The sequence below is a fragment of the Brachyhypopomus gauderio genome, chromosome 16, assembly GCF_052324685.1.
Source record: "Brachyhypopomus gauderio isolate BG-103 chromosome 16, BGAUD_0.2, whole genome shotgun sequence".
In the NCBI taxonomy this organism is placed as follows: domain Eukaryota; kingdom Metazoa; phylum Chordata; class Actinopteri; order Gymnotiformes; family Hypopomidae; genus Brachyhypopomus; species Brachyhypopomus gauderio.
The window spans coordinates 21,727,526-21,799,136 of NC_135226.1; the positions used below are offsets into that span (position 1 = coordinate 21,727,526).

At 44.5% G+C, this 71,611-nt stretch overlaps 5 protein-coding genes and 1 long non-coding RNA gene across 17 annotated transcripts in view; 4 read left to right on the plus strand and 2 right to left on the minus strand.

Annotated features, from left to right (window-relative positions):
- Window positions 1-3,714: 3,714 nt before the first annotated feature.
- On the minus strand, window positions 3,715-20,016 carry sytl2b (synaptotagmin-like 2b). The gene is given in 21 exon segments (XM_076976720.1): window positions 3,715-4,063; window positions 4,588-4,793; window positions 5,244-5,343; window positions 5,546-5,639; window positions 5,770-5,931; window positions 6,039-6,079; window positions 6,082-6,140; window positions 6,253-6,422; window positions 6,559-6,669; window positions 8,084-8,175; window positions 8,372-8,443; window positions 8,774-8,866; window positions 9,341-11,917; window positions 12,303-13,289; window positions 13,393-13,498; window positions 13,606-13,696; window positions 14,399-14,477; window positions 14,801-14,952; window positions 16,624-16,748; window positions 16,861-16,936; window positions 19,607-20,016. Coding segments are annotated over 19 exon segments (5,442 nt in total). The 5' UTR covers window positions 16,725-16,748; window positions 16,861-16,936; window positions 19,607-20,016; the 3' UTR covers window positions 3,715-3,914.
- A 798-nt stretch (window positions 20,017-20,814) lies between these two features.
- picalmb (phosphatidylinositol binding clathrin assembly protein b) lies at window positions 20,815-32,529 on the minus strand. Of its 7 annotated transcripts, none has more exons than XM_076976116.1 (24): window positions 32,395-32,529; window positions 30,196-30,338; window positions 29,987-30,062; window positions 29,373-29,475; window positions 28,924-29,017; window positions 28,605-28,716; window positions 27,196-27,302; window positions 27,069-27,110; window positions 26,464-26,475; window positions 26,242-26,327; window positions 25,663-25,786; window positions 25,408-25,535; window positions 25,173-25,267; window positions 24,838-24,990; window positions 24,111-24,194; window positions 23,748-23,834; window positions 23,224-23,328; window positions 22,972-23,079; window positions 22,804-22,834; window positions 22,630-22,729; window positions 22,490-22,549; window positions 22,314-22,394; window positions 21,967-22,078; window positions 20,815-21,445 (listed from the first exon to the last, which is right to left on the minus strand). In XM_076976116.1, exons 1-23 carry the CDS (start codon window positions 32,522-32,524, stop codon window positions 21,986-21,988), a joined length of 2,154 nt encoding a protein of 717 aa, XP_076832231.1. In that variant the 5' UTR covers window positions 32,525-32,529; the 3' UTR covers window positions 20,815-21,445; window positions 21,967-21,985. The 7 variants fall into 7 exon arrangements, with proteins under 7 accessions (XP_076832231.1, XP_076832230.1, XP_076832233.1 ...); XM_076976115.1 differs by having other exon boundaries at window positions 25,408-25,541; XM_076976118.1 differs by lacking the exon at window positions 26,464-26,475.
- Window positions 31,272-41,944, plus strand: zpld1b (zona pellucida-like domain containing 1b). Of its 3 annotated transcripts, XM_076976125.1 has the most exons (13): window positions 31,272-31,393; window positions 32,887-32,975; window positions 37,383-37,549; window positions 37,657-37,770; window positions 37,894-38,114; window positions 38,571-38,752; window positions 38,986-39,058; window positions 39,300-39,397; window positions 39,717-39,797; window positions 39,982-40,153; window positions 40,538-40,634; window positions 40,742-40,771; window positions 41,455-41,944. In XM_076976125.1, the coding sequence occupies exons 4-13, from the start codon at window positions 37,665-37,667 to the stop codon at window positions 41,622-41,624; spliced, it is 1,230 nt and encodes a 409-aa protein (XP_076832240.1). In that variant the 5' UTR covers window positions 31,272-31,393; window positions 32,887-32,975; window positions 37,383-37,549; window positions 37,657-37,664; the 3' UTR covers window positions 41,625-41,944. The 3 variants fall into 3 exon arrangements, with proteins under 3 accessions (XP_076832240.1, XP_076832238.1, XP_076832239.1); XM_076976123.1 differs by lacking the exon at window positions 31,272-31,393 and having other exon boundaries at window positions 32,836-32,975; XM_076976124.1 differs by lacking the exon at window positions 31,272-31,393 and having other exon boundaries at window positions 32,838-32,975; window positions 37,388-37,549.
- Window positions 41,945-46,974: 5,030 nt separating this feature from the next.
- Window positions 46,975-48,128, plus strand: LOC143478093 (uncharacterized). The gene has a single exon (XM_076977028.1). The coding sequence runs from the start codon at window positions 47,145-47,147 to the stop codon at window positions 48,060-48,062; it is 918 nt and encodes a 305-aa protein (XP_076833143.1). The 5' UTR covers window positions 46,975-47,144; the 3' UTR covers window positions 48,063-48,128.
- A 776-nt stretch (window positions 48,129-48,904) lies between these two features.
- On the plus strand, window positions 48,905-49,918 carry LOC143477304 (uncharacterized). The gene is made up of 3 exons (XR_013121542.1): window positions 48,905-49,165; window positions 49,458-49,582; window positions 49,803-49,918. It is a non-coding gene; the product is annotated as an uncharacterized LOC143477304 (long non-coding RNA).
- Window positions 49,919-69,164: 19,246 nt separating this feature from the next.
- The window catches only part of alcamb (activated leukocyte cell adhesion molecule b), an 18,239-nt gene continuing 15,792 nt past the window's right edge, over window positions 69,165-71,611 (plus strand). For 3 of the 4 annotated variants that reach the window (XM_076976429.1, XM_076976430.1, XM_076976431.1), the window contains exon 1: window positions 69,165-69,408. In XM_076976429.1, the coding sequence (XP_076832544.1) occupies window positions 69,354-69,408 (55 nt within the window). In that variant the 5' untranslated portion in view covers window positions 69,165-69,353. The remainder of the gene's footprint in view (window positions 69,409-71,611) is intronic. The other variant, XM_076976428.1, reaches the window with a different exon arrangement.

A 71,611-nucleotide genomic window follows, 5' to 3' on the forward strand; every position in this document is an offset into this window, starting at 1 on the left:
GAAGATTTTTTTGGAGGGCCATATCGCCCAGCTCTACATTCCAATGGTCTATGCACTATAAATACAAGGCATTTGATGGTGGACGAAGGAAATAACAAAGGATGGGTTTCTATAATAACGCATCCGGAATGAGAACAAACCTCCTGCCTTCTAACATGTTTGGTGTGCATAATAAAATGGCCTACTCTAGTATTTTATACTCCAAGTCCCACCCCTTTCCTGGAGCAAGACCTTCTGGGGTTTGGAGCAAAGACTTCTGGGATTCTGAGTTCCATTGGTCCTCTTCTGGAGTTTTTACGTCATTCATGCATGTTTGGGTCATTGATATCATTTTTGAAAGGCAGAGACTTTTATGTTTCTGGGTTGTTTACAAACATGAATCTGTGTCCATTTTACGTCGTCCCCCCCCCCCCCCCCCCCCCCCCAACAACTTTCGTTCGCTCAACAAAATACACTCGCCACCGGCTCCAGGTTAAAATCTCACTCCAAGCGAACGTCAAAAGTTGGCAACCCTGCGAAACTTGAAGAGGAAACCTCAGTGAAAGTAGTCATACTACAAAATGAACCAATCACACACCAGGAGCTTTGAGCTGTAATCGCAGGTCCGTGCCAGTGGGGGTGTGGCCAGGTATCATCTGTGGGGCGGAGCCCAAGTGAACAAGCAGGTAAGTGAACAGTACGACTACACCTGTGAGTGGTTAACGGCCTACTGACATGGCAGCTTCTCACCCAACACGGCGTGTTTGTGACACACAGACATCGAGTTTGGTGCAAGATATTAATGTAAAAAAGTCTTTACAACCCCTAGGACACTACCATATATGGTGTTCCAGTGTCTGTAATGGAGGTCAATGGAGAGCCTGTGTTCTGGCTGCAGGTAGCTTGACACCTGTTTTTCTGTACAAATAAAATGAGAATCTTGTTTTGGAATGTTACTTAAATAATTATAGAGGTACAATGTTTTCACTAAAACATTGAAGCTGAGGGTGAGCTATTTCAGTGACAGATTGTTGATGTTTTATATGTATTATATATTGAAGTGATGGACAAATTTGTTTCTGAGATGACGTTAGGCTAGTCTTTCCCTCTCACTGACCCCTGAAATTTATTTCAAGTTTTTTTCTTGCTAATGGATGCAATTGTAGATTCCCTCAGGTAGGAGTTATCACACAGCACAGCTGGACGGGTCATTTGTGGTCATTAAATCTTTTGCTCGGTGTTGTGCATGTGGAGGACATTCTGGGCTATTTCCCAAATGCGTCGTGGTGTTAAAATCATCTTAGATGATACTAAATGTATTTGGTGTGTTTACAAAGCTTTAGGGAAACCAGTTCCTCACAGCCGTTCTGACACTTCTAAACATTTAATCCTGTGCTATAGGTCAATGACCTAAATGGGATATATGAAGAATACTTGTGAAAACCATCACTGGTTCTCAGGATCAGAACTGACTGCAGTAAGAATGACCATGGCACATGAAACCTTTTGCTTTGTACCTTTTCAAACCAGAAGTTTGACTAATTTAAGACCCTTCTTGTGTCTAAGGGGCAGTCCTGACATACAACACCCATTACATTTTTAATGGGGGGGGGGGGGGGGGGCATCTTCAGATATTTCCATTTCGTTTGATGTGATTTCCTTGTTTCTCATGCTGTCCTGTTGACATGTTGGTGGTTGCCTTGGTGACCTTGTAGGTACTATTATAGTAGTACCGTTGGACCGTTATCATGGTGGGGGGGCTTCCCGGCCTACATGGTCCTAGCACTCATGTTGTCGGGGGCAAATTGGTCCTAGGTGATCCATTAATACCCCCATGGAACAAGACTGCTGGACCCAGTTTCCCTGACCCGAATCATGGTTACCGGGGCCTTGTTCTAGAACCAGGCCTGGGGGCGGAGTCTCTGGAGCCAGGCCTGGGGGAGGAGTTTCAGTGAGCTCTTGTGTCCAAACATTCAAGGTTTTTCTCTGACCCTCCAAGCTTTTCCAGTGTATTTAAATGTACTTTTACTTAATTTAAGAATTTATTTTTACTGTCAACAGATCTTGTGCAAAGTAAGCATGGGGGCATTAAAGTGGTACAAACCACTCTGTTCTGACATGTTCACACATGACCGATTACCCAAGTCACCAGAATCATTTGGTGCATTTCACCATTTTGTAAGACGGCTGTTCCATTAACCCAGACCTCAATATTCCTGCTTCATCTGACAAACATATTCGGTGAACGCACATGGAATTTACAAAACGTTAGAGGTTCAACAGTGATGTTTCTCAATAGGAGTGAGATCAATACAGGCATGTGGCATGTGGTATGTTGTATGTAGAGTACCAGTGGATTCAGTACAACTTTAGCTTATAACAACTAAAAGATTAAAGATCTCCATCCAGGAGTAAGAATCTTCTGACGTTAAGCCACTGAATTTACAGTGACCTAATACTGGGTAGTACTGACCTTGTCACCACAAGGTGGTGCTAAATATTAGCATTTCCCTGTTACAGTGGATACGAACGACATAAAACAGCATCAGTTAGACCAGTGGTTCTCAAACTGTGGTACGCGTACCACTGGTGGTACGCAGAGCACCCCGCGGTGGTACGCCAGATGAACTCGGAAAATAAAAGATGCTTTGAGGTTTTTTTTTTTTTTTTACACAACACATTTTTTTTATTAAAACAGAATTATGACAAGTCCTGAAATTCAGAAACTAAAAGGGATTACTCGTATTATGTGCGGAGAAAATGTCGCTAAACAGTTCGACCTGGTGCATCTTTCAAACGACACGGTCACTCGCAGAATTGATGAAATGGTGGACAACGTCAGACAAACATTGACCGAGAGAATTAAAATGAGTAAATGCTTCTCACTGCAGTTAGATGAATCCATAGATGTCGCAGATTTAGCCAACTTGCTCGTTTACGTGCGATATGAGTATGAGGGCATGTCGCACGAAGACTTTTTGTGCTGTAAACCAACCACTACCAACACGAACTACAGGAGAACTACATTACAGGGTTGCCAACTTTTGACGTTCGCTTGGAGTGAGATTTTAACCTGGAGCCGGTGGCGAGTGTATTTTGTTGAGCGGGGGGGGGCGAACGTAAAATGGACACAGATTCAGTGTTATATCGCCGGTGGATGGCGTGTGTCTCACGCTCAATGCGTGAGAGTTGGCAACCCTGACATTATAACATATGTGTGTAATGAGCAGGGTTGCCAAATGCGTGAGACACACGCATTTGACCGTCTTCACACGCCACACATCCGATTTCTCACGTCGACAAAAAAAAATCTAGTTTATTTACCTCTGATCCACATCTATGATTCAATGAGTTACTAGTTCGCTCTGGCGCCAACCATCGTGATATAATACTTAATTCGTGTCCATTTTACATCCTCCCGGGTCAACAACTTAAACTTGCCAAACAGCTTTTTCTTTTTTTTTGGGGGGGGGGGGGGGGGGGGGGGGGGGGGGTAGTAGGTGGTACGTAGAGGTTTTTCGTTTGACAGTTGGTGGTACTTTGTCTAAAAAGTTTGAGAACCACTGAGTTAGACTATTGGATGTTTGTTTATCAGCAGCCATTTTAGGAGTTGTGATACATTTTTGTAATGTGAATTTTTTAAATGTTAATTTAGACTTTTAAACGATAACTTTAAATGTAAGTGACAACCGCTGGAAGGTGATGAAGGCCCATTCAAAGAATGATGACAACTCATCACAAAATATGATGGGTAAATTTATTCAAATGTACTTGGTGTGCAGTGAATACAATACTAATACATTTAATTCTAAACATTAAAGTGTTTTTAATAATGAACAAGAATGAACTACATATTTGGCTTATTACATGTCGCTGTAATTAGAACCTCAGAGTAACATCATTAGACCACAGACCGGGGTCTAACTCCCATGGTTTTATTTTCCTGTAATGTTTGCTCTGGTCACCACTCTCAAAGGCAGCGTGTCCCCGACCCATTCACCTGGACAGTCCATCATTCTGGCCCATAATGCCACTTCCTCAGCAGTAGAGTCCAGCCAGTTCACACTCACCCCGTAGCTTATGCCTGGTGGAACAATAACTAGTTTAATCTTTAAACATTAAATGCTACACTACTGCAACAGTAGACATTACTACGACTACCTAGAATAATTTTGTGTACAAAGTGCAACGAAAAGATCTTTACGTTTTGAACGATGGACCATGACAAAAATAAAATCACTGAATCGTAGTCAGTGTAAATGAATGAATGGAACAGGAATGAGGCAGAAGATTTGATTACTGTTCTAAGAATTACCATTAAATTAATCACTAGCTCAATTTGGTGGTAGTTTAAGTATAAAACCACACTCCAATGAAACACTATTTAATTAATATAAGCTATAGCTTCTGACATTAAAAAAACTGACAAAAGGTAAGAAACTTATTTCATCACTTCTGTTATGTCTGACCGTCATGTGTCGGCACATACCGACTCATAAATGTCCCATTTTCTGAAACTTTCGAACATCCATCATTCCTAAATGCAATAAGTCTTGGAAGGATGTACTGATGCCAGAAATCTTTTAGTTATAACCCACTCCACTCTACCTGTTCCCAGACTCAGCCGTATTCCTCCAATGAGGCGGCTGGCCAGCCGGTCCTGGTGCCACACGGTTAACTCCACACAGGCCTCCTTCAGGTCCTCTTGCCTGAAGCCGTCGTACACCATGGTGTGGTTAAAGACGGGGTGGGTCGTCCTCTTCAGCACCCGCGTCTTCTGTCGCCCCTTCTTACTGGTGTCTGGCAGCACAACGCTGGGGGGGGTAAGTGTGTAAACCTGAGTGGGCCACGAGGGGCCGGTGCCCTCAACATTTCTGAGGTGACAGGTGAGAACGTAGCATGCCACACGCCAAATCAATAACCATATCTCCCAGTACATCTCCCAGTACCCATCGTATCTCCCAGTACCCGTGGACCCAGCTCGCGTTTCTCACTCTCATACCTTACTGTACAAGTTTTATGTAGGCTTCAACATAGTTACTAAATAATTTAAAGTATTGTACATTAAGGTTAACAAATCAATACTAAGCGTATAAACATGTCTAAGATATTATAAGATATTAATTTAGGATGGACAGCTGCTACAATGTCACAATACTACAGTCAGTGTGTACAGTGTTTATGTAAGTCCGGGTGGTTAAGATTTAAGCTGTCAGATGGATAATATAAACCATGATGGTTTGTGATGGTTCTGTAGACATTACCATTTCACGTATGGATCTGTGGCTGCACCTTTGACCTGAGGAAGGTTCTTGCATTCTTTGATCCACACATGGACTTCACTGGAGTTCGGGACAGCACTTACTGGATCAGAAAGAAAAGAACCACACGTGAAGCACAAACATCTGAACGTGTCTTCAGTTCTGCTTGGTCTCTCTGGTCTTCTGTTTATCTCCAGCGGGGCTTCTGTGTTTAACTGGCATTTTAAAAGCTGGATTGAATAGCAGGAATCAATACTGTTAATAACATGAGAAAGAGATTCGCTGTTGGATACACGGACTCTCACCGCGAGAAACCTGCGGCAGGAAGCGTACAGCTAGCCTCATATCGCCTCTGTTCTCCTCTGGCTGGAGACCACCCGGGATCTGAGAGGGGAGGTGCTGAAGGCAAACAAACAAACAAACAAACAAATGCTTCAGACGCAGGACCTTGAAAACATGGCACTGGTCCAGGCAGCATCTCAAATGAATATGCAGGCAAATGATGACTGTACTTAGAGCCCAATAATACCCGGGCCTGGAGGACCATGGAGTTAATGTTGGTGTTTCCGAAGTCCCATGTGGAGAAGTCGACCTCTGTCTCTCCCAGGAAGCAGTTTCGGCCAAACGTATCATTATGCCAAACGGAGAGGTTCAGGACCTGGGTTCGTAAGTACTCAATTTGAGCTCTATACTGTAAGAAGAAAAGACGTTATTTTATAAATATATTTATAGATCAGCCTCCTTCTCTTCCCAAAAACCATGACAGAAAGGTTCTTTGCCACTATGTAATTCCTTTACCCTGAGAATCTCCTTGTATGTAGGGTTTAAGGTCTTTTTTTCACTGAGGTTTTTCTTTTTCCCAGATTGGCAGAGTCAGGTACTAGGTAACTCTTAACATACCTACAACAAAACAACAAAGAAAATCAACATGTAAACATCTAATTTTCCGAAACCTCTCTTGTTCACTCAAATGATGAAGCTAAATAGCAGAGGAGGTTTTCTGGTCACCCACGGGTCAGTCCGATTCCTTCTGAGATCTACAGCGGCCAAGTTCTGGCACTGATCGACGAAGATGTGTAGCTCCTTCAACTTCTCTATATAGATGATGGAGAACTGGATGGACCCTTGAACTTCAACACCTGTGAAGTCTGTGCTGTAGACACTCATAACACTCCCGCTAACCTGTGGGTTTCAACACACGTACATGTTACCAGCGCAGCACGAGACGTGGATCAGCCCTCCTGGGAGAGTCAGGACAGGCGGTATAAACTCGGCTCACGCTGAAGGTGCGTCGTGAAGATAAAAGACGCTGACATACCGAGGACAGAGAGGTCATTCCTGAGGTCCTGCTGGAGGAGGGACCGTTCCTCCAGTGTGTGCTGCTGAGGGAACCAGACCCTGAAGAGCAGTCACTGACCCCCCCATCCGTCTGGAAAACAAGGAGTGGGGTTTGCATGTCGATCAATATATATGTGTCAATCAATGCAGGGCCGGCGCCAGAACATATACAGTGAGGGGGCGTCAGAAAATTTCGGGGGGGGCGAACGTAAGTTGTTGAGGGGGGGGGGGTGCGTGTAACGATTGTTGAGCGGCCGAGGGGGCGCCATGTAGCGATTGTTGTAAAATAAATGGGTCTTATTATTTACATTGAGGGGGCGGGACACCTCGCCTGAGGGGGAGACGCCCCCATTCGCCCCCCCGTGGCGCCGGCCCTGAATCAATGTATAGTGTGTTGATCAATATCGCTGTTTGTTTGTTTGTCAGTCAGGATCCTGAACAATTTATTGTGTTTTCACTGTGCGTTTTGATGAATGAGATAATCATTTATATCTAATAAATCTGAATTAAATTCATATATTCATAATTATAATCATGCAGGCCTGTGCTTCACCACATGCTTAATCAAGTGGTAATATAGCTGATGTTAATATAGCAATTTGTCTTTATTTATTTAAAGACATACTGCAATTGTATTTATCAATAGATAAGTTGCCAGTTTAATAGATAAGTTGCCAGGCAGTTAGGGACACATCTCCCCTAACCCACTGAGTGGGGTGTGGAGTCTACGTCATGCTGGGTGGAGGGTGGAAATCGCAGGACACAGATGTGATGAAAACCTGCCGTCGTGTTGCTGGAACTACCACGGCGATTCGTGATTTTGTGACGTAGCACATTTTCATACACTCTGTAATATTGGAGTGCTGTCAGCCTTTATGATTGCAGCCATCATGCCACATTCACTAATTCACATTTCACTAATTCACCAAGGTCACATGGGTTGGCCTTTCACTAATTCACCAAGGTCACGTGGGTTGGCCTTTCACTAATTCACCAAGGTCACGTGGGTTGGCCTTCCAAGGTCACGTGGGTTGGCCTTTCACTAATTCACCAAGGTCACGTGGGTTGGCCTTTCACTAATTCACCAAGGTCACATGGGTTGGCCTTTCACTAATTCACCAAGGTCACGTGGGTTGGCCTTTCACTAATTCACCAAGGTCACGTGGGTTGGCCTTTCACTAATTCACCAAGGTCACGTGGGTTGGCCTTTCACTAATTCACCAAGGTCACGTGGGTTGGCCTTTCACCAAATCACCAAGGTCACGTGGGTTGGCCTTTCACCAATTCGCCAAGGTCACGTGGGTTGGCCTTTCACTAATTCACCAAGGTCACGTGGGTTGGCCTTTCACTAATTCACCAAGTTCACGTGGGTTGGCCTTTCCCCCTTGGTGTATGTTGGAATACATGATTTGCGTGGAGGTGAGTGACCTATGAAATGGGCGTGAGTTGCATCACGACCACCCGGGCCTTGAGCGAGCAGGTCAGGACGAGCTACAGTAACGTACCTCCTGCAGGAATGACGGGACGGACCTGCTGAGGTTCTTTAGCCGCTCCGAGTTGGAGAAGGAGGATGAGGGTGATGAAGGACAGTTGAAGTCTGACAGAGTGCAATCATAGTTACACAAAACATGCATCTGACCATTTAACATATTCAAGTCATTTAATATATGCATGCATGTATATGCATATATGCATGTGATCAACAGAAACAGTGACAATCACTTTGTACAGCTTGAATTCCTGGTTGAACAGTTGGAGTATCCCAAGTGGATGAAAAACACAAACATTCTTACTGTTGTCGCTATCGTGCAGGAAGTCATCTTCTTGATCGCTTTTCCTGGGTTGATTGCTTTTCCTGGGTGGTTCTAGACAGGGTGTAAAATGACAGGATGTAGAGTACACTTCAGAGCTGTGGCTGTCACCTGAACTTTCCATTCTACGCTACACAATGGGACACAATGAAGCGTGCAATACAGTGAGCACGCAGACAAAGGGGGTGTTGTGTTACTACATGATCTGGTGGACTAGTTACAGTGAAGAGTTAAACATCACTACAAGAGTGGAGCTTCAAGTACTTTTGGCAAATGTTTTAGTGTTTCAACAGCTCAGCTGGACTATACGTGTAAAAGCTTTCCTGCATGTCTCATTTCATCTCACAAAGTCTCATCTCGACGGTGAGCCGAGTGAACGCTCACTTGGCACTGCGTTGAGGTCTTGGAGACTCTTATGGTACACAGGTCTGGCAGCAGCACGTCTCAACGCTTCCTGAACGACGCTCTCCTTATCACCTGCCACATACGCAAATAAGACCACAGGCCGTGTTAAACACACGTTTCCAACAGTTAGGCATACGGCAGAAAAGAGGCAAAGATCTTCAAACAGCAGACGGCACACAAAAGCAAAAGAACGTATTTCAAACCTTAGTCATAAAAACGTGACTTCAAAACGTCAAGTGTCTGTTGATTGAACAGTGACTAAACAACCCATGATCACGGAGGCCCTGATGTGCAACTTTATGTTCGCATGCGGAAAGTTTATAAAAAGTTGCATCCAATCTGTAGGCAGAAAATCTAATTTCTTCTACATTGCATCTGAATCTTATCCTCCCCTTGTAAATTCTTCACTCGAGTTGTTTGTAATGTGAACTACTCTGTATATCTGGTTTAATAACACAAACGCATTCAGAACGGCTTCGTTTGAGAACATTATATTCCTAAGTATTTTATTGACAGTGTTCAGAGGTAAGAAGATGCATCTCTCACGGTTTGAACGTGTCTGAGAGTGAGTCCAAGCATCGTCGTCCACGGTCTTGCGGCCAAGGTCGTCTTCAGCGTCACGCAGTTCTGGTCTTCCACTGCAGTCGCAGGCTTCTAGGGCGCACGGCGGGGTGCCTGCATGTGCGGACGAACACCTCAGACCGCAGCCTGTCTCTGGGGGAGTCTGGAACGGTGTGCACACCAGCTCACTCTGACCAGTCACTCGAGGAGACGCGTAGGTGTTCACCATGCCCTCCAGGTACTGCAGGGAGTCTCCTGGTTCAGATGTTGAGTCGAGGGGTTGAGAGTTGGTGTCCATTTGTCTTGATGGCGACGTGCTAGATTTGGTTGTCTTTCTGAGTGGCGGCAGGTTGGTTTCAGGGCCTTTTTTTGATTTCAAGTGTAAATCTGGGTCTTCATTATCCATATTCACTTCAAACATATTGGGATCACGCTGAAGAGAATTTCCTTTTCCAGTTATGATCTCCTTACTGATCATTCTAGCCTGGAATTCCTTATTGGGCTCACGTGGAAGTGTAGGAAGCCCTGTGTCCTTCAGACGTGTGTGTGAGTCTCCCTGTCGCTGAGGGAATTGGGACAGTTCCAGAAGATCTACTTCACCTGAGGGGTTATAAAAGAAATTAGTTTCAGTGTCAGAATCAGGTCTTCTGGGAACAGTTCTCTCTTTCAACGGTGCTTCAAACTCTCCCTCTGTCTTTGCGGGTTTAGTGTTTCTGCGCTCATTACCAAACCCCCCAAGATTGATCTTGTCTGACTGGTTTGGGTGAAGACTCTGATACACATGGAGCTTTGACTCCACGGGGGAGAGCACTGGAGAGTACGCAGGGGCCTCTTGGTCAGTATCTGCATTGGCCTGCTTCACTTTTGGGCTTAATGGGGTTTCGATTTTGGAGGACTGCTTGGAAGATTCTGCCCAGAACTCACGGAGGGTCTTGAACTGTGATCTGTTAATGCCTTCTGCTGGGACCGTGTTCTCTGTTCTGTCCCGCATCGGAAGAACGGCAAAATTTGGGACAGCCATGCTGTCGTCAGGTTCATCATCTAACCCTGGGCCTATGGTTCTAAGATCAAACTCTGATTTGCTTAATCTTTTATTCAGCTTCGTGGGGGATTTAACGTCATCCACTGCAGACGATTTGACATATTTCCTGTGTTGCCATTTCTCTTTCTCCCAGAACGATCGGAGACGTTTTATTTTCTCGGACCTGCTCTCTTCTTCCTGCTCACCCTGTTTGGCTCTCGCTCCTGGACTTACTGGAGATGAAGGTTCAGCCTTCGATTCCTTTCCCTCAGACCTTGTTCTGTGGCCAAAATCCAGTTTTGCTGGGATCCTGTGATCTCCCTCCCTGCAGTTTTTATCTGTGGCTACGATCACACGTTCACTGCTCTGGCCGTCGAGGATACACTCACTGTCTAGAGAAGCTGAACGCGGTTTCTGCAGAAGTGAACCAACATTTGTACCTGAGAAAGATGTGCAAACCATTCTGTCTCTCTTCTGATTAGCATAACTCCACGGTGGTTGCTTGTCTTTCACACACTCATCTCTGATGACGTTTCCATGTTTACTTAAGTTTTCTTTGGCGACATTATGACTCTCACCCTCATTCAAAACGTCTTTCCCTCTTTTTACTTGTTTCTTTGTTTCAGCTACTGGAGATTTGGGTGTCTCCTCCCTGTAGTTTATAAAGTCCCTGCCAACCTTATATTTCACAAGATTCTTATCCTTTTCATTATTTACGCCTGATCTGCTGGTTTTTGGACCAGTGTTACTTTTCTCCCAGAAAGACAATAAATTAGTCACTGTTGGTGTCTGATCCTCCTCGGGGGTCAAACATTCCTCCGGTTGATCACCAATGACTTTGTTCGTTGTGCTGTCCATCTTGGCGGGACTGCTGTTCTCTTCTTCAGTATCTGCCGCCTTCTCTGGAGATCCTGCTTCTCCAGAGACGTCCATGTTCGTGTTGGTGACGTTCTCAAACGACGAGTAAACTGCAGAAGACACCGTGTCAACAGGGAGTTGTCTCGTGCTCTCTGGCTCAAAGTCACACCCCTGTTCTCCATGCTGTGATGTCCCAGCATGCTCTGCTACGTCTAGGTCCAGCTCTTTCTCCCAGCTTTTCAAAAACACGTCGTCCACTGTGTTGTCCTCACTTTGTCTGGGAATGATCAAGTAAATATTGTCAGATCTCTTGCCTCTCACTTCTCTCTCACTCTCAAAATCGATATCCTCCATCTTGATATCATCGTCCATGTCTTGTGCGTTGTCTTCGTGATCAAGTTTCTCACTACTGTCCGAGCTTCTGTTGAACCACTCCAGGACTTTAGCGATGGAGGCTCCCTGCTCCTCTATGGCCTGTGGACTCTGCGGCTTTGACTTAACAGGATGTTGATAGTTCTGTGTTTTCACGCGAGTCTCTCCGTCCTTTCTCTTTGCATTGACTGCAGGTGGACTAAATCTGCTTTTATATTCAAGGGGGGCGTCTGCTGTACGAGGACCAGCCGTGTAAGAGGCACCGGCTCGGGCAGACACCTCAGTGCTAATTGGGTCATATCCATGTTGATCTGTAAAAACACACATTTCTAAATGAAAGAAACGGAACCTAGTGAAAATACAGGATACATTGTTAAGCACATTGTGTGTGTATATATATATATATATATATTTATATATACATTTATTATACTATATATATATATATAATATATATATATATATATATATATATATATATATATATATATATATATATATATATAGAGAGAGAGAGAGAGAGAGAGAAAGAGAGATTTTACAGTATACATTATATACACACACACAAATGCCACAAATATAACAAATATGCTAATCCCTGATTTAGAGTTAGTGACATCCTCAAAGAGAAATACAGGGTTAGTCACACCACACACGTCTCATGTACTCAACATAGAAAGATGTTGTTAATCATACCAGCCGTGTTGGGAGCAGGTTCTCCGTGTTCTCCTGCCTTGTCTCTCTCCTTCTTGGAGATCTTTTTTTCAGCTCTCTCAGGTTTGGGAAGTGGAGCCTCACTTGACTCCTTGTCCAAGCGACCTTCTAGTGCTGACCTGACGTTCACGCTAGGGAGTGTGAGAGGTTCCTTCAAGATCTCATCAGACATCTCTTGGGTTTCTGGTTCAGCAGCTGATGAGCAATTCATGCTGTTATTGTTGTTATAATTTGGATTAGTTGTATATGTTGTATCTATTGTTTTATGGTCGTTATTGGACCATGTGCCAGAACTCTGCTGTCTGAGGACTGATGGCTTCTCCTGTGCTGTCTGCACTGGGGTATTCAGAGTGAGTGGCGATCGCACTGGCAGTCGTGACTTTGGTAAGCCAGACCTGACTGGTGAAGAGGGTTGTACTGGTTCTGGGTCTGCTGGACAATGGAAGGACTCCTCTGTCCTCTCCTCCGTTACGGAGTGCTTGTCGAGACCTTGCCCTGACCCCGTGGTGGCTGGAACCACGTCAAGCCGTCTGAGAGGTCGGGGGAGTTGGCTCTTGATGTTGGAGCCACTTGTGCTTGAACTGTGTTTGAGGATTCCTCTAGGCGGAGGGGACCTGAGACCCGAGCTCACAGACACGCTTGGCGTGGACACAGTAGATGTGTCGTCCGAGCATGCAGACATGGTTGGGGTGGATTCTGGTGACATGGTGGATGTGTTGTCTAAGTACGCAAACACACTTGAGCTGGACTCTGGGGACATGGTGGACCTGTTGTCCGAGCTTGCAGACACACTCTGGCTGGACACCGAGCTGGTGCTGTCGGACACTGTACTTTGCAGTGTGGGTATTTTGGTCCTCCTTTTTGGTATCGGTTTTTTTTCACGAAGGACCGTTTCCCCGAAAGTGTCAGGAACTTTGTTTTTTGTTTCCACTGTGACGGCTTCATCACTTTTTAGTAGAGACAGCACTTCTGTTGAGGAGGGAAAGTGAGTATAAGTGAATCCAGCAATCATTAGAACATCATTATTACATCATCAATTCACTCATTGGCCAAAATGTTAAACATCCTCCACCTGCATATTCGTTAGCTTCAGGTGCCGTGGCCCCATTGGTTAACTGGTTGTCCATCTTCTCATAGTCTGTATCCATTGGTTCTGTATTAAATGGGTTGTGCCTTGGCTGGAACCAAGAGACGTGCCAGCTGGCTTTATTAATAGACGTTGTTTTTTTCGTCTGTTTTCTAGCATAATTGACAGTTGATAGTTAGCAGGAAACACAAGACATACCCTGGACGCTGCCGGCCTCTTCAGCCTGTCCTGCCTGTCCTGCCTGTCCTGCATGTCCTGCGTGTCCCGCTGATCTCCCTCTAATGAGCAACTGTTATTTAAGCATAGAAGACTGTACATGAATACAAATCTCAAGAAGTGGCTGAGTACTGAAGCGCTTTAGGAACCTAATGTTTTAACGTTGTGAGACTAACCACAGTGTTCAGCACCGGTGAATCTGAACATATTCTCTGTGTATGTACACCATACCAGTGCATATCTCAACCCAATGCTGCACCCCTGTTTCCTGTTCAATTGTACACAGTTCAATTTTACCTAATAAGGGAAAACACCAGTAAACACCTATCCCAAATATCCTGGCCCTGGGACGCTTTAATGCACATCCATAGCAATAAAGTGCAGGCTTTTAGATAAAAGTTGCTGCTGAAAACATGGTATGCAAACACCTCTGTTGACTCTTATTTGAGTCATCCGGCACTGAGAATCATAAGACATCCACACCTCAAAAACACACAGAAGCGGAGTGGGAGAGGACTGCTCAAACAGCAATACTGAACAGGCCACAAGGCTCTGGCAAATGGCAAAGAATAATCATTTTAAAATTGCTGTGTCAGCTCAGACTCGACTGACAAAGACATGGCTGTCAAATGTATAAGCTTCACTGTTAACTCTAAACCATGACTGCTGTATACAATCCTTGGGACAGAATCTCCTTAATGCAGTGTTATGTTTGGGGTAAGCACACAAAGACAAACAACAAAGACAAATGTTTGTCGAAATGTTTGTGGATCACCTGCCCGACATCTCCGGTTTTGGGTTCATGACATTGTTACTTCTACTGGGTCGGTCTCTCCATGACTGAGCCGAAAAGTCTAAAGACAAAGTATTTTTAGTGGACACAAGGCGACCACAGAGGACTGTGTCCAGCATTACATCACTAATCAGACTGATTATGTCATGATGATGTCATATTTCAATTGAAAAAAAAAATTAGTCTCCTAGTCTCTGTCTAGTCTCCTTGACCTAGTGGATGACCTCAAACTTCCTCTTTCGGTAGCACACCATGTTCTTAAAACACTTCTCTGGGAAAGCAGTTTAATGAAGTCTATATTTCTATTACAACACTATCAAATGCTTTCTTTTCAAGTTGCTCAAACTGGGTTTTCACTGTTTGTGCAGGGTTACGACGTCTTACCCACTGTCATGGGCTTCTTGTGTCTCATGGATGCCATGATCATATCAGAGCCGTGAATTCTGTCGTCGTGTCTCTGAGACTTTGCTTCATAGAACCATTCGCCTGTGATGTACTTCATCTGCTCGGTCTCAGGATCCAGCTTCTGCAACTGTCTGACATTCAGAAGAAAGGAAGTCTTAGAAAGTGGGCTAAACCCTAACCCTAACCTTAATGCTAGGCTTACATGATTGCCAAGTCTACAGTAACACAGATGGTTCAGGCTGATGTCTTCAGAGCCAGGATACAGGTTGTTAACTGCATTAAATCACTGTGAAATACACTTTCTCTCTGCCATAACAGATGCATACAGTAGTTTCAGTGGCATCCGTAATAGTGCTGATCCACAGGTCAAGAATAACACAACTTTACTATATATGAGGAAACAATTAAACATTTAAGATCAAACCCAATCTGGTCCCATCAAAGAAAAGAAATGCATTCTGTGAGTGACAAACATGTTTAGTTCATCAGCAATCAATGATACAGCCAAAAGTCAAATCAAAGATTTTAACCTCATTTTAATCATAGGCTTTCACTGTAGTCTTTATCATCGAAAACACATGTGATGTGTTGCAAGTGGAGTTTAATTCTCAGTTCAACCAGCTGTTTCCACCACTTATTCACACAAGTGGGACACTCTGTTTCAGGTACAGTGTGCAGTAAAGCACCCCAACACCTGTTTACAAATAAAAGTCAACAAAGCTGAATTCAACTTGGTGACTGACTGAGTATCACTGTAGAGCCTCCTACATGGCAAACAGCATCTACCATGGCTTCCACACAACTTCATGTTTACTCAATGGAGGTTGAACCTACTCTCCTCACACACAGCGCAGTGTTACGCAATATTACACCCAACTCCGCCTTTAATGCCTCTTGTTGCACAGTTACCATGATACCAGCCTCAGAAGTTCAGAAGTTTCTTTCTGACGCTGTAAAGTACAATGTCAACACACTATACACACACAGTTTGAAAATGATGCTCTCAGAGTAATCCAGTGGGATTCTGGGAATGCTTTCAACTTCTCACAGTTCTAAAGTCATCAACTGCCAAGCACAACTCAAATTATGTGCTCAAAGTGATTTAAAATCATAAAATGCATTTCCTCAAAACACTGTAAACTACCGAAGCAATGCACATACCAGTCTGATTAAAGCCCTGACCAGTGGAACACTGTTTTATTTTCAGAATAACTACACTGGTCATGTGAGAAGAGCTAGACAATTATTCTACAAGGGCAGACTAATCCTTTCATGCAAGTTTGAGTAAGGTCAAAGGTTAAAGCATGGAAATCACAGTGGTGCTTTCTGCATTCCTCTCACAAAGGAACAGCACCTTCCAGACAACGCACTCTAGCAAATAAACATGAGAACTCAAAACGTGCCTGTTCAGTAATGATAAACGCATCATTACATGTTCAGAACTCAACTGCAGTCAGTGTGACGGTGGCAGTTTGTCGTAGTTATTTCGCCAGTTCTTCAGAGCGTCATTTAGTTCTCCTACACGAGGCACTTTTGAACATTACTAGACGGCTATCTCGCCTGAAGCCTTATGGCTCAGCCTGAATGGTGATATTATTAGCAAGTGAACCTTGAGGCCGCCCTGAAAGTGCTTCGTGGTAGCGGTCCACCTCAGCCTTTGTTCAATTACAAACATCACTTTCACACTTTATACTTGTTCGCTCACAAAGAGAGTCCCTATTTTCAAGGTCTTTGAGAGCGAGGGGACTGCGGGGTTTTGGATGTAATTATGCTAGATGTCGTTGGACGTGAGGGGGACGTACTTGATCCTGTCCTCGTTGGCTTTCTTCAGGTCCACGTCCCGTTTTAACACGGTCATGATCATCTCCTGCTCCTCCTCGGTCAGATAGCTGAGGTCTATCATGGTGATCTGTCTTTAGTACTGCACCTTCCAGAAACATACCAGTGAGATCTCCTCTGGTCCATGGAGGTTCTGGTAGAGGTTGTGTGGCCAAAGTATACTGACTGTAATGGATGACGTTTATCTACAGCTGACTTACTTACAACAGGAGTTCTGGATCCTTCACAATCTTCATCACTCCCGCACTACTGCAATGTCCTACAGCAACTCCACACCTTCAAAACATACAGTCACACCATGTGAGCTGCTCCCTCTCCGTCTGCATCAGCCCTGTCCTGATCACGTGTCCTTTCTAACGTGACACGGAGGCCTACGTGTTTCTAACATGACAATAATAATTATCATTCAGCCATGTGTTGAATGCCAGAAAGTACACTAGTTGCATTTGATAACAGACTGGCTATATACTAATAACACACTAGCTGTATATTAGTAACATATATTGTACATATTGTATTGGCATATGATTTAATTTCAGTACACCAGTGGTCTGGAGTGTCCAGAACAGAAGTGTGGTCCAGAATGCCCCGGCACTCAGTCTGGAATATCCACTACATGTTTCATCTCACAACTGTGTGATAACTTCCAATTATGTCCATATATCTATAAAAGAAATATTTGGTCAAATGTTGTCCATTATGAAGCAACCTCTTCATACAATTTAATTTATTGCCCTGTAACTATTATAAGTGCCAGACTGTTCACCACGTGACCCAGGGCCATAGAAGAAACTTTTGTTTTGACCGATTCTACATTTGCATCTTTCACTCTGTTCAGTGTGACGAGTTGTCATGTTGCTTTTGTTTTGTGAATTAATTCTTAAAGATTAGCACTTTCATTTTTCGGGACAACTATAAACTCAGGGCTACGTGTTTTCCCAACAAGATGTTCTTACTTAACTCCGAGAGCTTCAGATAAAGCTCACAAGATTAAATTTAACATCCAGAACTCCAGAATGTTTGTTGGATGAGCAAATGTTTGAACAGAGATGTCTAACATGATATTTACTCAGTTTTACAGCATGATGAAAACCAAACAGGAGAGCATGTTAGATGTAGCAGAGAACTGGGGAGGGAAACGATTGTTAAAAACTTTTGAAAAAATGTGGATTCAGCAGCAGACATGCAGAAAGCATCTTGGCACCACGGTTGCCTACTGTCTCAGGTCGAGTAATTAGTTTTCAAGTTACATGAACATTACGTTTTGAGAACTCTATGACATTGTATATGCTAAAAAACAAGTTTCAGTAGGACTTCTGTATACCTTCCCAGTGCAGTGGACAGCACATTATTTAATTAACAACGTAAATGTAATGTATGTAATATAATGCATATATAGTACAATAATTGTCAGCCGGAGCATTTATCCAGTGGATAATATCATTTCCATTCAGTGGCGTTATACTGAGATTTTGACCAAGGAAAACTATACCTTCTTGACAAATGTGATTCAGTCATTCTCACTTACTGTATAATGAGCATTTCAGTGTTGTAGAACATGTCGCAGTAAAGTATAGTGTATGTAAGAGTTTCCAGGTAATAGTCAACTAAGGCTAATTCATGGACGCAGTCAATGCCTTTTGACTGTGGCATTTCTGTGCACTGACGCCTGTAATCAAGTTTCAGTAACAGGAAAGATTAAGTTATTATTAGGGTTTGCCTCTGTGGTGTATAAACCACCCTGGCTCGCTGATATCTCTCGTGGTTTGTCTTCTAAAGCAGTGGTTCTCAAACTTTTTACACAAAGTACCACCAACTGTCAAACGAAAAACCTCCACGTACCACCACCCCCCCCCCCCCCCCCCCCCAAAAAAAAAAAAAAGAAAAAGCTGTTTGGCGAGTTTAAGTTGTTGACGGGGGGTTAGCGAACGTAAATTGTTACCGGGAGGATGTAAAATGGACACAAGATAAGTATTATATCGCGGTGGTTGGTGCCAGAGCGAACTAGTAACTCATTGAATCATAGATGTGGATCAGAGGTAAATAAACTAGATTTTTTTGTCGGCGTGAGAAATCGGATGTGTGGCGTGTGAAGACGGTCAAATGCGTGTGTCTCACGCTCAATGCGTGAAAGTTGGCAACCCTGCTCATTACACACATATGTTATAATGTAGTTCTCCTGTAGTTCGTGTTGGTAGGGGTTTACAGCACAAAAAGTCTTCGTGCGACATGCCCTCATACTCATATCGCACGGAAACGAGCAAGTTGGCTAAATCTGCGACATCTATGGATTCATCTAACTGCAGTGAGAATTAATTCTCTCGGTCAATGTTTGTCTGACGTTGTTCGCCATTTCATCAATTCTGCGAGTGACTGTGTCGTTTGAAAGATGCACCAGATCGAGCTGTTTAGCGACATTTTCTCCGCAAATAATACGAGTCATCCCTTTTAGTTTCTGAATTTCAGGACTTGTCATAATTCTGTTTTAATTAAAAAAATGTGTTGTGTAAAAAAAAAAAAAAAAAAAAAAAAAAACTCAAAGCATCTTTTATTTTCCGAGCTCATCTGGTGTACCACCGCGGGGTGCTCTGCGTACCACCAGTGGTACGCGTACCACAGTTTGAGAACCACTGTTCTAAAGGGACTATAATCCCCTTCGGTCGTTGTTATTCTGTGCATAACCATTGAGAGCTGAATATGTATTTTCTGAAGAACATGGTGTTCTGTTTAACATATTACCAAGTAAAACAAAAAGTATTACAATAACAAAATAAAACTATCGGTTGTCTGGTAAGTGTTCTGTTAAGGTTTGCGAAAGGAAAAAAAGCTTAAATAATGTAATGTACCATGATTTACGAATTACTCTCAAAATCTTTGAGACATTACAAAAACATGAAGCATAACGAGTTGATGATTAATCAATCAGGATGTGAAAATCTCACTTACCTGTTGGACGGACTTGCAGGCGCTGTCGCTCACACTGACACACAACACATTTAAACAGGAGGTCGGGTTTTGGTCCAGTGCCAGCCCAATGTCCTGCGTTCTCCGGGATCAAATTCCCACCAGACACGCATTACCTGCTCCCGAGGTACACGCTGTTTGTCTCACGTGAACAACTTAAATCACACGCCAGATCTTCGACTTTAATGCGTGAATTTAAATGAAGTTACTCATCACTCATTCTGATGGGAGATCCTGGTTTGTGTTTATCAAGGAGGAGCGAGATTATGAAACCGAGATTAACTTGTGTAAAGGAGACTCAGTTTCTTATCTCCATCTGCACTGTCCGCTGTAGGTGGTTAAGTTCCTCGTCTTTAGCCTTAGTATCATACTTATATCCAGACCATCTAGGACAGAGGTGTGCATTAAACTGAGCTCGAGCACACGGGCTCGTGCACGACGGCGACTCCGTTTTCACACGTGAACTCCAAGGACGCGCACGCGCACCTGTCCCCAAAGTCTGAATGACCAGATCGCGAGTAAGTTTGTGGAAGCTGCACTTTATTTGAAAAAGAAAACGTTCACTATCTTTCTTACATTTTTAAATACGTAAACAAAAAAATTATCCGCGAGGACAACAATATTCAGTAGGACGTCGGTAAAGTCAGATTTGATTGAAGTGCTTTCATATTTCAAATCATCCTTTACTAACCAACCAGACGGACAGTCTATGCAGTATGTACACACAGCACCGGTCAACGGCGCTCACGGGTCCTCTTCATCAAGACTTCTTTTTATCTTTTATTTTTTTTTGTAATTTTACACGATAAATATACAGTGATAACTATGACCTTTGTCCATGACCAATATCACGTGATTCAAGCGGTCCCCCCCTCCATGTACCGGCCCGATAAGAAGTCTGCAGTCTGGACCTTGAGGGCAGTTCTGATTCACCCGCAGCCATGTCGAACTGTCTGTGTGAAACGACGGCATGCCATGCACGATACAGAAACACATCTCTTCCCAAGTGCAATACCACTTACTTAGTCCGATATCTCATTGCAAAAACCCTTGGCACTGTTTTTGACTAAACAGATCAACAAACCAGGTTCTAAAGTTTATCCGCCCAATACTGTTGGCTTGTGAACACTTGATCTACAAAGAGTATTTCTAGACACAAAACTTAGAGAATATTTAGTGTTCTATAATGATTCAGCTTACAGGTTTATTTTGCACATAGCTATTTTAAAACTCTAATTACCACCCTTATACGATCCATCACCCATGTGTTATGTTGAATTATTTAAAGTCCAATGTACTTCATAAACATTCTCATTTTTTGAGTCCAAAACCATAAATAAATACAAACAACACACAAGAGAGTTCTACCTGTGAACACAATTAAAAAGACAAAACTAAACGCAAAGATAAACGACACTCCTCCCTAACGTAACCTATAAGAGCGTCTGACTCATAACTGCAGTGGCGGGAAAGGCCAACCCCGCCATCTTTTAAAAAAAGATAAGAAATGAAGACACCATGAAGGGCCACTAAACTAGAGCTTCTCCACACAAATAATATTAAAGTCTTTCAGCCTTTATCTGTCTTTACAGATTATAAAATGTATGAGGAATCCCTGTCAGGGCAAACAGCAGCATCACTTGCTATTTCAGACAAAGTACAAAAATGATTGCAATAAGCTCCCAGTCTTATTACACCTCCTGTTTTTGCACAGTTGATGTTGGAGACGTGTTCAGCTCCTCTGAAGGGTGAAGTCACACAGCTTGACTGGATGGTGCTTACGACTTCAAGGAACTTCATCCTGTGTTACATAAACTGCATCTGAAAGTCAGCAGAGGTAAAGGTGCTACTGCATACTTTGATATGAACTATAATGACATGAAAATGCGATGCAAATGAATGTAGGAACGACACCTGAGTGCACTGCTAATGAACCCGGAAATGTTTAACCCTGCCCAGTTTTGATCCTTGTTGTAAACTATTTTAACTTGTTACATCTTGTTATGTACTGATTCTAGATCCAATTTCCAGACAAACCACTATGCATCAACCAAAGAGGCCTGAGATTGTTTAGGAAGGATGAAATTATGAAAATGTTGAAAAAGACTTAAAACTGCATGTAAGACTATGGGCAAGCAGCATAGATACAGACACAGACATGAACACAGACACAGGCACAGACACAGACACAGTCACAGACACAGCCATGGACAAGGGTGTGGACACAGGCACTAATATAGGCACAGACACCAATATAGACACAGAAACATAACATAAGCACAGATAATTGCAAACACAGATACAGACACAGACATTGGCACAGACACAAGCACAGGCAGTACCTAGACGAAAGACGAGTTTCTACAAGAAGTCCTTTAGAGAGAGCTGTGCAAAGGGGTCTTGTCCGGGGGCCCTGAGGGGACTCTGGCTGGAGGGGCTAGAGGCGGCGGAGGGCTGGAGGAGAGAGAACAACACAGGGGAGGAGACAGAGGAGGAGCTGCAGGAGAACAAGACCAGAAGATCACACAGGAGCAGAGAGACGGCCTACACAGGCCAGAGAGGCCCGTGAGAAGACACGGGGTCGTGGGTCATTGGGGCAGGGGTTCTAGAACGCTGCGCTCACTGCAAGAGAGGCTCGCACTGGAGCTGCAGGTGCTGGTTGTGGGTCGAGGGTCGTGGGTCTGCATACCTGCGCACTAGACACTGATCCGAATGGGTTGCTTGGCCTCATGACCGGCTGCGTGTACATCATGGACGGAAGCGGTGGGGTCTGAAGACACGGTGAAAAACTCACACCACTGCCCACAACACCACCTCTGTCAGTCTTCAGACACAACACATGAATTATGCATCGGGGGGGCTCACCATGCCGTACGCCATCAAGCCTGTAGGGGTGGTGGCCGGGAAGGCCATTACGGACGGGGGCTGTGGAACACAAGGGGACCAATCAGACCACAGGCAGTTCCCTCTACCCAGGTTCTAATGCCACAATGTTCCAAAATTACCATGGAGACGGGGTTCCATGTGGTGGAGGGGGCAGCTTTGGGCTGCCAGTTCATGCCACCAGTGAGTTTCTTCTCCCCGGGCTGGTTCCAGTGGATATCGCTGCACATTGACACTCACTTAGACATCAGAACCACAACGTTTGCTCTAATGGTCAGATAACAGGATGAACTTACTTTTTGGTTGTGCCATTTCTTATTCCTAGATCTGAAATAAACAAACAAACAAAAATAGATCACGATACAATACGCAAACACAAGTATATTATTAAACTGTGTCAATTCTAACCATCAGAATGAAGTCGTACAGGTATCGTTAGATCATTCCTATGGATGAAGACTTACTTCCAACTAGATTTGCTAGGGAGGAGTCTAGGTCTTCTGAGACAAGCTTCTCCGGGAGCTGGGAGGATGTCTGGCCGGATCCAGCCACAGTGGGCTTCAGAATACCACCTGGGAGGTTTGCAGGGACGAGACGCTGGTTTCAATATGTGACTCATTTTAGCTTGTGATGTATGGCAGATTATTCGAATGAACAAAGAATCACATCGCTGACTAAGTTAAAAAACGTGGATGTGGTGGGTGTCGGGACGGTACCATCAGTGTCCAAACTGGAGGAGGCGGCTTTGTTTCCAAAAACAGACTCAAAGTCGACGTGAAGCTCTCCTGAGCTGTGTGGTGGGACCGGGGGGCCACCATACCCTTCATGGACCAAACAAACCACACACATGAAGCTCCATCAAACAAACCACACACTCATGAAGCGCCTCACGACGTCAGCTTTCCACATCATTTACTTCCGAGTAATTTTAGATTTAATGCTTACTCTGGCAAAATTCACAAAATAACCTCACGGACTATGAGTCCACAGATCTCACACACAACTGAGTATACGGATCCCCAGATCTCACACACAAACCAACATACGAATCCACAGATCTCACACACAAACGAGACTTAGAACGTCTATTCTAAAGGTGTGAAGTAAACACACTTCAGCCACGCCTGGCGTTGGAGCAAACAAAGAGAACATGAGGCAACACCAACAGGAGCTGGAGGACCGGGGGGCATGCAGGCCCCAGGAGCCATAGAAGGCTTCCTCCACCCGTTGGACCTCCTACCTCGGAACAAGCCGGCTACAGCAGCCTCCGTCTGGAAGGGGGAGGGGTTCGGGTGGTGCTGCAGGACTGGTGCAGGGCTGAAGGAGTCTGACGCAGGTCAGGACAGGGAGACACACAACAGCAGATGTTAGAAGAACTTCAACACCACAGACAGTGGTCGTATTAGTCTGAGCAGTTAATATTAGACACGAGACCAGCGTATACACAAAACAGCAGCGCTGGGTATCCGTGTGTGGGAGAGCCAAGCGGCACTGAGTGGAAACAGGCTCAGGTTCACTACTTGTGGCCATCATCCATTTGCACTGACTCAGTGCCCCATGTTCTCCGAGGAACATGGGTGGACATGACTCTCCATCAGGGTACCTGCGGTAAAGTGCTCTATCCGCACCGCTCGTTTGTAATTGGCTGATACAGATGAACTTGAATCAATAAAGGGATTGTATTGATCTACAGTGGAAAAGGAAACAAAATCATTCATGTCCTTTATGTCTTCCAAACCAGATCTATTAATAAATCTATCAATAAATGACCTAGAACTGGAACTTTGAAATGGCATTGATGTGTGGATGGTTCCCTAATAACACAGGAACTGCAAGGGGCAGATCAAAGCAGCCATGATGAGATTTAGCTACTTTGTAACCTTTAAGTTAAACTAAAGGTCAGAATATTAATGCGCTTAATGGACAATGATGTTTGTTATCTAATGACATCACACTGCAGGTCTGGAGGCCACACAGGAACATCCATCACGTTTACAGGAACATGAAGAACTGAAATATGGCCCCTTCCAGTTTCACTGCCTATATTCTTCATAGGCTCATGTTTCTATGTTTTTTATGAACCAAAAAAACATATTTCAGTACTGATTATCTCAGTAATTCAGTACTGTATAATGTTCTTGTAAGTGACATGGCAGGTGAGGTTAGGTTTGGTTTTGTTAGTTGCTGTTTTTGGTTGGGTGATGGTGAAATATACTTTTCCCATATTAAAGGTGAAACAGTTGGACATAATGCAGTAATTTAATGAAGTCTTGTTCACCAGAAAGAACTTAAAAATATGTATTGATGGGAGGATATCAAAGTATGTTTACCACCAAATATCTCATGACCTGATGTCCTAGAGGAAAAACTAACACCATCAGACGACACAACAGGCAGATGAGTAGGGTCGACAACGACTTTGGTTAGGAAAGGGTTTAGACTGGGGATGGAGTCATCGACAGCCTCAGAGGAAGAGAAAGGATCTGAGCAGACGAAGGGAGAGAGAGAGAGAGAGAGAGAGAGAGAGAGAGAAGAGAAGTGAAAAGAAGAGGAAGAACAGGAGGGATGTTAGAATGAGACCAATGTTAACATGCAGTATCTCTGACATTCACACACACACACACACACACACACACACACACACACACACACACACACACTCTACCTCCCCACGGTGGGACCGCCGTCGAGGGCCCAGGCAGAGCAGGAGACTGGAAGGTGTTCTGCAGGTCAAAGAGGTCTCCGTCCATCTTCAGGGCGCTGTTGACAAACCAAGCAACACAGAGGGAGAGCGGCTCAGAGACACGGCACCAGACACCACAGAAGATGAGCAAAACCAGCGAGAAGCTCCGAGACTCACTGTGGCCTCCTGGGCCTCCAGGTGGTGGTGAAGCCCTTACCCGTTGGAGCAGCTGGGTGTGGAGAAGAGGTCGATGGCAGGGGCCGTGCAGATGCTGGCAGCCATTGTGGAGACCGGAGACGTGTCTGTGGTAGCGAACGAGGGCCTCTTGGACAACTCCTTCAGCCTCTGCTCCTAGTGCACACGAGGCCGCTATGATAGGTGCTCACGCCCCCCTGCTGTGAGCTTTTAGCCCAACCTGCTACGTTGTGGACTTGCTGTGGATCTCTGGGTGACGCGTTTCTGGGTTGGTTACCTTCAGGGCCTTGAGTCGGGCCTGCTCTTCCTCCAGTGCGGCCTGCTTCTCCCTCTCGTCCACCTTGGTGAAGGACATGCCGGTGTTGGCTAAGGAGGACACTGCATTGGAGAGCGTGCTCGCCCTGTGTAAGACAAACGCCAAAGCTCTCCGAGTTCTGAAGCTTACACCAATCGTCTGGTACTGCAGCACACTGTGATTAGAGAGTGTTTCACAAAAACACACCGCGCTTGTCAACTGTGGGAAGGCGGATAAATGTTTTTGGGATTTCTCATGGAGGGATGTCCCAGTCTGTCCTCACAATTACACAACTGCAAAAGTTAAATCAGTTATGACGTCATTCAAAGCTATAACGAGATGCATCGCAGGAAGGCTCGTGATTGGTTGGGCCAGGGGATGTGAGGTCGCAGGAAGGCTTGTGATTGGTTGGGACAGGGGATGTGAGGTCGCAGGAAGGCTTGTGATTGGTTGGGCCAGGGGATGTGAGGCCTGCAGCTGTTTTATGCTGCAACTTCGGTCACATGAACTCCAGCAACAGGGCAGGAACGACCCCCAAAACGCCCTGCACACAGCGCCTACCTGCTGGCCACCGTGGAGTCCTTCACCTTTTTGCCCTCCAGAGACGCCAGGTGCTGTTCCAGGGCGTCCAGAAGGCTGCTGGGGGCCTGAAACAACAGGGAGCCTTTATTCAGCTCAACACCGCCCCCAACAGGCGGACGCACACCACACGGTAAGACAAAAGTCTGGCAAAGATGAGAAATCCGTGCAAGTGCAGAAGAGAGACAGTAAAGAGGTACTTACACACACTGTAAACTGAAGGTGAACAGGAAGTGGACAGGTGGGAACAGGAAGTGGACAGGTGGGAAGATAAGGGCAGATACAGAATATAAAGGTGGTATTGGTCAGAGAGCTAGTACACTTGAAAAAGCAACGATCCATTGTTTAATGAACTGTGTGTGCATCTTAACTCACATACACACTAGAACATTACAGAATATTAGAATATTGTGGTTTTCACAAGGTACACTTGCAGGGTTACCGTTTTGATTCAATTCTCTTTATTATGCTTGATGTGAGTGTAGTAATAACATGACTAGCTATGCTACCATGAAATTTAATGACCAAATCTTTCACACGCTGAGTGTTTTCTAATCACGTAGTCAGCTGTGCCCAAAACACCTTTATTTGCTGTAGGTAGTAAAACGTTAAGCAGGGGTAGCGAGAGACTTTGTCGCTCACATGCACCGTCTAGGCCCCTCATGCATTTGGAGGAAGGAGAGACGTACGTCTGGGCAGACCTGGGAGGAGCAGGTCCATCACGCAGCAGGACATTTATCTACGAGCAGGAGAGCAAGCAGTCTCCAGCCCTGAGAGGGGCCACAGGTGAGGGGCGTGATGGGTCTTACCTGGGACAGGTCTGGGATGTCCCCTCGGTCGATGCCCACCTGCTGTGAGAGCGGAGAAGCACAAGGGTCACAACGGGCTCCGGTAATCGGGGCCTCGTCACACCACCAAACTGCAGGAGACGGTCACCTCTGCCACTTTGAGGAACTCGGAGATGCGGGTCATTCGGGTGAGGAACTTCTTGTAAATGTCCAGGCCTTCTTTGCACTGAACCTTCTTCATATCAAAATACTTCTCTGTAAACAGAAAGCAAGCACTTTAGCCCTCATCAGCTGATGAAACTGTAGTGGTCACGTAATGGTAAACACTAATGGACATAATATCCAAATGGAAGCAACATCTAAAGTTAATCGTGTCAGACTCGGATTTGCAAATGATATTTCATGAAAGCCCTGCAAGGGGAGCAGAGATCTCTGGTCACTGTAAGTCAGACAAAGAGGACATTCGTTTCCTCTCAGCGAAGGGTTCATCACATTAGTGGTGGGACCGCACCGAATCTGACTTTGAACACGAGGTCAAGCAATATCTTCTACACACATAGCCATTTCAGCCTGCTGAATGAAGTGGATAAGATTTCTTGAATCATTTTTTTGACATCGACATAAAAATATAGTAATAAAGAAAAAAAACTTACTAGTTATGTTTATTTGGTTATGTGTACTTAAGATGTATTTACCCTTTCTAAGAGTTTTCAAATGACAACACATGACTGACCATGTTATCAGGTGTTCCAATTCTGTAGGAGTGTGTAAAATGTATCAGTCAATGTGCTCAAATATCAGGTGCTGATTCAGTTGTGTATTCATAAACATCCATTTTCCACATAAATGTATATTAAAATCCTGCAGCTTACCCGTGTGTCAAAACCAGTTTCCTCATGGAACAGGCCAGTAAAGGATAATACAGGACCCTGGGACCATCAGCTGACCTCAGAGTACAACAGGGGCCTTTTTCAACTTATCATTGACTGTAAGCTTTATGGCAGACTACCTGCAGTCTGTAGAGGACGTTCACTTAATAAAGTGGTGTGTATTTGCAAGGAAGGGAATCGCCTTTGTACGTATTTACATTTTGAGTCATTCACAGTTGGTTAGAAAACCTTTATTTGCACTGTAACGTAGTTAAAGGGGAGGTTCTGGTTCTGGTTCTGGTTCTGGTGTTGTTTTTGTTCACACCTCTTTCAGATACATTTTTTGTTACACCAAATGTATCAGGAAACACAAGAGTACTGCCTAATACATTTCAGATACATATTCTAGTTTCTTTTTGGTCGGAATGATAAATGTAAAATGTCAAATTTTCCAAAGGATTACTATCAGCATATAAATCTGATAAAGGTTTATCTAGCAAAGGTTTATCTAAAATGGTTTGAAGCCAGACTTGCTTTAAAAGGTGTAGGCCTACTCTAGGTGTGAATATAAAATTCTCATATTTAATTTTCCCCCTGTGAAGTTTACTATATTACAGCTATGTCTCATTTGTCTCATTTTACATATCAAAGAGTTGTTGTGTATCCAGGCTTGTGTGGCGAGTCTTACCCAAGAGGTTGATGATCCCCTCGTTATACGCTGCAAAGAGCCTGATTGAATCTTTGAAGAGCAGCATAAAGGCCGTATTGATGACCCCATTGGTGAGCTCATTGGCATTGACCTACACAGAGAACAATAATTAGACCGCCGCCCCCAAAGGCCTGGTGCCCAATCAGAGACGTAGACAGTCTAACAACAATGGCTGAAACATCGTTCTTCAGATAAAACTGAAGTTAATGTGTAGTGGCCACTCTGAAAGGTGAAAACACAACAGGAATCAAACTGAGGAAGCCATAGAGAGTAAACGCTTCAGGCTGTTCACACTTACATTGAAGTCTAAAAGGGCGTCCATCTGGTTCTGGATGATGGGGATAGTTTTAAGGAGCTTCTCTGTGTTCATAGTTCTCATTACTCCATCAACACTAAAAACAGGTCAAAGGACAGATCAGGAGATCAGGCAGCTGGCCGTTTTGGATATGTGTCCTGTTGCAACAGCTTCATATCATATCAGCATGACCCATTCCTCTCTGTGTCTCCAGGATACAAGCACACCCTCATATGCAATATCTTCTCTTTGTTTTGATTCCCAAGAAAAGTACAGCATATTATTTCTGAGGTTTGACCTAATAAAACAATTGCTACATAACAAACCTAGGTGTTTTCTCATGGTTCCAAAGCAAATGTTTATACACTCTGAGATGATCCTAACTACGCAAACATTCTCATTTATTTATATTTTAATGTGAGATAGAAAGCAGGTCTCCTTAAACGTCTTACCCACGCTTAACTTTTGTAAAATCAAAAGCCACTTGTCGATATGACACTGCTTTTTCATTCAGATATCGGCTGTATCTCCGAATGAACGTGGACATGTCATACCCTAAACGAAGAGAGAAACAGGGCAATGACAAACCAACACACAGAGCTCAACTGTGCTCAATCTGTCAGCAATATACTGCTCTGTAAGCATGTACTGTAATATACTAAATCATCCATATAGAACTGCTTACATATTATGGTTGTAATAATTAGCAATTATTTGCTAATTGATACTTCGATTGTAGTCATTTTAACTTGCAATGTTAAAGATTTATTTCTACATCAATACACTGTACATGCAAGCAGGTATGTACATGTACATCGAGTAGAATCAGTGCCTGGTGATGGCAGAGGTGAGTTCGAACCCACAACATTGCTTATGCTACCTGAGGTGATGTCTACACGATTTCTGTAGCAACTGGAATAGTATAACCAATATAACAATAGTGAAACCAATATAACAATAGTGAACGGTTGTCCCAGACCAAAACCCCTCGCCTGCACATGGACTCAAAACCATGCACAAAGATGAAAAGTCTATTTATGTGTGAGTCTGAGAGGACACACTGCACCTTGTAGACCGCTCTTATCCAGGAAGTTACTGAGGTTGAATAACGTGTTCCTAGAGGCCAAGTACTGAACAAAACGCTGCAACACACACAGAACAGAAGGTAGTCAGACCCTGCAGGTTCCCACACACTCGTACACGCCACTTACGAGCAGACACAGAGGTACGTTAACGTAACTCTGACGACCGAAGGAGCCCGTGGACCCCCCTCACCTCGTTGCCGTAGACCATGAGGTGGTGTGTGGTGATGAGGGACTTGAAGACCACCACCCAGCTGGTGTTGGTGGTCCTTTCAAACAGCGAGTCGGCCAGCTGAGGGACATTTACGTTCATCTCATTGGTGCAGTGGATTAGATCTATAAACCAGACGAAAAGGCATATCGCAAACAGCCACTAAGAGGTCAATCACATACACAGTGAGAAGAAGACAGTCCTCAAGAAAAATCAAAGGACTGATCACCATGTGGTACAGGAGAAGCTGTCATTATTCATACATTATTAACAAAGAGACTTGTGTATCAGTGTATATTACAACTGAGAATAACATTGTTCAAAACGATCTGATAACGATTCTGGAAAATGTGATTTAAGTGGGATTTCGTAATAAACATACAGGTATTGCACAACACCTCGGATAATGCAGGTTGTAGGAGGAAGACTTTTACAGTGAAGTGCCGATACAAATCAAACAAATCAAAGTTATGAAAAACACAACAAAGCAAACCACAATTAGTATATTATCACATACATAATTAGATAAGTGATGACCGTTCTCGCTTTTATCAAAATTCACGTTTGGACTGATCAATGCAACACTGAATTGCTTCCAAATGTTCTAATACTCTAATACGTATATGCAGGGAATACTCTAACGAGGTATTTTGTGCTGTAAGTACTGACAAATAAGACATTTCAGATGAGTGTTCTGATTACGTCATTGTATAGTCCAACAAAGGTAAATATTTCAGTAAAACTAATCCGCGCTAGTTTTCAGCCATGTCGTGGCAAAACCTCACCGTTGTGGTTTAATACTGCACGCCACGTCGCAACAGCAGTATGCATCGATATGCATTATTACCAATCGCAGTATATGATTTTTTTGTTCATATCGTACAGCCCTAATTTCATAACCTGCTTCTGCGAGAGACTTCTGGTGAACTCATTATTCACCCTCCAAACAAAAAGCGACTAATCCTTGATTAAATGTGACAATTAATTTAGCTTTCGCAATTAGGTGAACATTAAAGGGAGGAATAATTCAGCAGTTCGTCCTCTACACCACGATCACGCGTTTATTACAGCTGGTGCTCTTTTGTCTAACAGGTTAAAGTTCAGCAGAGGCGCGAGCACGAGCTGTTCCCCGTAGCGGCACGCGCGCGTCACTAGCGAGCGCGCGCCGTCACCTGCGCAGGTGAGTGGGCGAGGGGTCCGTCATCGCGCGGCAGGTCCGCCAAATGCTGCCACCTCCACCTTTAATTAAACCTGGTAAATCACAGCTAGATGTAGAAAGGTTCCAGGTTCGGTAAGTGCTGAGACACTGAGATCTGGACCTTGGTGAGCAGCAGTCTCTTAAGATGGTTACCAGGCCCCACGACTGCAGCCTTGGTTTGTTGAAATGTGTCCTGATCCAAACCCGTGATGAGAGCCGTCTCCAGACATGTTTGACATGAATGTGCTACCTGTGGCAGGCCCACCGGAAGGATGCTCGGGTGATCAGCCATCAGCTCCTGGTTGAGGAGCGTAAATTCGTCTGTTTTGATGGAGCGGCGGATTTGGAACGAGGCCGGAAACGGTTCTACTCCAGACTGGACTGAGTGATTCGCTAAACTGGCATGCTCACTACACTTATTTAAGGAGGTGCTAGACGTCCACAGACGTTCACTGGTGTTAGTTATAGACGTGCATTAGTTCTAACGTATACGGCGCAAGCAGCCTAGATGTTCCGAATCTGTCCAGTATCAGCATCAGTTTAAATCACATCACTGGAGAGGTTCCCAGTGGGCATGGTGAACACCTCCTGTAATTTCCTGGATGAAATAAAGAGGTTCAAAACGTATGGAATAATAATAACTCATGTAGCGTGTTTCTCCGGCGGTTCGAGACCGGGTCTGCTTGGTGCTCTGCTTGATCTCAACCCCATTTGATTCACTGCAGTTGCAAATCCTCAAGAGATTTCTTCAACCTCCCCATCAAACATTTTGCCTACTTGCATCTATACAAGTTCTGCATATGTGAATGGATCGCATGCCAACGTCCTCCTAACCTTTATAAGCATGCAAACGTTAAAACGTTGCACTATTAGACCCAGCGGAGGTTCTGGCGGGCCTGCCCGTTATGGGACCCGTTAACGTCGCCATAACATCAGCGCGTCTTTACTGGACCGTATGTCGGACTGACACGAGCGATACTTACAGTCCAGATGTTTCTTCTTTGGGCCCATAATTTCGTGAGTTGTAGCCTTGCATACCGTTTTGGACACGGCGGATCCGGTAACGCTGTGCTGGGCCGCCGTAATTCTGTCGGTAATACTCTGGCCCGACATCGTCAGTGCGTCCAAGCGGGCACGGAGGAAATATACGAATCTGGGCGAAAATGGCAACGCGTATATGTGGTCCTGTGTGTCGGAACCCCGTGGTGTACCTCTTCGGCGTCAAATACGGGAGAGAATTAAGATGAAACAGACGAGCGGAGCAGAACCGGGCAGAAACGGGCTCACCACACACCAAAACGACGGATCCTGATCTGATGCGAGGAAATGTCCCCTAGAATCGTTACATTGTTCAAATCCACAGAAAGGTCTTTTTACAGGTCCATTCGCTGACTCATGTCTCATGTCTCATGTCTCATGTGTGTCTCCCCACCGTCTCTCCCCTCCTCTCGTATCTCCAACCTGCGGGTTTAAAGGGCTGAAGGCATGAAGATGAAATGGCGGGCCGGCGCAGTTCCGTGAGAGGCTGCAGGAAATAGGACACGCCGTTACATACTGATCCTGGGTCAGTTATTGTGACTGTGATCCCACCGTCAGCTGCTTGGAAGGAATTAATGCACTAGTTCTCTAATATAGTAAAGGGGATTACATTAAAACGACACGAGGAATTCTCTTAACTATCATGCAATTAATTGTTCAAATGAAAGCTAACTGCTTTAAACGTTTTTTTTTAACTCATACTTCGTCGGGTGGGCTTTACTGATATTGAATACTGATTTTGAACTGTTTTTGTCTACACGTTGAATCTTAGTTAATTGTCTGTATTAAAGGACTAGTCAGTAGTTAAACATCACTGGATCCAGTAAACACTAAGTCGCATCAGGTAACCAGAGGTGCACATTAGAACATTACATTACATGTTTAGATTAACGGGGTTTTATAAATTGGTGCAATATAATTATATATGTCACACTATTATTGACATACAAGTAATGAAAAATGTGGGGATTCAAATTCGTCCTCGATTTCCAAGCTGATTTAACAGCTCAAAAGACCCGTGAACTGTGTCCACCAGGGGGCGACAGCTCACTGACACGCCAACGACAAAGCACTTGAGGTCAGTCACTGTTATTTGAGTTTTAAAGACTTAGGTAACATGACAAAGGGCAATATAATATATATTCAAACAATATAAGGTAAAATAAAAGTAATGAGGTTAAAGTCAGTAAGGGAGAATAAAACAAGTAATATAATTGGAGTGTCAGAAAACCCACCCTCCTCCTGAATGCCGATATTCAGCCTGTATCCACACTGCGATATTTAGTAGGTCTAGTATGCAAAATAATACATTCGGATTTTTTTTGTTTGCTTGTTTTTTTTGCCAGTTTATGCCATTTAGTTTGCATATTTAAAACGTGTCCAAGTTATTTGCTCAAACACTAACAAAATGTGTTCAACAGCAAAACAGTATTTTTTCCCAAAACATTTGACCATAGCATGTATAATTATCACTAAGAAGGAAAATAATTTCACACACTTGCAACACAACTCCCAGGTGAAAGAGGGTTGAGTCTTGATCAGTCTATTAACCAAATTAATTAGCACGGTGCAGTTATGTTAATTTCACAAAAATAAAAAAATTTTATTGTATTGAAAAGTGGTTTTCGTATAGGTATTAGTAGTGGTATTAGTAGAGGTATTAGTAGTATTAGCAGCCCCGTCGACAGGGGGGGACAACCGGGTCTGTTGTCCCGGGCCCTAGGGCCAGGGGGGCCCATCAAAGAGCCCAGCAATTTATTTTTTATTTAAAGTCTATAATTTTTAAATAATCTTGAAATCTTTCATTAATATAAAATTATGTACTCATAATAAGCTCAATGGCTCAAATATATATGTTTTTTACCTATCTGCATATTTTCCATTAAGTGTATACACCCCCGCCTCCCACTGGAAAATGGTTTGATCCAGCACCGACTGTAGCCGGCCAGTATCCGCCCAACAGCGGGAAATACAGTAGTGGATAGTTAAAGTAAATACAGAAATTTGGAGCGCAGAAAAGAAAGGAAAAACATTTACCTGACGAATTTTAAAGTTGCATTGTGTTCCAGGTTTGAAAAGTGCTGGAATTTAGGGTAAAGTACTTGAAAATGCTTGAAATTGTAACTACTTCGTTTCACAACAAATAGCTGTCTGACTGAACAGTTCTCGTGAAGACGTTAAGATTGGGCGTTTTGAAAATAAACAACCATTAAATAATGTGATAAAAAGCGAATTATTTCGAATCATTTCGAGTATATGTATAAATATTTAACTTAATTAAGTTTAACGTGCTGGAAAATATTGAAATGGACCTTTAAAGTGACGTTTAATTCCACATTAAAAACATGACTTTGTTCATTGCGCTGAAGCGCGGCGCGCGCGAAGTTACAAAATTCGAGGTGTACAGCCTGGTTTAAGCCTCGCGAACCGACAGCGCGCGAGACCCTCGCGCACGGGCGGAGCCACTGCGATTACGTCATTTTCGCCCGAACCCTCGCGCTGGGGGGGGGGGGGGGGGGGGGGGGGGGTACATGAATCTTTCTTGTCCCGGGCCCCAGCAAGACTGTCAACGGGCCTGAGTATTAGTATAGGTATTAGTAGAGGTATTAGTGGTATAAGTATAGGTATTAGTAGAGGTATTAGTAGTGGTATTGGTTGTGGTATTAGTAGTGGTATTAGCAGAAGTATTAATAGTAGTATTAGTAGAGGTATTAGTAGTGGTATTGGTTGTGGTATTAGTAGTGGTCAGTACTTTTTCTGCCTACTGGCATCATCAGTTATCACTTGTGTGTATCACTTGCATGTATCACTCTAAGATGAAATCGTTTCATGGTGAACCCAAGCACTTCTACAGAAGCTCCGCCCTTCACTTACCACCATAACTCTGCAATTAAAACACTGAGGTCACATTTTACCACTTCAGCATCTCCTAACCCACTCTCGCAAACACACATATAAATGCACAAACTGTTACGAAACATTTTTCTGTAACGGTCCTGTAATGCAGGACCACTGTAATGGTCCTATAATGTGAGACCACAGTAAATGTCCTGTAATGTGGAACCACTTTAACAGTCTTGTAATGTGAGACCACAGTAACAGTCCTGTAATGTGGGACCACAGTAATGGTCCTGTAATGTGGGACCACTGTAATGGTCCTGTAATGTGAGACCACAGTAAATGTCCTGTAATGTGGGACCACTGTAATGGTCCTGTAATGTGGGACCACTGTAATGGTCCTGTAATGTGAGACCACAGTAAATGTCCTGTAATGTGGGACCACTTTAACGGTCTTGTAATGTGAGACCACAGTAAATGTCCTGTAATGTGGGACCACTGTAATGGTCCTGTAATGTGGGACCACTGTAACGGTCCTGTAATGCGGGACCACTTTAACGGTCCTGTAATGTGGGACCGCTGTAATGGTCCTGTAATGCGGGACCACTATAACAGTCCTGTAATGTGTGACCACATTAACGGTCCTGTAATGTGGGACCACTATAACAGTCCTGTAATGCGGGACCACAGTAACAGTCCTGTAATGTGTGACCACATTAACGGTCCTGTAATGTGGGACAACAGTAATGGTCCTGTAATGCGGGACCACTATAACAGTCCTGTAATGCGGGACCACAGTAACGGTCCTGTAATGAGAAGGCAAGACTTCTCTGAAATGCCTGTGACTGAAATTCATGATGCATAATTTTCTAATATCATGCCACTGAAAGAAAGATATCCCAACAGACTAATCATTCATTTAAATTTAATAATTCATTTAAATAAATCTCACAAAGTGCCTGACCGATAAAACCCATGTTAATTAGGTCCAATTGATGAAAATGTGATTTTCAGTCTGAAGCATCAACATTCACCCACAGCGTGTCAATACCCCCCCCCCCCCCCCCCCACATCTTTGGAGGACAACTTTGTTTTTTTGTACAGATCAAATGAAAACAATTCTGTATAATACAGTACAATAATGATAACAATAATTGGGGTTAGGTGGACCATACAGGAGAGGAGAGAAAAGAGGAGGAGAGAAAGTAAAAAGGGAAAAGACAGAAGGGTAGAAAGAACAGCTCAAATGATTCACCAACCGCTGCTCTAAAAGTAGAGCAGAATATGTACCTAAGACATACAGCACAAATGACTGTGATGTGTATGTGTGTGTGTGTGTGTGTGTGTGTGTGTGTGTGTGTGTGTGTGTGTGTTTATGTAAGTGCAACAGTGGATTCATTTGTCACGAAATGCACTTTTTAGGAAACTTTTCAACCAAACGTCCCAATCAAATTTGCCCCTCTACTCCCCACACCCCCCACACCCCACCACACACACATCTACCCCCTCACCCCCACACACACCTCCCCACACCCCCCACACACATCTACCCCCTCACCCCCACACACACTTCCCCACACCCCCCACACACATTTACCCCCTCACCCCCCACACACACCTCCCCACACCCCACCACACACACATCTACCCCCACACACACCTCCCCACACCCCCCACACACACATCTACCCCCTCACCCCCCACACACACCTCCCCACACCCCACCACACACACATCTACCCCCTCACCCCCACACACACCTCCCCACACCCCACCACACACACATCTACCCCCACACCCCACCACACACACATCTACCCCCTCACCCCCCACACACACTTCCCCACACCCCCCACACACATCTACCCCACCTCAAACACCCCCCAACATCCCACAGAAAACAGCCCCTTCAGTGGCCGATGAAAACATAATTCCCAGACTCAGCCCCCTGCCGAGACACTAGTGCCCGATGACAGGGGCAGATCGCAGCGCCAGGAGACGGGGGGAAAATTGCGGCCGCTGCTCATGTTCCCGACAGCGGTGAAAAGATTAGTTCAGCGAGCTGCCATTTGATGGATTTTCCCATGTTGTGCAGGACAGCCAGCATTGTTAAACTGTTCGGATAATGCGGGCCTGTCTTGGCCCTGGATGGCGTCGTGGGCCAGCCCGTACGACCCGTGATGCAATGACAGACATTCGCGTGTTTGCTGCGAGGACAGAACACGTGGTGCTGGGCTGAGACTCCTGTTTCAGCCGACCCGGGTAAGACACAAGCCACCCTTCCTTCTGCTGGTCTAGTGATGCTCTGGACGGTCCGAACCGCCGTGATCCACGTGTCATGTGCTGTCTTTATTTCCCTTTCTTTCCAGGTGCTGTAATGGAGCTAACATGTATTCTTTTACTTTTATTAAACGGAATGTCTTTGGCTGTTACGCAGTTCAACGGTTATAACTGTGACCCTGCGTTCCACAGCAGATTCCCAGGTGAGATAATTGCAAGGGACAAAATTGGCACGTAGCTCAAACACCTGAACAGTGCCACGTCTCCGACTGGACCAGGTGCTCCTTCTGAGGTTTAATATCCTCTGTTTCCATCTCTCCCGGAAGGTGACCGAGATATCAGCGTGTACTGCGGCGTGCAAACCATCACGCTGAAGATCAACTTTTGTCCTGTGCTGTACTCCGGCTACGCCGACGGGGATCTGGCCTTGAACGGCAGACATGCTGATGGACACTGCAGGGGCTTCATCAACAACAACACGTTTCCCACGGCGTTGCTGTTCAGTGTCAGTCTCAGCACTCTGGAGGCTTGTGGCAACACACTGGTGGTGAGATACATCACACTGCTGGACACAACACTGCTCCGAGCATCACAGCCAAGCAGAAATAAGAGAATTGTGTTCCATCAGAATCCGTCGGGTTCTACAGACAATAGATAGGTTTCTGTCAGGTTCTATAAGTTCTATAGGGTTCTGTCAGGTTCTATAAGTTCTATAGGGTTCTATAGGTTCCATTCTTAGGACAAAGAATAGGGTTCCATTTGTTTGTTCAGACGTTCAGCAATGCCATATAGCTGTGTGCCCTAAACATAATGACTTACTGGATGCATTGGTTTTAATGTGTTATGAAAATATTTTTGCCATAGCTTGCCATAGCTGGTCTTTGGAAGTCAAAATGATGCATGAATATCTACACTTAAATAAATAATTCCTGGGGACTGATTGAGATGTATTGAAATAACTGTTGCGTGGTTTTGCATGTTCTCAAGCTGCATTGCTCTGCAGGTTTCTGCAGGACAGGGCAGCAGTGCGTATGGCAACACCTCCCTGGTGCAGATAGGGAGTATTTCAGGTTACATTGACACCCCTGACCCTCCAACCATCATTAGTTACCTGCCCGGCCTCCTGTATAAGTTCAGCTGCAGTTACCCTCTGGAGTACCTGGTGAACAACTCCCAACTGGCCTCGTGAGTCAACCCCGTGTGTTCAAACTGACAGATTCATAGCAGACGTGTATGTTCAACTTATCATTTGCTGATTGTATTTTTTAAATTAAGAAAGATCTTGATTTTAGTAAAACATTTCAAGTTTTAATACCACAATGTTTATGGGAAGGTTTATACTGCTGGTAATGACCTTTGACTATGTAATCTTTAAACATTGATGTTTTGTGAATATTATGTGTTTTGTGTTTTTCAAGTTCATCAGTTGCAATATCAGTTAAAGACAACAACGGCACCTTTGTGAGCACCTTGAGTTTGATTCTTTACAACGTGAGTGTGTCTGATGTCATTTCCTTCACCCATGTGTCTAGCATCCATAAAAACTGTCTGTGTGGGATTCTGCTTTAAACACTGATGTATTATTTTCACTGTACTTAGTCTGATAGACACAAATCTAAGCACAAGGCATTTCTCATTTGGTTAAATAATTATTACACATATAATTACATAAAATTGTTGTTGACCTTGGAAGGTGAGAGTTTTGTGAACATGAGTGTTATTTGATTGACAGGACTCCCTGTTCAGTCAGCAGCTGTCGGTCCCGATGGCGGGACTGGCCCTGAAGACCAGGGTCTACGCAGCGATCAGGGCTACCAACCTGGACAGAAGGTACTGTAGACTACACATCTCCATCCTTTAAGCCATGCACGTGAATGACCGTAATCGGGCTGTGGTTTCATCTTTCCATCAAAAGAGCTTCTTTAAGACCGGAGCTGGTCATTGTGTTCAAATGCAATTACCACAATTACCCTGTGCATGATAATGACGGAATGGGTGATAAAACAGAAGAAGAAGAAGAAGAAGACTCTTTGTCACCAGAGCTGTTTAGTTTCTCCCAGGACGTTTTTCTGTTCCATGTTAAAAATGTTTTAGCTGAGAGTTTTGATTGCCATCAGTAACACAAATGGTCCTTTGCCCCTGCTGACAGGTGGAATGTCGTGATGGATTACTGCTACACCACGCCCTCTGGGAACCCCAGCGATGAGATACGCTACGACCTTTTCTTTGGGTAATTTCACATTATCTAATATGATGGTGCACATTCACCAGTAGAGTGCACATTACCTGTGTGTGTGTGTGTGTGTGTGTGTGTGTGTGTGTGTGTGTGTGTGTGTGTGTGTGTGTGTGTGTGTGTGTGTGTGTGTGTGTGTGTGTTTTGTTTTCACCATCACATTTTGCTGAATTTCACGCAGGTGTCATAAAGACCCCCAGACCACTGTTTTTGAAAATGGGAGGAGTCAGTCTGGCCGCTTTGCCTTTGAGGTCTTTCGCTTTGTCAAGCACAAAAACCAGAAGATGTCCACCGTCTTCCTGCACTGCGTGACCAAACTGTGTCAGCTAGACGACTGCGTCATGCTGATGCCGGTAAAGGTTCCATTTATACACGACAGAAATACGTACTGTACGCGTTGGCTGCGTGTGCTGCTACGTCAAACACGCGCGTCTGATCAGCTGTAGCCCCATTACGGCAACACTGCCATGATGAAAATAATAACCAGGCACTTCTGTGAGGGAATCTCACCCAAGACATGATGTTACAAGAATGAAAGGTGATGTAAGTCTAGCCCTTCAGGGGAGATGCACTGAATATTTGATTATTGCTATCAGGTAGACGGTGTGCTGATAAAACACTGTCACTCATCAACAGAAAAACACTGTTGTTTGCTCTTTGGGGAATGGCAGATATAAAATAATGAGAAATAATCTGTTTGAAATGGAGCATAATACAGTGAGGATGGTGTCCTGTAGATCTGTGGGAAGAGGAGGAGGAGAGAGGAGAATGATGCTTCTGCTCCTTCTGCTGGAGACGCTGTCATAACTGCAGGCCCCATCATCACGCGTGGTGGTAGGAGACCACAGCACTCGTGCAATCTTCTAGCCTGAAGCCTCATAGATCTGGAGAACCTTCTCCCTCACCATCACCAACCCCTGGTTTTGCTTCTCTCTTTTCAGATGAAACGCCAACCAGCAACTCCCAGCTTGGTAGGTTCTTGGCTTTTCTTTATTAAAAGACCTCAGGAAGAGTGTTTTGTCCAAAGCTGAGACCCTGGAGGTTACAGTACAGCGTGTAGTGGGCGTTCTCCAAGCACTAATGCTGGAGAAGACTGAATAAACTGCTCTGACGTCTGTAATGGCGTATCTTACAGTATCTTCCTTCTTACGTGTTATGTGAAAGGTTTTGTTGTCCTGTGTTATGGTAAAACCAGAATTTCTCTGTGCATATTGTAGATAATAGTATAATTAAGCATTCATTTATTTTATAGTAGCTTTTCTGATTATTTTTCTGATTCTTTCTCTTTCTCTCTCACTCTGAATTTATTGGCATGACAATTTATAGCATAGACCAAATGTCAAAATGGCAAAGTAGCAATTACAATCAGCATCTACATTTATCAAGAAACATGAACAGGCAATAATTTCAAGTACAAGAAACAGAATAATACATTTACACCTCCACCCACACATATTCTCTCTCCTTCCTTCCCTCTCTCATTTTATTCTCTTCCCCTCTCTCTCTCTCTCCCTCCCTCTCCCTTTCTCTCTCTCCCTTTCTCCCTCTCCCCCCCTTTCTCTCTCTCTCTCCATCCCTCTCCCTCTCTCCATCCCTCTCTCTCTCTCTCTCCATCTCTCTCTCTCTCTCCATCCCTTGTTTTCACACCTCACAGCTCCTGCAGGTGGTCACACCTTCCAGCTGGATGCGGTGACCAGTGCGCTGGTATCAGGGGTGGTTCTGTTGGGTGTCATCAGCCTGGGCTGCTTCCTGCTGTCGCTGAGGCTGCTGCGAGGATCCAGTACCTCCACCCTGACTCCAACCTGGACCCCCAGCTTCAAATGAACAAACCCGTCCCTGTCTCCACCCTCACTGTCTCCACCCTCACTGTCTCCACCCTCACTGTCTCCACCCTCACTCCCACCACCCTCACTGTCTCCACCCTCACTGTCTCCACCCTCACTGTCCCACCCTCACTGTCTCCACCCTCACTGTCTCCACCCTCACTGTCTCCACCCTCACTCCCTCCACCCTCACTGTCCCACCCTCACTGTCTCCACCCTCACTGTCTCCACCCTCACTGTCTCCACCCTCACTGTCCCACCCTCACTGTCTCCACCCTCACTGTCTCCACCCTCACTCCCTCCACCCTCACTGTCTCCACCCTCACTCCCTCCACCCTCACTGTCCCACCCTCACTGTCCCACCCTCACTGTCTCCACCCTCACTGTCCCACCTTCACTCCCTCCACCCTCACTGTCTCCACCCTCACTGTCCCACCCTCACTGTCTCCACCCTCACTGTCCCACCCTCACTGTCTCCACCCTCACTGTCTCCACCCTCACTCCCTCCACCCTCACTGTCTCCACCCTCACTGTCTCCACCCTCACTCCCTCCACCCTCACTGTCCCACCCTCACTGTCTCCACCCTCACTCCCTCCACCCTCACTGTCCCACCCTCACTGTCTCCACCCTCACTGTCCCACCTTCACTCCCTCCACCCTCACTGTCTCCACCCTCACTCCCTCCACCCTCACTGTCTCCACCCTCACTGTCCCACCTTCACTCCCTCCACCCTCACTGTCTCCACCTTCACTGTCCCACCCTCACTGCCTCCACCCTCACTGTCTCCACCCTCACTGTCCCACCCTCACTGCCTCCACCTTCACTCCCACCACCCTCACTGTCTCCACCTTCACTGTCCCACCTTCACTCCCACCACCCTCACTGTCTCCACCTTCACTGTCCCACCTTCACTCCCTCCACCCTCACTGCCTCCACCCTCACTCCCTCCACCCTTACTGTCTCCACCCTCACTCCCTCCACCCTCACTGCCTCCACCCTCACTCCCTCCACCCTCACTGTCTCCACCTTCACTCCCTCCACCCTCACTGTCTCCACCCTCACTGTCTCCACCCTCACTGCCTCCACCCTCACTGTCTCCACCCTCACTGTCTCCACCCTCACTGCCTCCACCCTCACTGTCCCACCCTCACTGTCTCCACCTTCACTGTCCCACCCTCACTGCCTCCACCTTCACTCCCTCCACCCTCACTGTCTCCACCCTCACTGTCTCCTCCCTCACTGTCTCCACCTTCACTGTCCCACCCTCACTGTCTCCACCTTCACTCCCTCCACCCTCACTGCCTCCACCTTCACTCCCTCCACCCTCACTGTCTCCACCCTCACTGCCTCCACCCTCATTTCCTCCACCCTCACTGCCTCCACCCTCATTTCCTCCACCCTCACTGCCTCCACCCTCATTTCCTCCACCTACCCTGCACTCTTCTGTTGAATATGACGTTGGGTATTTGTTTCAGTGTCACTTTGTCTAGACCTGACGCTGGTTTTTCTTTCATGAGGTTTCATACGTTTTTTAGCACTCGAGTTCTGTTATTCTGCTGGGCTGTATGTGTTGTCTGAGCATGAAAGATGATCTAAAGGTTTCCTCTTAATACCCCAGCTCATATTGATATCTTTTCAGGGTCTCTGATCTGTTATATAAGTCTGAGGTGTTGAGGTATTACTTTTAGAATTAATTGTGTGAATATGTTTGTTTGTGTGCATATCCATACTGGAAGTGTAAGTCTGATTCAGTATAATATTAATAATACATGTATAATGTTGAATGCAATGTATGTGTCTATGTGAAACTTTAGGTCTATTTCAAAATGTGTTTTCGGTACAAACCACTGCCGTTATTAAATGTGATTATTTACTGATTCTGAAACATTTGTATTTATATGAGCTCTGCATAGATCTGTATAAGTATAATACTGATTCATTACATTTAATTATTATTTTGTTTGTTTCTTCTAATGAGCTTCCAGTATCAAATAAACTGGATTATTAATGTAGCTTTTCATCTATTAAAATCAATGACTGTGTTTCAGTGGCTGAATTTCCTAGAACCCTGGAGATGCCACTGAGGGCAGAAATGCCCAAGCCAATAAACTCAAGAGATGATCCTCCATGTCACTCCAGATGGTGTTCAGCGTTTCTTCTGATACCTGCTGTTTTCAGCAGGAGTGTGAGTCAAACTTTTAGTTCATTCAAAATCCTGAAATTTTTTTCTGAAAAGTGTTCAGAAAAAATTATTACTGCTTTTTTGTATTATAGGATATATTACTGCATTAAAGTTGTTTTGAAAACAAAACCTTTCCCTCTTGTTCTTATTGCATAACTTGAGCTGAATGTTTAGCCCACATGCCTTTCGTTTTGAACTGCATATGTCATCATAACCTTACAGGCATGTCTGGATGTCTGCAATGGTTCCGGTGTTTGTATGTTTTTTACAATGAGTTTACAAAGAGAGATAGGCCATGGAGCTCAACTCACTGTCTTGTATTACAATCCAGCCATCTGAATTTCATTTCACTTTGCTGTGGTTTCCCAGTCAGTTGTTGCTAATGGCTCATTTTGAAATGACCAGAAATACAAAAGCCATTTTCAAAATTTTGTAAAATATTTTTTCCCAAGTAGTTTAATGTAGTTGTATTCCAAGTACCAAAAACTTAATCTGTACACAATAAAAACAAGAAACCACAAAGAAACTTAAAGCAAAGTTCTACACAGCCTGAGAAACAGCTGTTTGGTTCTCGTCTGCGAGACCTTGTTTGTGATTTCTGCCAGTCTGAATCCAAAAAGCCTACAAATGTTTCTGAGGCATGTCACTGCACAACGCAGGTATTACATCAGTTCTTTAAGAGGTTTGTGTCTGGTTCATTGAATTACAGGTCTGCGTACAGAGGATGCATGTCGTGTAGCCCCCAGGGGCCAGTGGGCATTGTGGTTTCTCATTGACCGTGGTGCGTTAAATTGAAATATAACACGCAGCCTCGGGTATGTTCGGGGGCGTAACTTCAAAAATGTTGTGATCTTCAAAAATGCAATGATGTGAAACCACCATGATCCTTTTTTGAACAATATCAGGGAATTGTTGTTAAAAAACAATTTATACATTACAAATACAAACATATACAAATAAACATTTATACATTTTATTTTTCTCCTTTTCTCGTTACAGGTCACCTTGCTCTCATTCTGGTTTAATGTGGGCCCTGCCCCAGGAGTCCAGCTACTACCAGGCGTTTCTTTATTTATCTCATTCATTTCTTTATTTCGGCCACTCTTGCATAAACTGATATAGATTTGTCATGTTGTGAAACTTTGATTGTCTTCTTAACCATGGCTTCTTCTTTAGTGTTGACTAATAGCGTCGTCTCAGTTTCAGCCAGCAGGGGGCGCTGCTCTCCTTTTTTAACTTTACGATCGAGCAGAACCGTTTACAGTAAATATGCGCATATGTGCGCTAAGAGTTCAAGTAGAAGATGAGATAATTGAAGGGTGTTTTTATAGAGACTGAAAAACACCCGTACTGAGAGTCATACTGAAATTCATGTGCAGAAGAAAAACCTAACAGCAACTTTCCATGCATGCTTTTAAGGATGAAAGGGGGAATACCTGCTTGCTTTAATCTTTCCCCATTTTCCCATTGGTTTAATCCCCCAGAGCAGCAGTGCCCCGGGCACTGGGGTTTCTTCAGTTTCTCTGGTTGATCATTCCTTAAAGCCTCAACATATACAGTAATATATGAAGGTATGTTTGTTGGTGTTTATTAGAATTACTACAAAATGTACTGAATATTCATAATCAGGGGCGGACTGGCATACATTACTACCGGGGATTTCCCCGGTGGGCCGATGGGTTAGTGGGCCGCCGGTGGTTTAACTCGGCCCGTGGAGGAGCCGCGCACTGCGGCCCGTAGTCACGCTGCTGTTAACGGTGTTATTACCTCCCCCGCTCCAGTCACACTAACCTGCTCAGCGTGGCCGCGGACTGGGCCTGTAAACACATGAACGAGTTGGACCGGGCCACGAAAACATACAGCAGCTGTGTCACTTATTAATACAAGTAGTCAGGAACTGGAAAAGCCTCGTCCATAGTAATGCCACATTCATTATATCTCCCTGTCCACATTGCCATAAAGATGGAGCAGTCTAGGGTCTAGAGCCCCCATACTCAAGTAGCGGCCCGCGGGCCACACCAGGCCCGCGGGCTATCTATTTATGGCCCACGAGCTTTTCAATCGCGCTATCCGCTCTTATTTTGAAATCGCGCACCGCGATCTCAAGACGATGCCGGGGATTGCCTTTATGGCAACAACAAACGACCCCCCCCCTCCCCGTCGGTTCACGTTCGCTATAACCCCCCCCCCCCCCCCTTCCGCCGTAACCGGCCCCGTCAGTGATTGAAAAAATAAAATGTGGCCTGTCATAATTTCTATTTGAGTACCCCTGGTCTAGAGACTCTCCCAGTCTCGCGTCCACCACTTCTGGACATACATCTGGAAATAAATTATTTAAACTTATTTTTAATAGTTTGATTTTACCCTTGTTTCCCGTCGTCCTCCTGTATTAATATTTTCCCGTAAATTTCTCGTATTGTAATATAATATATATCTTAAAAGCATTCAAGTGCCTCTCCAAAATGAATGATGTCGCTTGTCTCGCGAGAGTGTCAACCTGCAGTAGCCCGAGTGTCAGTTCTCGCGAGATTAGCGCTCACAGCGGGAACAACAAACCCGAAAAACTAATCAGAGATGGATGAATGTAACGAGAGAGAAGGTGTTTCTATCAAAAAAGTGAAGATGTCGTATAAAATATAAGGGGTCCTGGACCTTGATTGGGCTGGAGGGAATGACCGCAGCGACCAGCGGAAAATTTAAACCACCCTTATTTTTAAATAAAAAACGTGACAGGTATCTACTTTGCTGCCAGGGTGCTCCTTTTCTAATGTAATTCATTCAATTCCATCTCATTACTCCTTTATTTAAATGCATTATTTAAAGTAGAATTATTTCTAATGTCAGTAGATACGAACAGTCTCAAATGTAAATACATTTACGCTGCGGTTTATTGCGGTACTTCTGAATTTTTTTTCTTTTTTTTCTTTAAAAAATAAATGTATAATAATGAACTTATTATTAAAGGGAAAAATGTATTACTGAAATAATATTTTTAGTAATATGCGTACTAAAATTCTATAACCACAGTGCGTTTTTTTTCTTTAAAAAATAAATGTATAATAATGAACTTATTATTAAAGGGAATAAATTCATTACTTAGACGTTATGAATTGAATAATCTAAATGACGTCACAATACATAACGTTGTTAATAAGTAGAATTCCGTTTCTATAGTAACGACATAACACAACATAACCGAACGTATATAAGGCCGTAAGTCAAGGCCGATCGACACCAGTGTGATATTTGCTGAGAAAGAGGAAAGACTGTACAGCATCACAGCTGAACATACAACTAATTAACAGAGTAGTGGACAGTGGAGAGTTATAAGAAAGAAGATGGACTGCAGTATACAGAATGTGATGGCAAGTGTAAATCTGAGACGTGGACAGGAACAAAGAAAGGGTGACACACGTATGCTAAGTGTAGAGGACGTGATGTGCAACACGATTGAGGATTTATTGTCCACGATAAAGAAAGCCACAGATCAAATCGAGACGGAGAAATTAAAAAACAGACAGTTGGTCAGAGAATACGAGGAGATAGAAATGAAGTGGACAAGAGAGGGTGAAGAAATGATGACCAGACAGAAGGAACTGGAGGAGGACTGCAAAACCCTGCAGGACGAAAAGAGGGATATTGAAGAGGACAGGAAGCAAATGGAGGAGTGTTTAAAGGAGATGAGGACGGCTGCGTACACACTGGGGGAAGATCTGGATAAGATCAGGCTCAGGCAGGAGATCCGCTTCCTCCAAATAACTGAAAATGCGAGACTGAGGGAGATAGAAAACCTCAGGAAAAAGATGGACAAACATGTGGAAAAGATGAAGGAGAATGAAATGATGAAGAGGGAGCTCGAAGAAAGGGAGATAGTGAGGCAGCGAGAGCTGGAGACGGAGAGAAAGAGACTGACGGAATGTCAGAAAGAGGTGGAGAAGATGAAGTTGGAAACAGAGCAAGAAAGGAACAGGATGAGGGAGGAAATGAAGAGAGAGTTAGAAGAGCTGACGAGAGAGAAGGCTTCATACCGCCTCAAGATGGAGCAAATGGTGGTTACAGCGCCTGCAAAAAAAGAGACGTGGACGCTGAGACGATGGTGGAAGAGTCTGAAGAAGAACCATGTGCTCTTCAGGAGACAGGAGAGCACTGGCCAAGAGAAAAGCTCAGCCGATACAGCAGAACTCTCGTCCTGCCCCGGCAGAAACAACCCAGAGACGAGAAAGAAGAGCATATGGCGAAAATGGTTCAAGCGCTGAAATGAAAGTGTGAGGAACCGCATATGATCTCCGTGTACACTGAAAAAAAATAAAGCATTGGCTCAATGTATTAAAATTGAATTAATCAATCACACGATTTTTTTTTTCATTGACTCAATCCAAAAAACTTAATTCATGACTAAATGAATTTAGTTTTTTGGATTGATTCAATGAAAAAAAATCGTGTGATTGATTAATTCAATTTTATTACATTGAGCCAATGCTTTATTTTTTTCAGTGTAGATGCGGTTCACCTGCCGCTCATCGCGCCTCCCCATCGCAACTATTTAATCTTCCCCTCTTCTTGTGAAGTATTGGTGCCATGCCACGTACCGAGCGGTCTCTCCGTCTTACTGCCTTCCCCGTGTACCGACCTCTGCTCTCCTCCTAGACCTCGTCCCCTGCCTAGTCCCTCTGAACAAGAACCATATAGAGAGAGAGTCTCCATCTCCGTTCACTCCAACGGACCCGTTTGATTACAGCAAATACGAGCAGCGCAGTCAAGCTGGAGCAGTGGACCATCTGTGATACACTTTTACAGGTTAGTACGCTTAAAAAATCTGATTGTGTATTGTAAGTACATCAGAATCAAATTAACTTGTGCATTAAAATGTGCATTAAAACATTTTAGTGAATTATCCACCTCTAAAAGCAGATTTAGGGAACTAAATATATGCTAAGACAACGCGAATACGGTTAGCGAGATTTCACATTAACGACTGACAGCCTATTAATTGTAAATTCCTCTCTTAATGCCATTTCACCTAAACGCGATGTTTTTGCGGGGTAGCTAATTATTGGTTAAATATAACATTTGGGTCGAGGAGGTGAAATGAGGATATCCATTTTGGAGTACCAGCTAACGTTAAGATAACGCACAATAAGGAGGAGAGCCATTCTTGTGATACATCACTGTTGATATTGACTAGAATGCATATTTAAGACTTCTAAATAGTACACAACAGTAATTTATAGATCGAGTGTTTATAGGTTTTGTTATTCTGTTGACTATAATCTGTATATCTTATATCTTATGCTCAGCAGACTTTGGATTGATGGCAAAGGGAGAGAAGGTCATCAAGAGAGATTGAAAACACAACAAGGTAAGTTTCAAATAGCAATAATGGATCAATGTTTATTACACTGCCGTATGTTGGCTGTAGGAGTGTAGGAGTAGTGATGTTGGCTGGGGGGCTGGAGCACTTGTAGGAGTAATGATTAGTCCAAATGTTTCTGTTGGAGTGACTAATGGGCTTGATGGCACATTTGGAGCTGTTTGGGGGTTGCTGGATTTTGAAGCTCGGCTAGTTGTTTTTCACCTTTGTGGATTGGCTCTTGTTTCCAAGCTGACCATCTTTTAACCATTTCTTCTTTCTGTCATTCCGTATTGTGCAGGGGGCTTCCTCTTTGAGTGCGGGGCGATGCACAAAAATGGTGGGAACAGCATCTGCTCTCAGCCTAGTCTTGCCCTGTTTGGTTTTGATGAACTGGTCTGCCTCAAAATGTGCCTGCAGAGTGATGTAAGTTTATTCCTCACACAAGACAACTCTGTTTTGTCTACCCATATACATATCCCATAGTGGGTGAATACACAGTATTAGAGAACACTTACTGGATACGTATACACTCATTACACGTATAAAAAAACAACCAAGGGTGTGCAACAAGTTCAAATTCATATCACATGAATACTCATAATAATCATTTTCTCCTGTCTTTTTCTCCTCTCTCTCTCTTTAGGCCAAAGAACCACAGGGGATTCAATGGAGCTGCAACTAGATGGCACCCTCACCTGTTTGATAGCTCTGTGATCATTGTTTCAATAAAGACGGCTATTATCCGCACTTGGATCCTTGTCTGCCTGATTAGTATGTTACAGAAAGGGTAGTAAACGAACCTGTGCCCTAGAGAGATTATAAATATTATGGCATTTCATAATAATAATAATAATAATAAACACATTTTATGAACTTATTCATTTTGTTTGGATGTGCCATTGCCACAGAGGACGTGCTGATGCCAACTCCTATCTGAGGCTCACCATCTGCACTGGAATTAGAACTATAACTATAGAACTATATTTGGATTATAAATACAGACTTCTGCTAGTGGGCCGCCCAATGGAGGATGAGTTCCCTTTTGAGTCTTGGTCCTCCCGAGGTTTCTTCCTAATCCCTGCCGTCTTAGGGAGTTTTTCCTCGCCTCTGTCGCTTATTAGGGATCTGGACCTATACGATTGTAAAGCTGCTTTGTGATATTTTGTAAAAAGCGCTATATAAATAAATTTGACTTGACCATGACTACCTCCACCACCACTACCTCCACTACTACCACCTCCACCACCACTACCTCCACTACTACCACCTCCACCACCACTACCTCCACTACCTCCACCACCACTACCTCCACCACCACTACCTCCACTACTACTACCTCCACCACCACTACCTCCACTACCACTACCTTCACTACTACTACTACCTCCACCACTACCACCTCCACCACCACTACCTCCACTACTACCACCTCCACCACCACTACCTCCACTACTACTACCTCCACTACCTCCACCACCACTACCTCCACCACCACTACCTCCACTACTACTACCTCCACCACCACTACCTCCACTACCACTACCTCCACTACTACTACTACCTCCACCACTACTACCTCCACTACCTCCACCACCACTACCTCCACCACCACTACCTCCACTACTACTACCTCCACCACCACTACCTCCACTACTACTACCTCCACCACCACTACCTCCACCACCACTACCTCCACCACTACTACCTCCACTACTACTACCTCCACCACCACTACCTCCACCACCACTACCTCCACCACTACTACCTCCACCACCACTACCTCCACCACCACTACCTCCACCACTACTACCTCCACTACTACCTCCACCACTACTACCTCCATTACTACCTCCACTACTACTACCTCCACCACCACTACCTCCACCACTACTACTTCCACTACCACTACCTCCACCACCACTACCTCCACCACCACTACCTCCACCACTACTACCTCCACTACTACCTCCACCACTACTACCTCCACTACTACTACCTCCACTACTACTACCTCCACCACTACTACCTCCACCACCACTACCTCCACTACTACTACCTCCACCACCACTACCTCCACTACTACTACCTCCACTACTACCTCCACTACTACCTCCACTACCACTACCTCCACCACCACTACCTCCACTACTACTACCTCCACTACTACCTCCACTACTACTACCTCCACCACCACTACCTCCACTACTACTACCTCCACTACCACTACCTCCACTACTACTACTACCTCCACCACCACTACCTCCACCACCACTACCTCCACCACTACTACCTCCACCACCACTACTTCCACTACTACTACCTCCACCACTACTACCTCCACCACCACTACCTCCACCACTACTACCTCCACCACTACTACCTCCACCACCACTACCTCCACTACTACTACCTCCACCACTACTACCTCCACCACCACTACCTCCACCACCACTACCTCCACCACTACTACCTCCACCACCACTACCTCCACTACCACTACCTCCACTACTACCTCCACCACTACTACCTCCACCACCACTACCTCCACTACTACTACCTCCACTACTACCTCCACTACTACCTCCACTACCACTACCTCCACCACCACTACCTCCACTACTACTACCTCCACTACTACCTCCACTACTACTACCTCCACCACTACTACCTCCACCACCACTACCTCCACTACTACTACTTCCTCCACCACTACTACTACCTCCACTACTACTACCTCCACCACTACTACCTCCACTACTACTACCTCCACCACCACTACCTCCACTACTACTACCTCCACTACTACTACCTCCACCACTACCTCCACTACTACTACCTCCACCACCACTACCTCCACTACTACTACCTCCACTACTACTACCTCCACCACCACTACCTCCACCACCACTACCTCCACTACTACTACCTCCACCACCACTACCTCCACTACTACTACCTCCACTACTACTACCTTCACTACTACTACCTCCACTACTACTACCTCCACCACCACTACCTCCACTACTACTACCTCCACCACCACTACCTCCACCACTACTACCTCCACTACTACTACCTCCACCACCACTACCTCCACTACTACTACCTCCACCACCACTACCTCCACTACTACCTCCACTACTACTACCTCCACCACCACTACCTCCACCACCACTACCTCCACTACTACTACCTCCACTACTACTACCTCCACCACCACTACCTCCACCACTACTACCTCCACTACTACTACCTCCACTACTACTACCTCCACTACTACTACCTCCACCACCACTACCTCCACCACTACCTCCACCACCACTACCTCCACCACCACTACCTCCACCACTACTACCTCCACCACCACTACCTCCACCACCACTATCTTCACTACTACTACCTCCACCACTACTACTACCTCCACCACCACTACCTCCACCACCACTACCTCCACCACCACTATCTTCACTACTACTACCTCCACCACTACTACTACCTCCACCACCACTACCTCCACCACCACTATCTTCACTACTACTACCTCCACCACCACTACCTCCACCACCACTATCTTCACTACTACTACCTCCACCACTACTACTACCTCCACCACCACTACCTCCACTACCTCCACCACCACTACCTCCACCACCACTATCTTCACTACTACTACCTCCACCACCACTACCTCCACCACCACTACCTCCACCACCACTATCTTCACTACTACTACCTCCACCACCACTACCTCCACCACCACTATCTTCACTACTACTACCTCCACCACCACTACCTCCACCACCACTATCTTCACTACTACTACCTCCACCACCACTACCTCCACTACTACTACCTCCACCACCACTACCTCCACCACCACTATCTTCACTACTACTACCTCCACCACTACTACTACCTCCACCACCACTACCTCCACCACCACTATCTTCACTACTACTACCTCCACCACCACTACCTCCACCACCACTATCTTCACTACTACTACCTCCACCACCACTACCTCCACCACCACTATCTTCACTACTACTACCTCCACCACCACTACCTCCACTACTACTACCTCCACCACCACTACCTCCACCACCACTATCTTCACTACTACTACCTCCACCACTACTACTACCTCCACCACCACTACCTCCACCACCACTACCTCCACCACCACTATCTTCACTACTACTACCTCCACCACCACTACCTCCACCACCACTATCTTCACTACTACTACCTCCACCACCACTACCTCCACTACTACTACCTCCACCACCACTACCTCCACCACCACTATCTTCACTACTACTACACCTGCAGGCAGCTCAGGATACACAGACACTCCACGTCCTCACTCCCTTTCTCCCCTTCTCCCTCTCTCCCTCTCTCCTTCTCATCCTCTCACTCCTTTGTCCTCTCTCATTCTCTCACTCTCTCTACCTCTTGCACTCTCAAGTGAGATACTGAGATTTTAGCCCTAAGATCCAAACCCAGTCCTGCTTTCTGCTGTTTCTCTCCTCATGATTAGCAGAAGTTTGAGCTGTGTGCAACTGCTTGGCCTGTGTGTCATCATTCCTGGCTCCCAGGCAAAGGCAAAAAGGAAAGCTGTTGTGTATCTCAGCCCCTAAAGATACCCCCACACATTCACCAGGGTTCCTTAGCTAGGCCTTTCTCTGAAGACAGCGAGTCTGGCTTTAGTGTGTCTGCTCACACACACCTGATTTGTGTCTTTGAGTGTTTGTGCCTGTGGCTCTTCTTGAAAACACCATCACCAGTGCAGAAGGAAGCATCTCCACCTCCATCTCACCTCCATGACCAGTGTGAAGCGCCTACAATCCGCACATCTGTCTTGTTTAAGTTCAGTTCTGTTTGTACAGTGCATTACAGACATTATCTCTGAACAGTTTGAGAGATTCTAGAGATCTAGACTCCTGTTACTACGGTTACTTCCCTTTCAATCAGAAGGAATTAAACTTTCATTGAAGGTTTACAGTAGGTGATCCATTAAGTTTGTTCATACATTTATATCCTAGATGACTGGGTGTCTCTATTACAGCTGTGTGTGTGTGTGTGTGTTTGTGTGTGTGTGTGTGTCATGGTATCCTACCCTCATCACAGCTGTATCCATGGTTACCCTCATCACAGCTGTATCCACTGCAGACACATAGCGCTCCACTAATCCACAGAGGGGAGGGAGGGGCTTCCCGCAAAACAGACATTAATACAGCACAGACAGCCCCATTAATACAACACAGGCATTAATACAGCACAGACAGCCCCATTAATACATCACAGACAGCACAGACAGCCCCATTAATACAGCACAGACATTAATACAGCACAGACAGCCCCATCAATACATCACAGACAGCACAGACAGCCCCATTAATACAGCACAGACAGCCCCATCAATACATCACAGACAGCACAGACAGCCCCATTAATACAGCACAGACATTAATACAGCACAGACAGCCCCATTAATACATCACAGACAGCACAGACAGCACAGACAGCCCCATTAATACAGCACAGACATTAATACAGCACAGACAGCCCCATTAATACAACACAGACAGCACAGACAGCCCCATTAATACAACACAGACATTAATACAGCACAGACAGCCCCATTAATACATCACAGACAGCCCCATCAATACAGCACAGACAGCACAGACAGCCCCATTAATACATCACAGACAACCCCATCAATACAGCACAGACAGCCCCATTAATACAGCACAGACATTAATACAGCACAGACAGCCCCATTAATACATCACAGACAGCCCCATCAATACAGCACAGACAGCCCCATTAATACAGCACAGACAGCACAGACAGCTCCATCAATACAGCACAGACAGCACAGACAGGCCCAATAATCACCTACAGGCCTATGAGAAGAACACAGAATCGTGAGTAACTGCTGAGTTACAGCTACGTATTACAAAAACAGTCACTTCATTTTAGCTGCAGTTCCTGACTGAACGAGGGTGTGACTCAGGACGAGGAGCAGTGGCTTCCTGGATGAACTTTATTCCTGAGACACTTCAGAGAAGTCTGTCTGTTTCTGTTTACTTGTTTTTGTTTATTATACACTGCTTGAAATGCTGCATAAACCCAGACCCCTCCCTCACTCATGGGCGTCCCATGGTTTTGGTGTTTGGTGTTTCGTTTGTCTGCTTCAGCCTTTAACAAGTTCTTCACGTCGAACAGAGTAGGTCTTGTGCTCAGCTGGTGTTCAGTACAGGAGCTGTTAGTGTGTATGTAGATCGTTATGTGTTCCTCATTTGCATGGACTCAACATCAACTCTCATATGTGGCAGATAACAGCGTTTCACTAAAAGCACAATCACTCTTTCAAAAAAATCCTCTGTGGGATCCTTTCTGCAGATGCGAGTTTTGCTTGTACTGTCTTCTAAACTCTTTTGATCATGAGTCTTTCCAAGGTTGCTCTGTTGAAACAGCTAAATAATTCTGTGTGAAAATTCTGCTAAACATTCAGACTTTCGCTGTTCTAGATGGAATTGTATTTTTATTTTGAATCTTATTTTGAAATGGAGCATACAGTGCAAAATGGCTGGTACAGTATATAATATTATAATAATTTATTCTTATATAGCTTACCTTAAACCCAAGGGCGCTTACAATCATTAGTATATCGAACATTGAACATACAAAGAGTAAAGGTTTCACAGTTAGGAGAAACATCAACCTGACTATAGTATTACTAGACATCATCAGTGATTTGTAAATAAGCTTTTCTCCAGATTATGAAATAAGACGGTGTTGAGACCGACTCTGCAAACGTGTTTGTTTCCATGTATAGCGTAGCTCATTTGTTTGACGACTTCTTTTGTGTTTAGGTCGCTATTATTACTGACTCTGAAGAGCTGAATGGATCTCATCACCTCAAGTGTTTCTCCACAGACCGGGTCATCATACCTATCATTACCAGCAGGGGGAGCCTTGACATTTCTCTGAGATTCAGGCCATTTCAAGCTTGGCCTGACCAGCTCTTAAAGCTTTAACTATATAACACAGACTAAATGTAAGCTGTTCCATCATTTATAACCTAACTTTTTTTGTTCTGAATATTTTGTTCTTTAAAAAATTTGAAAAAAGAATTCTCCCTTTTTTTTCCAAAAGAAAACGTTTGCTTGCCTTATGTGTTCAGGCTTTATTTATTTGTTCATTTATTGTTATGTAGAACATGGTTTGTTCAGTGTGCAGGGGGTGTCCAGAAGACCAGCGGTCTACATGTACAGACTTCCCTTTGCATGACAAACGATCACGTCACTGCTAACGAGCACATGGATCTGAGAGGAGCTTACACATCATTATCATAATGAGCATCACTGCTTATTAAAAATGTAGACTGTGTTAATGGAGTCTGAATAAATGCATGGGTGGCATGACCAGCTAAGTAACTCATTACATGCTGATGGATCAGACAGTTTTGCGAGGTACGTCTTTATCATTTCACTGTACTGCGTATTAGTCTGAGAGCTTTTCTGTCCTTGATGAAACGGTGCACACAGACAGGACGCCCTGTTTATGACACAGGAGGAATTACAGTGAAACGCTTATTAAAATGTCTGGTGCTGCTGCTCCTGATGAGAGCTGTGAGCTAGCACTGTCGGTCTGTCAGGATGGGATTTATTGTTATTTAATGCATTTTCTGATGAAGTAATCACATTAGAGGTTAAACAGCAGTACAGGGTTAAACTCCTTGATGAACTGCATATATTACTATTGGCTGTGATGTTTTTTTCTAGGCAGATATTGAAATGACCAGTCAGGAAGGGAATAGCTCGTAAGGTTGCTGCCCCTGTCCAGCAGACGGGGAGCTCCGGCCGGCATATTCAACCCCAGGAACTCAAGATGAAAATACAAGCACTGTGTGAAACGTCTTGAATATGAAACTTGGGTCAGCGCAGGTCCGTGGTCCAGATGCACAGAGGGCCTGCAGCTGTGGGTCAGAGCGTTTCCTTCATGAAGGGCAACACGGGTGACTACTGTGGGTCCTCACTACAGTTTACAATCGTTCTGTTCCAACTCCATGTGTGGTGAGAACAGCACTGCCCACCACCACCACCACCACCACCCCACCCATCTGCCCCACCACCATTAATAGTGCATGAGGAGTCTGACACACCCTGTGCAGTCTGCATACACCAGCCAAACAAAGCGGGTGTGTCGTGTCTAATCAGGTTCATGGGATCTTTGATGTGTTGGTTATAGTCAAATTAAAGAAAAAGAAAATTAGAGAAAAAGAAAAGTCGAGAGAAGGAGTGGAGTGAAGGAGTGGAGTGAAGGAGTGGAGAGAAGGAGTGGAGTGAAGGAGTGTCTCGTGCGTGCATGTAACAGCAGGGGCCCCAGGCCAAATGCTCTCTCCAATATTTCAGTGATACCCCCATTGTCAGAGTCTTCAGAGCACAGTGGGCTGCTTTGTTCAGGGGGGCACTGGCCACTTCCTCCATCTAAATGTCAATAAAGAAAGACATGATGGGAACACCATCCACAGCCTGGAGCCAGAACCATCAATAGTCCACACTCAAAGGGACTTTAAAGGACAGAGACAAGTGTGATCGAACCGCCAGATGATCTCAATTAAAATAGGCCTCACAGGAAGCAACTCACCGGACCAGGTGTAAACAGTTATTTTTTCAAATGTTATGGTTATGCCACATGGTTATGGTATACAATTGCAAGATTTTTAGCCACTATTTAGCAGATCAAATTGAATTTCTCAACCACGGTTTAAACATTGACTGGCTGTAATACAGTATTGCCCCTATTATTGAGGTCATTACCAGCTAAAATTTGACAAATGTCTTCTCAGCGTGTAAATATGTGCCTCAGCAGTAGTTACCTCGTTGATTTAATGTTGTGAAATTTCATAGGCTGGTTGACAATACCTCCTTCTACAGGTCATCCAGGTGTCGTGCGGCTTGGTTAAGGGTGAAACCTGTCAAATGCACGCTACACGCTAATTGGCTAATCATGGTCATGGCTTTTCAATTACTGAGTCATGCTTAGGAATGTTTCAACCACCTTGCCCACAGAAGAACTACTCAGAATCTCAGATCGATTGTGCCAGTGGGTGCTGAGCTTCTATAGGCAAAAATCCACCAAAATCCCAAAATCAATTGACAAAATCAATTGTGTTATACATCTTTAATATTTCACAAAAACTGATAATTTGCTAGAGCTAGAGAAATTCAGCAAAATCCACAAGTCATAACAAAAAAAAAAGAATTTTGAATCTATGACTTTCTGCACAAAATGTATGACACACAGTATTTTACATTGTACTGCAGTTCCCTTTAGATCACTGAAGGTAAAAAGACACAGTAAATGCACAGTAGATAAATGGCCATGAAAAAAAATATAGAAATAATGTTTACAGAATAATGCAGGATATCACGGGTTGAACATATTTTTTACACTGTTAGTGTAGAGGTGTATTTTGCAGACGCTAAGACCCAATTTCTGAAACTATGACTCTTTTGTCTAAACTTAACACACAGCAGCCAATGCTACACACACAACAGGCAAAACATCTCACACTTTTGGAAAAAGCACACACTTCAACCAAAAAAACTCTTGCAACTCTTGCCAAAACCATATTTTTGCATGAACACTACAGCAACACATGCTGTATATACTGTAAACACATGAACAACAAAAAAGAAAAACAGACAAAATAACCTCAAACTTCCTTCATCACCTGCTGAATGTATTTGCAATACAATCCCTATAGAGAGGCCACAAGTTGCAAATCTTGGTTTGCACATCAGTGGAGTCCAATACTGCATAGAGATGATGATGAAGAGTACGAGAATGAGGAAGAGTATGAGCAACCATAATGGATGAGATCAGAGCCACTCTGGTTGACCATGTGGTCAAGCATGCGTTGGGTTTTCTGGAGGAAAAGGGTCCAACCTTATCTGTGCTGCTACACTGTAGCATCATCCAGACAATTCAAAATGAGAATAGATAAGTAGACCTGTCCTCTATACATACTACCACATGTACTAGACTACCCCTTTATACATACTACATCATGTACCAGACTACCCCTCTATACATACTACATCATGTACTAGACTACCCCTCTATACATACTACATCATGTACTAGACTACCCCTCTATACATACTACATCATGTACTAGACTACCCCTCTATACATACTACATCATGTACTAGACTACCCCTTGGTGGGGGATGAAGGTGGCTATACATCTCAGAACAGAAAGAGACCATCATCAATATGGTCAGAGCACACAACTGCATACGTTTACAACTTCAGTCTATCCGGACTGGGCCAGTGACAGTGTGAAACACCTGCACTATGAATTTGACACTCATCATCATGCCACTCTTGGTCCCTACAACACTGTGCACATCATCACCTTCTTCAACACAGAGCACAACACACTCATTCTCCATCACCAGGGGGATGAACCAGAACAGTCCAGGTTTGTTGTCATCTGGGACAACATAAGTTTGTACCGGGCTGCTCAGGTACAAACTGGTTCACTGAACAGCCACGATTTGTTGTGATTCACCTCCACCAAACTCTCCATTGTTGTTGAGTTATTTTTGGCATGGAGGTGATCGCCAACCCCCCCAGTATAAATACATTTAGCAGGTGATGGAGGGAGCTTGAGGTTATTTTGTCATTTTGTTTTCCTTTTTTGTTGTTCATGTGTTTACAGTATATACAGCATGTGTTGCTGTAGTGTTCATGCAACACCAAAAAAAAGACCCTTCCACTTGTAATGGCATTTTACTTTATGGTGTAAATGTTCTGAATATGCAGAAATAACCTCAATATTTGTGAATATTCATGTATATGTGAGACCTCTGACAGACCTTCACAGCAGACTACACACTAAACACTCAAACACATGGTAGTAGTGTTTTCCATTTGTCACTTCAGTGTGTAGTCACATATATGAAAGGCTAGTCATCTGATAATTGTGTGTAGCGTTTAGATGCAATAATATGGTTTTGGCAAGAGCTGCAAGAGTTTTGGTTGAAGTGTGTGCTTTTTCCAAAAGTGTGAGATGTTTGCCTGTTGTGTGTAGCATTGGCGGCTGTGTGTTAAGTTTCAACAAAAAAAGTTTCAGAAATAGGATCTTAGCGTGTGCAAAAAACTGTATTGTGTAGAGATGTATTATTGTGTAGATGTGTATTATTGTGTAGAGATGTATTATTGTGTAGATGTGTATTATTGTGTAGGGTGTATTATTGTGTAGAGATGTATTATTGTGTAGATGTGTATTATTGTGTAGAGTTCCTCAGCTCTGGAGAAGAAGGTCTGGTTTATGTCTGGTTGTGCTGGTCTTCTACCAGAGGGAAGTAGCTGTAGCAGGTGAAGTCCAGGCAGACGTTATATGATCTCGTCAGCTTGTATCATCACCATGTTGCTGTAGAGGTCCTGAAGGGCTGTAGAGGTCCTGAAGATGTTCCTGATTATACACTGGAGGCTCATTTGTGTGAGGTGAAGGACCCAGATCAGATAGTAATCGATGGCATTAGGATGGATGTAATGATTGAAGTTACTCTGATTCTGCTCATTCAGAAAAGAACAATCTGTGCTTTGTTCACAGTGGAGTCCATGTGTCTCTGCAAGCCCCTGATATGGACACGCCCAGCAACTTGAGTGCCTCCATAATAGAGACCACAAAGCCACTGATGGTGGGAGCGGGTTGTAAGCAGATGGTTCTGTATGAAGAACTAATGTTGTAGTCCTGTAGGGCATGTCGACTGCATGCTTGACAAATCTCTTTGCCCTATACTACAGCCGAGGGTTGATGACCTGAACCAAGCGTTCAACATCACACCTGCAGAGGTGAGATCAGCCGGCCCATAATACTTCAGTCCTGATATGTTTACCTTTTTTGTGGAGCAGTTCGGTACAGTACAATTTGGTATAGTGGACACAGCGTCCCTCCTGACACAGCGTCTACAGGACACATGTGGTTAAAGTTCCACTAGATATTAACCTTATTTTATACCATTTGTTTAATAACTTTGACAAACATTGATTTTTCAACGGAGATGAGTCATCATTATGTCGTTTGTACAGTGGGGAGAGAGAGAAGATGATTAGATGTCTGTTCACGCCTTAAGAAGCCAGCGGTCTTTCTGCAGCTGCGTATCGACTCCCTCTTAGCTGCTGACGTCTGCCTTTCCATACATTATATATTCTGTTTAATCTTCAGCGGCTGAGCGGTGGGATTTCTAAAGAAAAAAAAACATTCTTTCAAGTGTATGTTCAACTGTTGCATTTTTAAAATGTTAAATGAAACTTTACACCACACAGATAAACTCTTCTGTTATGAGACCACACAGTACCTGGGCTGTAAGGTGGAACCAGCCTTGTTTCGATCCCTTCACAGAGTCTGTGTCACTTCTGAATGGCCTCCTGGCCTGGTGGGTGAAAACAGGAGAGACTTCCAGGCAGCTCACAACGACCCCTCAGTCCACATCAATAATTCACTGGATGTGTCTCAGTTCATTTTAAATCATTGTGGTAGCTGCTGTAATCCAGCCTCCACCTGACAAACGTTTTGGGAGTTGCGTGTGGGGAAGCCGTTCTGTGCACAGGTGGCATGTGTCTGTGTGACTGTGTCTGTGTGACTGTGTCTGTGTGACTGTGTCTCTGTGCGTCTATGTGTCCGGCACTGCTACTTCCACCACCACCACGCCGGATCACTGGACCCCCCCACCACCACCACCATGGACTGACGCAGCGTGTGTTGTTGGGGCCTCGATCAGCAGCAGCACAGGTGTGGTACGCCGCTCCCGAGGAACGCCTCACCCCTTTGACCCGCTAATGGAGAGCAGAGGGTGTGCGGGGCCCGTGCCAGCCCTGCAGCTGTGGGCCAGTGCTCTGTGCTGGAGTGGACCCCTGCTGGGTCAGCCCAGCTTCAGCCCGGACCCTGCTAACCACCCCCGCTGCCCGGGGAGCTGGCCGGCTTTCATAATTCATAACAGGGACCAGGCATCAGGCAGAACACACAGAGTGGACCGGCTCCTTCCTGAGAGAGGAAAAGCCGTATTGCATTATGTATAGTCTGGGTGGTGTCCTGCACACGGGTCGGGGCAAAGGCCGCGGCCTACGTGAGGATGGGTGAGTGTGTGCAGTGAGGGAGGGCAGGAGAATCTTAGATTCAAAACACATGTAAGAGCAGGTATACAGAATCCTTCAGTTGAAGACCAACAGGATATTACCTGATGATGAGCAGAAGGAATTCATCAAGGAAACTGACGGACGCAGCATTTTAAGTGCAGTGAAGCTACCACGGTTACATAACTGTGGGGAGGCTAATAAAATCTAGTTGATATGTCTGACTTATCACAGTGCAAGAAAACGCAAGATTTTCACAACCAAATGAATGTTTTGTTGCCTGAGACTGCGGTGAGGGCCTTCTCAAGCATTCTCTGTTCTTCTGAATGACAGCTCTGTCCCATGCAGAGCAGTTTGATTTAAGATTTGGGCCATAGCCTGCAGATATCAGGAGAGATTCACGCCTTTCTGGAATGCTGACAATGTTGAAGTTGTGACCTTTTGCATTTCACTCCAGTGTCCTCCGTTCTCTACTAGTTTGTCTTTGAGGAAACAAACAAAACATGATCTCATTAAACATTCATAAACATGTAAATATGTAAGTTTTGTGGGTTTAATTTGGCAAGGTGGTTGCTAGAACGTGGATATTATTAATGATCATAATTATATATATTGTCTGCTTTCAAAGCTGTTAGACTCGAAACAGGTGCAGTGAAGTATTAGACAACACAATGATCTGTTGACGTCAAGAAAATGAAATATTCATAAGATCTCTCCTGACAGTGATCTGTGGCTGTAATGGACCATAAGAAGAATTCACCACTAATGCAGCTGAGAAAATCCATAGTAGATCCAATCAGAGGGAAGATGAAGTGGGGGGGGCTGAGATAATATGAGTGAGTGAAAGAGGAGAGACTGTGCGTGTTTTGACAAAGACACAAAAGAGCAGTAGTGGTGGGGGGGGTTTGGCGCTGAGTGTGGGGGGGGCAAGTTGCATGAGAACTTGTTTGGGTTTTGCCATGTGGGGAATCTGGGTGTTTGACCTCTGCTTGGAATGTGACCATCGTTGGGAAGGCCAAAGCGCAGATTTGTCTCCCAGCAATCGCCAGAGGGCTTCTGAAATTCATAAAGTGGAAGGCAGGATCTCACAGAGCTCCATGCTGTTATCATCTCACAGGATCTCAGAGCGCTCCATGCTGTTACAGCAGCACTTAAACATACATCGCCACTCTATGCAATGTTTCTCTGATATTCATGTATTTTCTAATACAAAATACTAACACAGAATTTGCATTAGAGTATTTTGCTAAAGGTTAAATACAAAATATGTTTTCATTTAAAAAACAGACATGAAAATGTGTCTAAATTGCATTCAGTGGAGCCTTGTGCAATATAAGCCTTGTGCGTGGTGATTTATGCTGGAAGGAGGAACAGAACGATGTTTTATGGCACACTTCAGTGTATTTCTCTGCATCTCCATACTCTGATTAATTTGCATGAACTGAATAAGCTAATATGCCATTTCATAATAGCTCTACAAACAAAACTGCTTGATGAGGACGTCATCTCCGCTTTTTGAGTACTGCACAAATCACCGTAGTCATTTACAAGCTCAGGGGCTCCATTAAAATAATACATTTCAGACTTTTCTAATATAAACATTACATTCACCTTGTTTGCACACATTATTAAAATCCATTGAATTACAAATGTCAGATTCTACCTTTTAAAAATGTCTCAAATTCTAGTCAAATAACTTTAGGCATTGAGTTTAATGTTTATATTAGTTAGGTATGTTGATGTTACTACATTTTGGTCCCAATGAGATTCGTCTATATCCAGAGGTGTCTAGCACCACTCACTGAGAGATGCCCCATCATAACACCGTAGATGAAACTCCATGACACTCGTCCATTATCTTCTCTGGTCTCTGAGGTTTTGGTGCTGCCTTTGATTGTCTATTTATCTGTATTGTCTGCGTGTCTATACTGTCTATATCTTTATGGAAATGGATATTGATTGTCATTAATTACATTTATGGCATTTGGCAGACGCCCTTATCCAGAGCGACTTACATTTTTAACTCATTTTTATACAAGTGAGCAATTGAGGGTTAAGGGCCTTGCTCAGGGGCACCTCAGTCCCAGACACCTCAGTCTGGGAATTCGAACCCACGACCCTCCGGTCACAAGACCAGTTCCCTAACCGCCAGGCCATGACTGCATAATTAAAGGCTAAATGACAGTGAATTGGTCCGACCTTACCAGGTTTTCATTTAAAAGATTTTTAATGAGGTGAAATGCTTTTAAAAGAACCCATACAGCCCCATACAGCCCCATATAGCCATACAGCCCCATACAGCCATACAGCCCAGTACAGCCATACAGCCCCATACAGCCATACAGCCTAGTACAGCCATACAGCCCCATACAGCCATGCAGTCATACAGCCCCATGCAGCCCCATACAGCCATACAGCCCCATATAGCCATACAGCCATACAGTCCCATACAGCCATACAGCCCCATACAGCCATACAGCCCCACTACAGCCATACAGCCCCATACAGCCATACAGCCCCATACAGCCATACAACCCCATACAGCCATACAACCCCATACAGCCATACAGCCATACAACCCCATACAGCCATACAGCCCCATACAGCCATACAGCCCCATACAGCCATATAGCCCCATACAGCCATACAACCCCATACAGCCATACAGCCCCATACAGCCATACAGCCCCATACAGCCATACAGCCATACAACCCCATACAGCCATACAGCCCCATACAGCCATACAGCCATACAGCCCCATACAGCCATACAACCCCATACAGCCATACAGCCCCATACAGCCATACAACCCCATACAGCCATACAGCCCCATACAGCCATCCAGCCATACAGCCCCACTACAGTCATACAGCCATACAGCCCTGTACTGCCCCATTACAGCCATACAGCCCCAAGACAGAGAGAGACAGAGAGAGAGAGAGAGAGAGAGAGAGAGAGAGCCATTTGCAACATACAATCCTTGAGGTTGTTATATTTAAATATTTTAAATCTTTTTTTTGCTTCGCTTCTAGACTGAAGGAACAGTTTGTTTGTTGCGAGCTTTCTTTGTTCACTTTGAATGTGCTGTGTATTGTTTTTTTGGTGTATTGGTTTTTTGGTGTATTGTTTTTTTGGTGTATTGGTTTTTTGGTGTATTGTTTTTTGGTGTATTGTTTTTTGGTGTATTGGTTTTTTGGTGTATTGTTTTTTGGTGTATTGGTTTTTTGGTGTATTGTTTTTTGGTGTATTGTTTTTTTGGTGTATTGTTTTTTTGGTGTATTGGTTTTTTGGTGTATTGGTTTTTTGGTGTATTGTTTTTTGGTGTATTGTTTTTTGGTGTATTGGTTTTTTGGTGTATTGTTTTTTTTTTCAGTTTCTGCACTGAATCAACTGTTCACATTGTATTTTGTCCCAGATGTGAGCGGAGGCCGTGCCTCTCCTAGGAGGAGCAAGTTGCAACATAGCGCCAACCGTCAAAGTGATAGAAACATTTTGACGTCTGAACTGTGAGATACACACAAGATATGACAACAAATCTTGTAAATGGAAAATAAACAGTGTGATTTCCTTGAGGCTGAGTGGTTTGTGTTTAAACAGGTGTTCAGACCGAACCTGCTCTGTGTGACACGTCCAGAGGTATAACTGAATGGATCACTATTCTGAATTGAGCAATACACTTCATCCTTCCTCATCAAAGGCTACTGTTTTCAATATGAAGTCAGCAAAAGCTTTGAAAATCCTCCCCTATTTCTGAAGCACATTAAAAACATCCTGCATTGACAAATAGCCCGTACAAGGGGCGGTGTGTACAGAGTATTGAAAGGACAAGAATATGTTCATGGAGGAATACACACTGGACTGGAGGTCTAACATAAATTCTGCCCATATTCAAACTGCCTTAATGCCAAGACTTGGTAATAATACTACATATAGGGTACGAGGAGACACTGGTTGAGAAGACCAGAGAAAGACTGTGTAATAGGGCTATAAACAGATATTTGGGCAATGTGTGGAAGGCTAGTCTGACACTTGACATGAAAGCTGCTCGTTTACAGAGCCATAGCAGATGTAGCAGCTCAACACAAGATGACACCACCCTCCACCCACACCTCCACCCACACCTTCTTCAACACACTGTCATTTCTTTCACTGAATTGTTTTCTTGTGTACTATGACAAAATCGTAGAAAAATATACTGTATAAGTGTCATTAACCAACACTCTGTGAGCATCTGAGCGTGTTTTGTTATAACCACCAAAAAGTAATAAGATTATTATTTATATGTGAACTCAACCTTGATGCCAACAGCTGTGTGTTCTCAGCCATGTCTGAACACATTGCTCATTAAAATGTTCATGTGTTTTGCTGGTGGACAACACAGAGAAGACTGTGGGGCAGGAGACAGCCATGGAACAGCGTTCAGCTGGATTAGAGCAGGAGGTCCTGGGATCTCTCTGATGTTACTAGCGTGTGGAAGACCTCCACACCATCAGACTGTGCTGGAGAAACTTCAGCAAAACTTCGCCAATTCACTGTGGCACGGCAGCTTGAAGAGGCCAAGACTGTGTGTGTGTGTGTGTGTGTGTGTGTGTGTGTGTGTGTGTGTGTGTGTGTGTGTGTGTGTGTGTGTGTGTGTGTGTGTATCAGTGCTTCCTCTAAGATGTGGTCTTAGTTCCCAGTTATCGGAAATCTTACAGTGATTTTTGCCATTAAAAAATAATCAGAAGGGTAGAAAAAAATAAATGAAGGGTTCTTCACATGGTCATTCATCTGAACTAGGATATGGCTGTCTAGAAAAGAAACAGCTACAATCCAGAGACTGACAGCTTGTTTTCTCTTGGTTTTTCTTGTAGATTGAGTGGAGAAGGGGCTGGTGGTCTGGTGGTGCTGCTGTATATGCTGATGTAATGAGAGCTTCTTCTCCCTGAGTGGTGTCGTCATATCCTCCACTTTTCCATTATCACTGTCAACACCTTTCCTACATCTATTAACAGAGTCACATAAGAACACACGAGACATCACGCAGTGGGGAAGACTGGGCATAAAACAAAACTTAAAAATACAGGTGCTAATGAAAATGTCATCTTAATGACATTGATAAGTCAGACTTTTTTTAAGGGTTTTGAGGACCCCAACACCAAAGCCTCTCTTTACCCCCAGCTTAATCAAGATCTGTCAGAAATCTGTCAAGAGTTCAATCTTGCTAAGTTGTAACATCTTTCTGAAACATATTTAAACAAAAATATTTTTATTTTGATGATCAGAGGGAAACCACAGCCCAAGTAACTGGATGATGAGTTTATACACCGGACATACACTGGACGTGCTGCTCAGGGTTTTAATTATTTGTAGTCTGTAAAAACAATTTTACTTTTTGCAGGTTAAATTACCTTGATGAATTTGTAATTGGCAAGTGGAAATATCACGACACAGACACTCTTTAGGACAATTTGTTGATATTCAGCCTCTGAAAAACTGAAGACAACACACTGAGGTTCAGCTTCAAACGTTTTCTGTGGGACAGATCTTGAAGAGGAGAGAATATTGAATTTTGCTGGCATGTCTTTGATATTTCTCTAATCATCTCCAATCACCGAATTTGCCTTTGTATCTTCCCGATATTATCCTCAGAGAGGCTAATTACATTACTAGAATGTCAACGTAATGCTTTAAAGCAAAACAGTTCCCACGGGTTTCACGTCTGTTGAGGTCAGCTTGACACAAAACACAAAATTAAAGTATGACGAAACTAATCCACTTGTCAACAAGCATATAGAATAAAACGAATCGTTTTTAACGGTTCCTTTAATTAACTCTGCAGGTTAGCACGCAATGACTTTTTACATATGATAACACGATAAGAGCTGAGGACACTGAAGTCTAGTCAAATGTTTTAGTGTTCTCAAAGTTGGGTAACATGAACTAATGAAGCATGTTTGCTTTAGAGTTTTGCCTGACACTGAGTTGGCCATTAAGGGGACACATGTCTCCAGTCCTCTCCCGCAGCCCCCTCTCTCTCTGGGACGTAATGAGGTGTCTGTGGGCCTCACCGATACCTCGCGTTCATCCTGTTGGGCTTATGTTCATGTCTGTGGTACTGCGGGAAAACCTTCACACACGGTTCACGAGGCTCGTGTGAACTCTGTGGCCACCATCCTCGTCAACTTTAACCACTGAACTTTACACTAGTACAGAGCGAATATGCAGGAATGCACCAGGGTTTCTCTTATCTCTCATAATAAGTGGGACATTCTCTGCCTTTCTCCACCGACGTGGTTTCACATTGTCCCGAGGACCGCGTGCATATGGCGCGAGCACGCCCCACCCCGCGCGCCTCTGTGAATAGGGAGGCGGGGGGCGGAAGGGGGGGGGGGGGGGGTTCGGCCGATAACGGCTATAAAATGTAAATAGTAAAAGGTGATAGTGGAGAGAGAGAGAAAGAGCACAGATTAACACTCTAACACCTGCTGAGATGTTACTATTCTTTTATCTAATGTCACCCTAATCACACTAGGCTCTAAAATTGTACGTTAACTATGTATTCCCATAGAAAGAATAACACAAGTACGTCCGTGAACGCACAAATGATTAATTGTTAATTTCTTCACAATGTGTGTGGTCAGTGAAATGGACACTAAGCGATGTTTTTAAAAAATAGTTGCATCATCGCAGGACACACAAAAGACACAACGAGACATTAGAAGTGCATTTAAAGCACCTGGCAGGTGGCGCAACTTCTGTGTGGAGAGGAATTCTGCGCAGGGAAGGTGAGGCGCGCGTTGGGCGCGCGTGAGGGGCGCGCGCGTGGCGTTGCGGGCGGAGCCTCGCGCAGCCCCGCACAGCCTCCCCGCGGCGCGCGATCACCGCTTGTAGAGGGAGAAGCGGGCGCAGTCGGGACCTGAGACGCACGTGCTAACGGCTCGAGAAGTTTGAACTGGCGGACGCGCGCGGCTTGTTCTGCAGGACACGGACACAGCGAGGACATCCGAGGGTCCAGACTCGGTTCAGGGGTCACACACTTGTGCCAGGATGCGTTTGAGCGCCTTCTTTGCGGGTTTACTCCTCGTATCCCTGTTCCATCAAGGTAACGTCGTTCGTTTATGAACGTACAAGTAGTTTCTCTTCTTTCTCAGGTGCTGGTGGGTTTCCACTGTTGCATGCACTGGTTAAATGATAATGGGAATCTTAACTGAAAGACAGACGCGTGGAGCATGTTTTACACAGCAGGTTTAACCTGAAAAGCTGCAGCTGGTATTCTGAATGAACACAGTTCATGTTAAAATGTCACAGGGGAGTCTAAGTTGAACTGGTTTCTGTATAGGTACAAAGTCGAAAAAAATCTAATCCTGTGGCTCGATAACAACGCCAGTTCAAGACGGTAAAGATAAGACGAAGGGAAACCTTTTCCAATTTAGCACAGTCCGATAAGATTAAATGAACCCCTCACCAATTTCACCAGTTTGATGAGTATACACAGATACTCAGACTCGGGTGAATCAGTTTAAAATCTAAAAGCTTTGCACTTTTTTTTATAGTTTTAAAACTGACGTTAATGGTGCTGTATTTTTGCTTCAAATCCTTGTACACATTCTGTGTAAATCCCTTTGCCAGGTTTGTGTGTGCCGGAGAGAAGGAGGTGGGGAGAGACTGAGACAGTAGGAGGGTTGGAATAAGAGAGGCGTTGCTTTCTCTCCTGCAGGCTCGAATACAGAACAGCTTCTGATCCGAATATCATGTTATACACCATAATCATGGTCACCACGAAAATCATCATAGTCTTCATCATTATGCTCTTCATCATCACTTTTGCCACCATAAGTGCCCAGTGTCTGAAAGGCTGTTAGGAGCAGACTGCGCACCCATGTGTCTGGTAGAAAACAGGAGAAGGCCCTTTCGGTCAGCCCTGAGTGGGTGAAGCGGTCAGGTTGGTACTGGTTTGCTGGATCGTCTTGCCGAGCAGCTGTGTGAGGTAGAACACCAACCAGTCGGATGGCTTTGCTCTCCCTCAGCGAGTCAAAAGCCCCTCACCTGCTGCGGCCGGTGGGTTGTCGCTGAGGTTCAGGGGATTCGCTCTGACCTTCGCTGATAAGCGTGAGTTACTTATTTAGAGCATGGTGGCCTAAAATGCTCCGGGTCAATCCATGCGTCTTGTAACTTGTAGTTCATTGTCCGATCTCTGATAACCAGTTAAACTATTAGACCAGTTAAACGTCAGGCTGGGAAGTTACATTTTGCTAAACATTTGCGACTGTAAGTAAGGTCCTGTGGGACTGTGAGTCCTACCAGACCAGATAACGCCCCTGGCAAACAGCCTCGTCCTGAGAGAGGCATCTGGTTTGTGTTCTTAGTGCATTGCCAGCCCGTCTCCCCTCCCCCAGTCCACCCAGAACACACACCACCAGCACACATCACACCTGCCAGTACTCGCTCGGCTGCTGGGATCGTCCTGCTTTGCTGAGTGGTGTGTGCCGAGGGTGTGTGTAACGCTGCCTTTCAGACAACATGCATGGCAAGAGTTGTTTGTTTGCACCGTGCTGTATGTTTTTGCCGTGGGTCCGTTTAATCTTCCCTCAGAGTCTGTTCTCCTTCCAAAGGGCGTTTAGCTGCTTCATCTCTCACATCTCCCTCGCTGCCCTATAGAAGCTGTTGGCTGGTTTTTTTGGTAGAAGGTGTGAAAGAAACGTGCTGCTGGGCATGTGCAGGATATCATCTGTAAATCATTATTGCAATACTGGCCATTATGATACAGACGCAACTGAAGAAAGCAATATGCAAATGAGCCCTCTATTTATTTGTTGTTGTTGGTTTGTGTGCGTGTGTGTGCGTGCTGTAAACGTCCTGATCAACCCCAGACACTCCACGTGAGTTGTTCTGTGTTTATATTGGTGTATTGCTTCTTTTACTGTGATCCTGGGTATGGGGCTAAAATAATTGAACCACATCAAGGATTCTGCAGTGTGTTTGTATACTGCAAACTCCACATTATCACAGTCACATTCTGTATGCAGTGCAAATCTGGATTCTATTTTCCAGAACTCCCAAATACTGATAATCTCGTTTTCTACATTGGGAAACATAATACTTGTAATGTATTCACAATAAAATAATGGTTTTGGTGTTTTAAGCATATATTCCATTGATTTTATTGATGAAAGCTGTTTTCTTACATTATGAAAAGGTGCATTTGTTGGGTAATGTGAAATGCCTTTGTGTTTTCAGGTGTGTCTTTATTATGAGGTTCAGAATGGCTTTGTTTCTCTTGCCCGTAAGCAATATATTTTTAAGCA

Excerpts from the sequence above, each read along its gene's own strand:
- picalmb (XM_076976115.1), bottom strand. The coding sequence starts at position 32,524 with ATGTCGGGCCAGAGTATTACCGACAGAATTACGGCGGCCCAGCACAGC. Across the intron at positions 24,195-24,837 it reads AGGTCATGAGATATTTGGTG|ATCAATACAATCCCTTTATT; the intron begins GTAAACATACTT and ends TTTCCACTGTAG. Across the intron at positions 22,835-22,971 it reads CCTAGCAAATCTAGTTGGAA|ATCTAGGAATAAGAAATGGC; the intron begins GTAAGTCTTCAT and ends TGTTTATTTCAG.
- zpld1b (XM_076976125.1), top strand. The coding sequence starts at position 37,665 with ATGGAGCTAACATGTATTCTTTTACTTTTATTAAACGGAATGTCTTTG. Across the intron at positions 39,398-39,716 it reads GCTACCAACCTGGACAGAAG|GTGGAATGTCGTGATGGATT; the intron begins GTACTGTAGACT and ends CCCTGCTGACAG. Across the intron at positions 40,772-41,454 it reads AACCAGCAACTCCCAGCTTG|CTCCTGCAGGTGGTCACACC; the intron begins GTAGGTTCTTGG and ends CACACCTCACAG.
- LOC143478093 (XM_076977028.1), top strand. The coding sequence starts at position 47,145 with ATGGACTGCAGTATACAGAATGTGATGGCAAGTGTAAATCTGAGACGT.